Here is a 72,089-nt window from a genome sequence, read left to right on the forward strand (position 1 = left end):
AATCCAGCAGCATTTATAATCAAATGTCTTTTATCAACAGACAAACAATTCAAAGACAACACAATAATATACAGTATCCACATTCTTTGTGTATTTACCATCTTTATATGGAAGCTAAACTGGGGTAGATGGGAGCTGAGAACTCTATTTTTTTTTTTTTTCATAAACTCAGGTTGCTAGGTTTGGGTCTGGCTGTGAACTACACTGGTTGTTAAAAAGCCCCAAGCAAATGACTTATTTCATGAATTTGTGCCTCAAATGTTGGGTGCCAAATGAAGCACAATTAATACAAACTCAGAGACAGATATTTGGGTTCAACCTGAAGACCAGAAAAGCAAATCAACCAGCCCCTGGCTCTTACCTCAACTTCAGTTTGAAAATTATTCTGCCTCCAGGAAACCGCACAATGAGACTGAACCTGAAAGCTGTTTCCTTCCATTTTATAGTCCTCTCTAGTTCTCAGCTTAAGGAAATGTACCACTACTACCTGATTTCTACAGCAAGCTAGTGTGGCAACTGGGATTTAAGATGTGTGTCATTGCTGTCTGGTCTGTAAGGTTGGCTAGTATGGCTGTTTTACTTTTCTGATCTTTAGGCAAGCTTTATATTTTATTTATTTTTATTTTTTAATTAATTAATTAATTAAAGATTTCTGCCTCCTCCCCACCACTGGTTCCCATTTCCCTCCCCCTCCCGCGATCAAGTCCCCCATCCTCATCAGCCAAAAGAGCAATCAGGGTTCTCTGCCCTGTGGGAAGTCCAAGGACCACCCACCTCCTCCATCCAGGACTAGTAAGGTGAGCATCCAAACTGCCTACGCTCCCACAAAGCCAGTACATGCAGGAGGCTCAAAAACCCATTGCCATTGTTCTTGAGTTCTCAGTAGTCCTCATTGTCCTCTATGTTCAGAGAGTCCGGTTTTATCCCAGGCTTTTTCAAACCCAGGCCAGCTGGCCTTGGTGAGTTCCGATAGAACATCCCCATTGTCTCAGTGTGTGGGTGCACCCCTCTCAGTCCTGAGTTCCTTGCTCGTGCTCTCTCTCCTTCTGCTCCTGATTTGGACCTTGAGATTTCATTCCTGTGCTCCAATGTGGGTCTCTGTCCCTGTCTCCTTTCATTGCCTGATGAAGGTTAATATTCAGGAGGATGTCTATTCAATGGAAGAATTGATGAAGAAAGTATGGAATATATACATATTAGAGTACTACTCAGCAGCAAAAAACAAGGACTTCTTGAAATTTTCATGCAAATGGATGGAAATAGAAACCACTATCCTGAGTGAGGTAAGGCAGACTCAAAATGAGGAACTTGGGATGTACTCACTCATATTTGGTTTCTAGCCATAAATAAAGGACATTGAGCCTATAATTTGCCATCTTAGAGAAGCTAAATAAGAAGGTGAACCCAAGCTTTATATTTTAAAATACAAAGGAATGCCACTACATTTCACCTACCTCTGACAGTTTTCTTTGTTGTATAAAAGCTTTTTAGTTTCATTAGCTTTTTCTCTTTTGTTTTTAATTCATTTTCTTAACACCATTCCCTCTCTTCACTTTCTTTTCTTTGTGGCAAGACAGAATTAAAAGAGGAATATTTATGACCATAATTTATAAATTAATAGCACAATGCATTATAAGTTCTCTCAACTAAACCCTACCTCAGAAAATTCCAGTCAACTCTTATATAGGCTGTTATGCAAAGTTTGTAACACATAGAATTTGGGCAACATTCAACATTAAAACTTACCAGCTTTGTATAAAATAGTACAAAGTTAATCTTTTGCTGAAAATGTAGTAATCATGACAAATAAAAACATTAAGAAATGCATAGTCTCAGTCTATACTAAGAAAATATACTTTTTAAAGATCTGCTTAAGTCTGGCAAGCGGGGCAGGACAGGGCCGGCAGGCTATGGTCTGCATGGCCGCTGATCTGCCCTGAGGCTGCTGTATTGCTCTCGCACTGGGGCCAGAGTACTAAAAAACAGCGGGGCGCCTGGCAGCTGGGCTGGGAGCATGCTGTGCATTTAGGACCCAGGCAGAGGGCTGCGAGATTGGGGCTTGCAGTTCTCTCAAACTAAAATTCAAGCCTACCTCAGGGGCTGCTCAGAGGCGGGGGCAAAAAAGCCCGACGTTGGTGTGCCAAGTGTATTCGGCATAATAACCGGGCTAGCTTAATATGAAACAGCAAATTTTAATGAAGGGATAGCTTACAAGACTAGGAATCCAGAGATGGGCAGGAAATACAAAAAGGACTTGCGGGGCTCACGCCCGCCAGATTTATGCGTAAACATTAGCTCGAAGCAAACACGCCCCCATTGGGCTGGGCTTCCCCTACATGCATACATTTTTTAGATAGATGGGTATTACTAGTAAAAATATTTTTAAGACAAGAAATGGTAAATAATAGTTGTTTACAAAGATCTCATTTGTTAGCCTAGGAATGCATATATAAATTCCAGAGCATTTCAAAATCAAAATATCTCACTGAATATTGCTTCAGGATGATACATGTAATTTGCTTAAATGATGCTTAAATTGTTAACCAATTTTCTTTATCAAATAAACAGAGAGTAATAGAAATAGTCATACTATTATGGTAGCAGTTGTCTTTTTTAGTAATTCAGACAGCACCAAGCACTTTTTAGTCTAATTTTCTTTCATGTATATATGTGTTTGTGTGTTGTCTTTCTTTCTTTCTTTCTTTCTTTCTTTCTTTCTTTCTTTCTTTCTTTCTTTCTTTCCTTTTTTCTTTTGTTTTCTGAGACAGTCTCACAAAGGCAAGTCTGGCCTGGAACTGCTAATCGCCCTGCTTCAGTCTTCAAGTACAAGTTGTGCAGCACATGGCGACATACCAGGTCTATATCTCTAAAAATAAGAGGACATGAATAACAAAGCTGACTCTAGAAGTTTCTAATGCAACATTAGTTTCTTTTTTATTTAAATTCATCTTACTGTGGTAGTGGAAACTAAACTCAAACTTTAACAAAGGGAGTATGTTTTAGGAGATATGTAATCAAAGTCAGTAGCTCGAGAAGTCATTGTTTTTTTACCGCTGAGTAGTACTCTAATGTGTAGATATTCCACACTTTCTTCATCCATTCTTCCACTGAAGGACATCTAGGTTGTTTCCAGGTTCTGGCTATTACAAATAATGCTGCTATGAACATAGTTGAACAAATGCCCTTTGTCATATGATCGGGCATCTCTTGGGTATATTCCCAAGAGTGGCATTGCTGGGTTCAGGGGTAGGTTGATCCCGAATTTCCTGAGAAACCGCCACGCTGATTTCCAAAGTGGTTGCACAAGATTGCATTCCCACCAGCAATGGATGAGTGTGCCCCTTCCTCCACAACCTCTCCAGCAAAGGCTATCATTGGAGTTTTTGATTTTAGCCATTCTGACAGGGGTAAGATGGTATCTCTAAGTTGTTTTGATTTGCATTTCCCTGCTCGCTAAGGAGGTTGAGCATGACCTTAAGTGTCTTTTGGCCATTTTGGCCATTTGAACTTCTTCTTTTGCCACAAATAAAGAACCTTCATCTGGCGATGGATGGAGATAGAGACAGAGACCCACACTGGAGCACCAGACTGAGCTCCCAAGGTCCCAATGAGGAGCAGAAGGAAGGAGAACATGAGCAAAGAAGTCAGGACCACGAGGGGTGCACCCACCCACTGAGACAGTGGGGCTGATCTTTTGGGAGCTCACCAAGGCCAGCTGGACTGTGACTGAAAAAGCATGGGATAAAACCGGACTCTCTGAATATGGCGGACAAGGAGGCCTGCTGAGAAGCCAAGGACAACGGCACTGGGTCTTGATCCTACTTCATGTTCTGGCTTTGTGGGAGCCTAGCCAGTTTGGATGTTCTCCTTCCTAGACCAGGATGGAGGGGGGAGGACTTTGGACTTTCCACAGGGCAGGGAACCCTGACTGCTCTTCAGACTGGAGAGGGAGGGGGAGAGGAGTGGGGGAGGGGGGAGGAGTGGGAGGAAGCGGAGGGAAATGGGAGGCTGGGAGGAGGCGGAAATTTTTTTTCTTCAATAAAAATATAATAATTAAAAAAAAAACAAAGTCAGTAGCTCACACGAAGTTCAGAGGTAGGAAGAAAGGATGATAGTTTTTGTGCTTATTGTTTTTTTTTTTAATTTTTTTGTTGTTTTTGTCTGTCTATTTATTAGTTTTAATTGTTATTGTTGTTTATTGACTCTTTCTGATGTTGTTGTTGAACTGGGCTTTAAACCAAGACTATAAAAATGCTGATGGAAAAGGAAAGTCTTTTTACGTAGAAAAAACCATATGAACAGTACTCAGTATCAAACAATCTAACCTAATATTTATGATGATTTAGATTAATGAAATATACCCATGCAATGAGGTGATTGCAACTGAATTTGATAAAATTAAAAAAGAAAGAATGGATCGTAGTAATAAATGAAGCCCATCATGCAAACTACAACACATTTATTCAAATTATAATTTTAATAATCCTTACTTCCTGAAAAAGGCCTCTGTAGCTAGCTTTCTAAGATAGATCAGTGTAAGACAGATAGAAATAAATACAGTGAATGGAGGAAACGACTGCACACCATTATCAATGTGGGAACAAAGTAGGTAGAGCACCTGTACTTCCAGTATTTCACTAGACACAGAAAACTTATATTTGTTACTGTTTTACCCTTCCTTTTAAAAATATTTTGTATGTATTTATTTATTTTAGAATTACACTCTTGCATGGACTTTCTGTGAAATTTATGTGCAATCCATATTTCTGGCATCAAAATTGTCACTTTCTAGCCATGTCTCCTGAGTTCTGAAATTACAGATTTGTGTACTAGTGCACAGCTTTAACTTTGGTTTCTTTTCAATTTTTATATTCCAAGAAATAACTGGTGCAATTAGAGGCATAATAAAATGTGTTACTATTTGCCTGCATTATGGATGATAACAGAGGATTAATCAACGTGTGGATCACCTTAATTATTTATTGTTTCTTCATGAAGATCATTAAAAGGGCTCTCTGGTTGCTTAAATGTAAGTATTGACTGTGTATGGTGTATTACATGGCAGAACACCAGATACACTGGTATCAGTCTGTATCTCATGACTCATTTTTCATTAGTAACAGATCAGAAACTTTGCAATAGGCCTCTTTGTCATGCAGAACACTCTAAGGTGTTAACACTTCTCATTGCTAGGAGTCATAGGTTTGCTTGATTTTTTTGTTTGTTTGTTTGGGTGTGGTTTGGTTTTTGGATTTTTGAGGCCGGTCTTCTCTGTAGTTTTGGAGCCTGTCCTGGAACTAGCTCTTGTAGACCAAGCTGCCCTCAAACTCACACAAAGATCCACCTGCCTCTGCCTCCCAGTGCTGAGATTAAAGATGTGAGCCATGACTGTCCAGCACCTTTGCTTGTGTTTTAAAGGAAGGAGACAGCCACATAGCTGATGCTATATAACTTCATTTCAGGAGAAAAAAGAGACACTTCAGGCATGAGAAACTCTGAAAAAATTCCAAAGATGAGCATGCTTTTCTCTTATGAACATAAAGAAAACCCCCAAAAAATTATGTGATATTTATTTAAGTTGTATCACGTTCCGGACACTTTCTGATATAGTTTTCTTAATAATCTATACTTCGCTAGCACACTCAACTAATTCCTTAAAATATCATTTAAAGGAAGGTTTTTGATGACCAGGTGTCAGTTTTCAGGAAAATCTTACATCCAGGCTGAAGACAAAATAGGAAGCTAAATAAACTGTCCAAATTGAGGAAAACAATCAGGGTTTAGGGTAATTTACTGTCAGACTTTACATTCCCAATGCCCTTGTGTCTACCTACATTTAGAATATTGCAAATTTACATTCAGATGAAAGTAGTTTGCTTTACATGTTTAACACTTAACTTTGTATCAAATATATCCTCCCATCACCAACCACAGTACCATTTTACTTATGTTAAACTTTTGAAAAAAAAATGAAAAAAAATTTTGTATTTTTCTGTTTGTTTATATTAAGTTCTATTTAGAATTTGTGTGTATGATTAGAAAAATAAAGTAAATTAAAACATAATTTGAGATGCCAGTTGATTTAATTTTAATTCCTCCTATATTTAAATATTTATGCTTTATTTTGATTTTTCTTTATTTATTCACCTAAAACACCCAAAACAATACCAAAATTATGTGTAATATCCAGACATAGTAGGGCCTCTCTACAATCTCAATCCTTAGGTGAAGGTAGAAGGACCATTTGTTTGAGACCAGTGTTAGTTGGGGCTGTTTACGGACCACTGTTCATTCTTTGAATGGTTATGATGGTAGAATTTCAGAGTCAGGATTACAGAGAGAGGTATTTTTTAGAGTGGCCAATCAGAAGTAAACACTTCCATGAAAAAGTACTCATGACTGTCAAAATTCATATCTTAAAGGGAATAAATGTAGCATTATGAAAGAAAAGGAAAAATAAGAACAATAATTATATTTGGGAAACAAAAACTTTATGATCATTTTGAAATAAAATGAGAATGCATGTCAAGAAAAATTATAATTTTTATAATTTTATAATTTAATTGTAATTTATAAATACATCTAATCCAAGATGATTGTATATGAGCAATAACATTTATATTCATACAATTAATTTATGTCATCAACGGCCAGCAAGACAATGAGTGAAGTGCTTGTCATGCAACCCTGAAAAGATAAATTTAATCCCTACCACCTACGTAAAAATGGGATGAATGAACTAAATTCTGGCAGTGGTCTTCTGACCACCACGCATGCAGTATGACTTTTATGCACACTTACACATGTCATACACTTGAATAATAATAATAATAATTTTTTTTGTTTTATTGAGTAGAACATGTAGTAGAAATAGAGCTATTTACCAACTGCTATATTAACCACCTCACATGAGAATTTTTGTTGATGTTATTCTATATTATATAGATATCACCTTGTTGGTCAAAATCTGGTCATGAAAATTGTCAAAAATTATCAGAATCTCAGTTATTCTGCATATTTTCAAAATTAGAAAATAAAAAATTAATAACTATCCTTTGGTCTGCTGTGTGGTTCTTGGTTGGGACATAGTACAATTCATGGATTTAAATGTTCTGAGAGGTGAAAAAAAGCCTACCGTCTGGAAAAATAATTTAATTAAAAAATAAAAAGTGATTAAATAGAAGAAACTTTGCTGACTGCACAGGCTGCTCACATATAATCTTAGTGTTGGGCCGCTGCCCTGTCTTTCCAGTAATTGTGTTACTTTATATTTATTTGTTCAATAATATAATGAATAACTTTATTTACTATGATCTGACTATCTTTCTATTCAGTAATATCTCTTTTATTCTTATATTTTGAAATTGGTATATGACATACTTGAAGAGGATTTAATTAGATGTACACATATAAAAGTATTTTTATATGTTTTTAATACTAATTAAAGAGGCAGAACAAATATTTACAAAGATTCATTTGAGGCAACTTTGAGAAATGGATGGAATAAACAAAGCATTCTTTTGTCTTCTAATGATGTATTCACAGTTATCTATATGGTGTGTTTATAATGGGGTATTTTCATGAGTGTCCAGGTATCCACAGAGCCAGGTAGGTATGAGCCACAAACTTAGATACTATGAACCAAACTCCTGTTCCTTGAAAGAGAAAATACACTCCAGTACGATGCCATATCTCTAGATTTGTGCTGTTGTTTACAGGACCATTGCTATTGGATCTATGAGCTTCGAAACTGCTAATGATACAATGTGATCTAGGAGGGTCATCTGTCTATGTTACTTTCATTGGCTAATAAAGACACTGCCTTGGCCTTTTGATAGGCCAGCCCTTAGGTGGGTGGAGTAGAACAGAATGCTGGGAGAAAGAAGCAGAGTCAGGCAGACACCATGGAACCAGCCGCCAGGTTAGACATGCTGAATCTTTTCTGGTAAGCCACCACCTCGTGGTGCTACACAGATTACTAAATATGGGTTAAAGCAAGAATCAGCCAATAAGCTGTGTGAAACTAATGGGCCAGGCAGTGTTTAATTGAATACAGTTTCTGTGTAAATTTTTTGGGGCTAAGCTAGCCATGTGGGAACCAGGCAAGACAAAAAGCAGGGCTGCTCACCTTATTACTACAACAATGGATTTGGATGTGCTCCTATTTTTTTCCTTTCCATCATTCCATCATTTTCCATTACTTTTTCCTCATTTTCCCTTTTCCCTCTATTCTTTTCCTTAACTTAATTATTTTCCTTCCTTCTAGTTCTTTTATCCTTGAAAATTTTACTTATAGGCAGATCTAGCTGTCTGTCTATCATCTGATAGTATATAGATAGATAGATAGATAGATAGATAGATAGATAGATAGATAGATAGATGATAGATAGAGTGAATTAGCGATAGCTGTGTGCATATATACACTAAACTACTCTATAGCTGACACATTAAAACAGTTCAGGAGATCATAACTGTTGTTTCCATAGAGTGCTGACTGCATCTCATGTAAAAATCTTTGTTTCTAAACATTGTTCTCCACTGTAAGCATAGAGGATGTCAGGATTACATGAGTAGTTATAACAGTATAAAATATGTGCTTTATATAGACACCCCTAAATGCTTTTATTTACCCAATCTGGGACAGTTTGTTGGGAAATTTAATACCAAATGTAATAAATTTAGATGCAATGAAAAGAATTTCAAACAATGAGCATATGTGTATTTTAAAATCAAAGGAATAAATGAACAGGAAAACATTTTACTTATTATGTAAGTTAAACTACTAAATTCATAATTTCTGGCAATATTATAATTATCCTGATTTAGAAAGCCTAATACTAAAAAGTAATTCATCTAAGAAAAATATGTACTCTATTTCATAGGGTAGCTACAAAGGTTTAAAGCACCACACAACAAATGTATATTAATTGAATGAGGAAAAAATTTGAAGATGGAAAAATCTAGATGACACTCCTTACTTACAAGCATGAGAATGATTAGATTATTTAGCACCTGATATATGGTAATGGAAAAGTCATTATAGCACTTGATAACTTACCTACTAAATTTTAATAATTTGAATTAAATAATGAAGAAAATCAGGGTCATGTTTGAGGCATAATCTGCAAAATAAGTTTCTTATTAACTTAAAAATAATAGTCACAAAAGACAAAGAAAAAATAAACTCAAAGTCAGAAATTATACCGTGGTAAAATTTGATCCATTGTGTGACTTAGTTCAAATTATTATAAATAAATATAATTTTGAATTTTATGTTATGGAAGGCAGAGTTTTTCATTGGAAATATACATTGAGCATGACAGCAGTAGTAAATTATGACTCGGTAAATCACAAAAAGAAGAGAATTTCTGGGTAAACTAGGGGCAAGGCAGTTAGTAAAGGTGAAGGGATGGGTAATGAAAACAAGAGCGAACAGGATGGTCAAGTTGAGATGGATGGAGTTGGAGGGTAATGAAAGAGATACCTTGACAGTGGGAGTCATTAGCGGGGTAGGGAGACATCTGGTACCCACTGAGCTTTCTTTCTAGCCTTTGACGAACTTTCTCAGAATTATTTGCATTTTGAATACTATGAGTAAATTAATACCCTATCAATAAAGTACGCTGTGATGTCTCACACCGCTACTCCTGCAATTTAGAATGACGAGGAAGGAGAATTGATACAAATGTGAAGCTGTCCTTGGATATAGAGAAATCCTGTTTTAAAAGAAACCACTAAAAAAACTTTGTCAATAATACTTACTCAGTGAAACATCAGTACAGGCTACAAAGGCACATTTCTTTCTTGTATTTTAGAGTGAAATACATAAATATTCTGACATTTCATGTGTCACTAATTATTTTTCCATTTTGCTTAATTTTATCACCCTGGGTAAATTGTCAGATCATTCTATTTAGAAACATGGGTTGTATGCCAAGGGGACTAAAACACATTAGGAATCTAATTTTCATAACCTTATGTTACTTCTAGCATTAGTATATTTTACTTCCATGAGGTCTTTTAATTTGATTGACATGTAGTGCAGTAAATTACCTTGGCTCTTGAATACATTTTCTTGATTGTAGCCTCAAGAATTATACCCACTGATAAGTGAATATTCTTTGATTTTCAGATGTAAATAGTCATGTAATTAAAGCAACCTTCTGTTATCCTTATTTTTCAGAGACAAGAAATAGTGTTTAATTTAGCATTGAAGATGGAAATTTCGATACATTATAAATGCACTTTTCAGTCTGCTCTGGAGTATCAAAATGTATCCAATATATAGAATTTACCTTTCAGTTTGCTACAAAATCTGATAATATTTAGTGTATAATTATTTTTAAAAAGTTACTGACTAAAAATCTTACTTTAAAATGTCCATATTGAAGACATCTAATCAATATACTGAATTGACTCAGAATCATAATATGCTTGTACCATAAATCTCTTGGAAGACTGTAAACTGGTATGGACATTACAGAAAAGTAACTTTTTGGCAATTATCATGCAGGTGTGAAAAGAAGCTTTTTGCTTTCCCCTCAGGGAGAGATGTCCAAAAAGTCATGTGCACTTAAATTATTTTTTCCAAATAAAAAGTTAGCAATGCTTGGGGTTATAGTCAATGGGTAAGCACTTAAAGAAAGAACAGTATGCTGAGTTCCATATCTAGGATTCCTGTAAAGTGGAATTCAGAAATATGTTTACAACTCCTAAAACTAGATGGTGGGTTGGGGGCAGGAGATCGGGGAGTGGAGAAAGGGGAGGGAAGGGAACTGTGTATGTAAAATGCGTAAAAATAATGAAAAAATCAGCTTAAAAAACCAAAAAATTTACAGAAGTAAGCTAGGCTGGAGTATTCAGGCAAAAAGAAACCCTGTCTCAAACAAGGTGAAAGGTGAAAACTGGCCAACTCTCTGTAAGAGGCTGTTTTCATGGCTTCACAGGAGTGCTGTGGTGCATATGTACCCTCACTCACAGACATGCCCCTTATACACATACACCTACATACATATGAATGCACAACACACACACACACTCATACAAACACATTCATATATACACTTGTACATACAGTACAAGACTGACATACATTCACACAATTGTGCACACATATTACATACATCACCTACATATGCACACACAGATATTACACACACACACACACACACACGCACAGAGAAAGAGAGAGGGAGATTGAAATATCTGTGCTAGTATCTAAGAATTTCTGTAACAGGTTTTCTCAAAATAAGTATTTCTTTTCTTACTAGCTGGCATAGTATTTATCCACAGAATGTCTATTGATGACATAAATCCACTTTAAAATGTACACATATGGAAACTGTGTTTTCAGCAGAAGGCATTCTTCAGCTAGGAGCCTGAACTCCCAAAGGAAATGAAAGGGTTAAAATATTTGCTGTTGCTGGGCAGTAGTGACATATGCCTTTAATCTCAGCATCCAGGAGTCAGAGGCTACCCTGGTCAATAGAGTAAGCCCCAGGATAGCCAGGAATATGCACAGAGAAACTCAGTTTCAAAAAGCCAATAAAAATTATTGTTAATCATGGTTTACTTTTGAAATCCAAAAATTTGAAATATTTGCATTTGTGTTACACCATTTTGTCATAAGACACTTAGGAATTTGTCAACAAAAAATAGTAACACAGCACATGACTGAAATATTTCATAGTCATCCACACCGCCATATTTCAGTGACTGGTAAACAAAATTATTTATAAATAGAACCTGCTATACTTGTAGAAAATCCTCACACATTTCTAACCTCACTACATAATGGGAAATATGATCTTTTGTTGCATAACAGAAAGTTATGCAATTTTGATAGCCTTTGAATATTGTTCAGCGTGCTGTAATCTTTTAATGTGTATTACACCAGATTTAACCTTGGGATATTGTATCTTGTCTCCAATCCTATGTGCTGAGATAGCAGGCATGTGTCAACAAATGCAGACTTCTTCTTTCCTTAAATGGTTAAAAATATTAATAGCAGAGTTTTTTGGTTCAGGGTCTGTGGTTTATTTAAAAACACAGTGATAAATAATAATGAGATTTTGAAATTTGTAGTCAAATGGATCTATAAAGAATATTGAGTGAAGTATCCCAGGCACAGAAAGACAAATATAATATGTATTTATTTATAAGTGACTTTTAGACATAAGGCAAAGAAATTCCAGCCTACAGGCCTCAAACCCAGAGTAACTAGAAAACAAAGACATATCTGGATACACATAGTACTATTATTCTGCTAAATGCAAGTAGAATTAAACTGACTAAAATGACTTATTACACATATAGAAAGGGTTTTTCTCAACTCTCATCAGAGCGACTTCTTCCTATAGATGGCTGTGAACACAATGTTTCACACTTTGTCAATGTGAAGAAAATAAAGAAGTATGAAGCACTCAACCTTAAGTGGGACAACTATATCATACTTTTTCCTCCCAAGTTTCAGTAGTCCCTAATCAAGAAGGAGTAGAGAAATTACAGGAGCCACAGGCAATAGATAACTGCAATTAAATGGTGTTTTCTGGATACAACAGGGTAGTAGCACATGTTAATTGACAGACGCTGTGACACCATGCACAAAATCCATGCAAGAGTCATCCAAACAAAATTCCAACATGGACTGGAGAGTTAAGAGTGAGTCCCAACCTGAGAATCTTGGCAATTGACAGCTAGAAGAAGCAAAATAGTCAGTTTTCTTCAGGAACATAGTCCCTGATACCAGTACTCCAGTAGATGGTCTTAAATTGATGTACTAGGGTGACACCCAGGAGCCCAAGGCGATGTCCCCAGTTAGTTCCTTGGGCAGCTGAGGATAGGGAACCTGAAATGACCCTATCCTATAGCAATACTGACTAATATCTTGCATATCACGATAGAACCTTCATCTGGTGATGGATGGAGATAGAGACAGAGACCCACACTGGAGCACTGGACTGAGCTCCCAAGGTCCAAATGAGGAGCAGAAGGAGGGAGAACATGAGCAAAGAAGTCAGGACCACGAGGGGTGCACCCACCCACTGAGACAGTGGGGCTGATCTATTGGGAGCTCACCAAGGCCAGCTGGACTATGACTGAAAAAGCATGGGATAAAACCGGACTCTCTGAACATGGTGGACAATGAGGGCTGCTGAGAAGCCAAGGACAATGGCACGGGGCTTTGATCCTACTTCATGTTCTGGCTTTGTGGGAGCCTAGCCAGTTTGGATGTTCACCTTACTAGACATGGACGGAGGGGGGAGGACCTTGGACTTTCCACAGGGCAGGGAACCCTGACTGCTCTTTGGACTGGAGAGGGAGGGGGAGAGGAGTGGGGGAAGGGGGAGAAGGGTGGGAGGAGGGGGAGGGAAATGGGAGGCTGGGACGAGGCTGAAACTTTTTTTTTCCTTTTCTCAATAAAAAAAAAAGATGCATTTAGCTCCCGTACCCCTCAGTTCTCCTAGGGCTAACTAAATATGGCATTATACAGTTGTACTACTTACTGAAGGAGATCTTCAGTGCATTCTAGTTACAAATTAGATGTTACAAATAAACTTTCCTTGTTATTCAAAAAAAAAGAAATATTACTAAATAGATCCCATGGGTTTAATACTAAGGAAGAGAAATAATATAATTGGAATGAAAAGTGGTGATTGGACAGGGGAACAATTGTAGAGGAGGTAATGGGTTAGATGTGACTGAAGCACAATGAGTGACATTCACATTTGATTACAAAAAGAGTACACCGTGTTGAGAGGCAGATGTTTGAGGGACTTTTTGAAGGACTTAAAGGAAGGGGCTGAGGGATGGATTTAACAAAAAATTATATACACACACACGTGTGTATGACATTCTCATATTATAGTATGATTGGCAGTCTCTTGGGTATATTTCCAAGAGTGGAATTGCTGAATCCTGAGGTAGATTGGTTCCCAATTTCCTGAGAAACCGCCACACTGATTTCCAAAGTGGTTGCACGAGTTTGCATTCCCACCAGCAATGGATGAGTGTTCCCATTACTCCACCTCCTCTCTAGCATAGGCTCTAATTGGTGTTTTTGATTTTAGCCATTCTGACAGGTGTAAGATGGTATCTCAAAGTTGTTTTGTTTGCATTTCCCTGATCACTAAGGAGGTTGAACATGACCTTAAGTGTCTTTTGGCCATTTGAACTTCATCTGATGAGAATTCTTTTTTCAGTTCAGTACCCCATTTTTTAATTGGGTTAATTAGAATTTTCATGTCCAGTTTCTTCAGTTCTTTATATATTTTGGAGATCAGACCTTTGTCTGGTGCAGGGTTGGTGAAGATCTTCTCCCATTCAGTAGGATGACTTTTTGTCTTAATGACAATGTCCTTTGCTTCACAGAAGCTTCTCAGTTTCAGGAGGTCCCATTTATTCACTGCTGTTCTTGTTGTCTGTGCTACTGGGCTTATACGTAAGAGGTGGTCTCCTGTGCTCATGTGTTGCAGTCTACTTCCCATTTTCCCTTCTATCAGGTTCAGTGTGGTTGGATTTATATTGAGGTCAAAATATTTTTTAAAAGAAAGAGGATACAGTATACAAATACTAAGGAATACACCACCTAGCAATAAAATGATCAGAGGGTTGATCCTTCTACTTGGATCAACTGTGGATCAGTAGAAACTGAGTTGAATCTTTCTTGGCCATAACATATACTCATGAGGTTATTAAGGAAATAGTTCAAAAACAGTTTTTCTATGTGAAGATGATTGTTTTAATTATGGTGATATTTACAAGGATCTTTCAAGGAATTAAGGTACTCTTAGGAGAAAAATCAAGTATATCTTCATGGAGCTGTTGTATAAATACAACTTTCTAAAATGCAGATGTGAAGATGTAATTTTAATATTGCATGTTTTTGAACTGTGGAACTTTGTTCTGAATTGTGATAGCAGATTTTACAAGGTCTAATGACGACATATCAAATAATTAAAAAATACTCATGTATACTTATTTTGTGCATTTATAACTTCCGTAGTATATTTATAATTGAGGATACATGTACACACACATCAGATATATGGATACCACAAGTCCTATTATCATATTTAAATATTTTCATATTATTGATAATGTATTTATTAAATGTGTAATACATGGCAAGTCTTCTGAGAAGATGGTGTGGGAAACCCTTTTGTATATGCATTGTTTTTATTGGTTAATGAATAAAACTGTTTTGACCAGTGGTTTAGCAGAATAAAACTAGGTGGGAAAACTAAACTGAATGCTGGAAGAAAGAAGGCAGAGACACAGAAATGCCATGTAGCTGCCAGAGGAGAAAGATGCTAGCTGCCAGTCAAAACCTTAGCAGTAGGCCATAGCCCTTGTGGTAAAATATAAAATAATAGAAATGGATTTACTTAAAATATAAGAGCTAGCTAGCAATATGCTTAGTTTATTGGCCAAACAATATTGCAAAGAATATAGTTTCTGTGTGATTATTTCGGGTCTGAGAAACCAGAAATGAATGAGCAGCCCTGACTACGCGAAAATATAATGATAAAAAAGATATTCGGCCTCACCCAATTTGATACCAGTATGATATGAATATATTAAAAATGTGAGAGTGTGCAGAAACTGAGTTTGCTAGTGATTCTGCAGAATGCACAGAAGGGAATTATATGGGTTGGTTTCTGAAGAATATTTAGTACTAACAAAATAAGCAACGTTTCACTAACACAAACGATATCAAGACTAATTTGGCATTTTGTTTACTAAAAAAAGCTGTGAACTCTCTAGAAAAACCCATTGTTATCCTACACAAGCATAAACTAAAATGTGATATATGTGAAACTTTCCTCTAGGTGTTGTTCAGGGGATACAGGAGCCTTCCAAAAGAGTACGGGTCATTTATTGCCATTTTCCTTGGTTGCCATCCAGTACTTGAAGGTAAGACCCTATCATAAGACACCACATTTCTAAGACAGGACTTGTAGGCGTTAAATTAGAACTATTCTGGAAGTATCCCTACAGAAGACTGGCATTCATAGTATTGGATTACACGAAATCCGACTATTTCTTAGACCAGTGATGCAATCCAGAAACATAGTTCAGCCCAACTGGTAAATAATTTCCCAAGTAACAAAATATTTTGTCCATTTGTGAAAGACATTTTACTTTCAACAATAAAATGGAAATAATTACATGAAAGGAGGTATCCTATGCTTAGAATCATTTATGTACATTCATTTTATTTATTTATTTATTTTGTTAGTCATGAATCATAATCACATTCTCATTTCCTTCTGACTCACACAAGTGAGCTCTTTCCTTCCTATGCTACAATTGTAAAAAAAAAGATCAAGGGGAGACTGAAGTAAAATAACAATTTATTGGTTTTATCTCTACTCAGAGAAGTGGTTTTTTTTTTTCATTTTCTTTCTAAACACCTTAAGAAGCATTTGCATCTTCAGTGATATTCAAGGTCACTACATCTTTGCAAGCTATTTGTGATGGAATTTTCATGGGCCTGACAGCACAGAGCATAACACTGAAGCTAACACCTCAATAGCATAATTTGGAGTGTTAATTGGGAAGAACCTAACTGCCCTTGTGATTTCTACTCTGTATGAAGTGGTGACAGGATGTCTCATCTTTCTTTTTGAAGGCTGCTGGACAGTAAAGAACTGGAGGTCCATAGAAGAAAGCAAAGGGCTTAATTTTTTTTTTTTAGTTTTTAATGGGCTTAAAAATGTTTCTGATTATTTGGTAATAATCGCTCTCTTCTGAAAATTGGAGTCAATAATCTGTAAACAGTTGTTCTAGCTTCTAAGGTATTGTGTCTTTAGAAGAAATTCAAGAAGTAATACACTGAACCCTTTTTTATTAACAGAACATATAATGTAACAGAAAGAATAGAACTTGAAGCTACTTAAAAAGAAAGTCTATGAAAATAATATCAAAGAACTAAATTTGTCTTGAAAAATACCTCTCTATATTCTGGAAGTAATTAACTCTAATAAATGGAATACACAGTACCAATGTTCACTCTAAGGTCTTTACAAACTCTATTTAAGCACCTCTAAAATGAGTGAAGGGGATTAGTATCATCCCAACAATTTTCCTGAAAAGACTGGAATCATAGTGCGAATAAATTTGCAGTTCTTTAATTCATTACTAGTAGATGGTGATGTTAGACAACTTAGAATGCTACCAAGAATAACTACAGTCAAGTTTCTAAAGCAAGAATAAAAAGGCAGTTAATGAAACTTTTCAAAGTTCCTTCCTTTAATGAAACTTGCATACAATTTGAATCGATATAGTTTGAATTTGTATTATAATTGTGCGGGGGGTGGCTGGGTGTTTGTTATGCATGTGTAGTTCTCTGTGGACACATGTTGGTTTGGGTGCATGTAGACATATTGGACCATGCAAATATAGGAATTGGATGGGTATATGCATGTGTGTGAAGTCCAGAAGTTGATGTGATGCCTGGTGACATTTATTCTCCCTAACTTATTTCATAACAAAAGTTCTCTTCCTGGGTCTAAATCTCACAGATTAGATAAACTATCTAACCAGTGCACTATGGGAAATAGCCTATTTTCACAACCCGAATAGGCCCAGTGCAGTGATGGAATGCAGATGTAAGCTGCCGGGTATACTGGGAATCTGAGATCAGGTCCCTATTGTGAACTGGCAGGCATCAGCCCTACTGAATTATCTCTCCACCATATTTTCTGAAATTCAGATAGCTTTAGATATAGCTTAAAGAACAGATTTTGTTAGAGTAATAGGTTTTGAATTCAATAGACTGAAATAATCAATGATATCCTAATGGAAGAGGTTAGAACATTAACAATAATAAAAAGTACTTCCCCAAAGCATCAAGATGGATAATTACTCGATACTTAATATAAACTGCTAACAAATTAACAGGTATATATGTCTGTCTGTCTATTTCACACACACTCACAGACACATGCACATAACACTATTGGCTTTGGTTAAATAACTGCACCCCATTTGTATCCCATCTTGCAAGTGTCCTGTATATGTTATTTCAAAAAGACAAAGACAGAACATTTCCAGAGCAATGTTTATTTCTTTCTTGGGATCCTGACTTCTAAAGAACCCAGTTAGGAAGGTTATTTTTTAATTATACCCTACAGTGAGGAAAGAGGTTTCATTTAGACTCATGGAGCAGAGGAGTTTATTACTGAGATTCCATAACATTTTCTGAATTACACATGTTATATATGCCTGCAGAAGAGGCTTCCAATCAAACGAAGAAAGCAATAAGACACTAAGGAAACTTGGGTTTCTTTTCAAACATATAAATCTTTCAGCTTTATTTTTTTTAAAGTAGTGTGTTAGTTGGGTGGGTGGTTTCCAAGTAAAGCTGAAGAAGCCACACATAAACGTCAGAAAAAGAACCCAAAGAAATGCAAACTATAAAATTTATGCCTCGAAACATTTCCTACTCCATACAGTTGGCCTGTTAAAAGAGCAAACATTTGCTTCATATGCAAGAACACTTAAGTAGTTTCAATAACATACATTGAAAAATGAGAACAGACATTAACAACATTTTCTCTTGTAAGAATCGTATCATTGCTGACTACAAAGGAGACTGAGAAAATTATGCCTGGTGGTCTTAAATTTTTATAGATGTTTCTAAAATGTTCATTCAGCTCACCTCTAGTAACAGATTGTGCAAAATGATTTATGAATGGAGCTGATTTCTATTCCTCTGATGGGTGCTTTATTCACTTAATGATCACTGGCAAGTGGCAGAGACCATAAAACTTCAAGTGTCACTAATAAGACTTCTTAGTTCTTACACTGTAAAATATAATGTGTGAGATTTACTTTGAAGATATAAAACATGTTTTTAAAAAGCTGAAATGGAAAAGAACACACCTAAGCATACATTCAGCCTTTGATTTTTTCTAGGTAGAGATTTTAAAAATTAGCAGTTTCATACTAAAATTGGACTGTCATCATTGCAGGTGATGTGATTGTTATGATAATGATCAATCATATACTAATTTTAAACTAATTGTAGAAAATAAATTACTCTATAACGAAAACATCACCTTGTGCAAAATTGTGAGGCAAAGTGAAGACAATGACCAAGTAATCAGCACTTCTTTTTCTACCTAAAAGAAAATGTGGTACGGTGCAATATATGTTGTAGAGTTTCTTTAACTGCTGTTTCATTTACTTTAAAAGTGACATAATGTTAGCAGTTTAGGGCTAGAATCCTTCCCCTGTACCCTGAATTAAGATATCCTGACACCCCAGCATTCTGAGAAGTTACAGGAATAGTATAGCAGATCTTAAAGGATTCTGCCACCTAGTATATTTCTTTAAACACAGACCTGGTAAATGAGACAGGCCACAAATTCGAAATGGAAATATGTGCAGTGAACTACATATCCCTCATAATATTTAACCACTGTCATGGCAAAACCTCACTATTTATAGAGAGTTAACTTGTATCAAATTCAAAGGTCATGAATTTCCCTAGGCCAAACCTATCTATTTATTGTTGACAATGTTTATTTCCATATATCAGAGTATAATAAATAACAAAGCATAAATACCATTAAAATATCTACAAATATAAAAAAGGAACATTTCTTTGGGCAGTACTCATTTTGAGGAAAGAAAATCATCCCAATACTTAGCGCTTTCACTGGGGGTATATAGGTAATTGGTGATTGGCATATAGTTTTATAACCCTTGTCATTTAAATCAAATATACTTGTTTGGCATAATGATTGTGTAGTATCTATTTCTTGCAGTAGATTATCATCCTTTCAAAAATAAAGACTTTTCTCCTTCAATTCAACTGTTTACTCTTCACAATGAGCACAAATGATGAATTATAGTATCTGATATTACCATACATAATTTAATATGTGAAGAATGCAGTCAAAGTTATAACTAATTTTCATTGGAATTCTATATCAGAGCACCAATTTTCTCTTAAATTTCAAAATTCTTTTTATATTTAGTAGTTATCAAATACAAAAAAATCCACTATAATTATGATACTCATATATGCTATTAATACTAATATTTTGAGCTTATTTTCAATCATCATCACAAAATTCAAATCAATGATCCGTACAAATTTATTGGAATGTGACCAGAAAAGTTTTGTGGACTTATCATGTCTTTCTCCACTTATAATTACATAATCTATGCAACAAGTATCTTTACCAGAAACAAAAATTGTTTTTGAAGAGAACAATAGTGTATCTGTTTATAAACTTCATTTAAAACTGGAATGTTTGGGCACAACATACCAAATATGGGTATGACATTAAAATAATTTAATATATTAGGAATTATAACAAGGGAAAAAGACAAATAATAAAATTAATGTAAATATATTTATTACATTATAAATGTCACAATGCTCTCATAAAAATATGAAAATTAAGGTCATCAAGATGCTTCAGTGAATAAGACATTTGTAACACAAGCCTGAGGTTCTGAATTTGACTCAGAGCATCCACAGAGAAGGAGAGAACCAACTCCTACAACCTGATCACTGACCTCTGCACTTCTACACACATGCCATAATATTATCTAACTCACAACACAAACACACACATACACACGTGTACACACACACACACACACACATAAATACATATGCAATTTTAAAAAATTTAACTGTGAAAACTCAAGAATCTAAACCATCTTAATTCTGGCTGAACAGAAATCAGTTTCTGTAATGGAATTTAATAAAATGAGTATGTAACATTTTTTAGAAGAAATTTTATTTATTTTATTTTATATCTGTTACGGAATACAATGTGATATAATACAGGGACACATTATGGGATGACTAAATCAAGATAACTACATATACATTACCTCATGCACTTATCATTGCTTTTTTTTAATAAATAAAGAGTTTAAGCATGCAAAATTCTCCAATTTGTGTAGTGTTTAACATGGATTAAAAATAAAATTATTTTAAATATGGATGTACCGAATCAAAAGATATGAGACAGGAATGTGGAAAATTTGAACAAAATAAATAGGCTGCTAAGGAGAGTCAAGGTCAGTCTACTGCAAGTTCAGTGACCTATGCATTCATCTAGGTTCAATGGGGAAGTTATATTTTTTGCTCATGCTGATGGGAAAGAATGACTCGCAAATTACATCAACATTAATATGCAAAAGTAAGAGAAAGAGGATAAAAAATAAAAATTTAAGGCAGTTATTGCTACTGGACCTGTTTACCAAGCAAGAAATGCTAAAGGTGCTCTTCAGATACAAAGGAAATGATTTTGCAATAAATTTAAATTCATATAACCGAGAGAAAAATAAAATAATATGTCATTCACTTATTTATTAATTTTACAAAATAATTGCTTACCAAAAAAAAAAACCATTAAGCTAGATACAGGTAAGAAAATAGAATATACTCACAAGCAAAATAAATCAAATCAGATATAAAAGAATTGGGGAAAAAGATTGACTAACTCCAGTATAACTTAATTTTTGAACCTGAAAATGATATTGTTATTTGATATGAGATTCAAATTAGTGAAAGGACACCAAGCAAAATCTAAGGCAACCGCTGTTTCTAAGAATAATAATATTGTTGATGATATAGAACTAGAAGTATAAACTTTTGCAACAGTAAATTAAAAACAGAGAAGGCAGAATATGTGGAAAACATTTTTCCACACAGAGCAAATGAAAATAAAATAGAAAAACTGGCACAAACAGGAAAAAGATAGTTATTAAATCAAATTTATTAACTGTGGATTTAAATGTGACTATTTTAAATTATACTAATTTAAAAATTGAGATTAACACAGGTCATATGCCAAGGTAGTTTGTATTACTCAAATTATAAAAGCAGATAACTTAGATTCATAAAATTATGAACAGTACATTATGATTACAAAATAAAAGTCCACTAGAACAACGATGTTAATTTAAGGAAAAAAACAGCCCTGATGAAATGAAAAATAATAAAGATAGGCATCTTACAAGGATCAAGTTTCCAAGCATAAGTAGCATTTGTGTATTTAAAAGTGGGTTTCATAATTTCAAAAAAGCTATATCTATAATATGGATAATCTTTAAATAATTTTTCAAGCATGAAGATTTGATGTTATACACTTTATTTGCTCAGACCTTCAAATATATTAAATTGACATAAAAAGTATTTCTTGTACCAACTATGAAAGTCACCTTCTCAATATCAAGTAAAGCAGCAATTCAGAAAGCCCATTCACATGCCAACACAAAACAATTAAAGATCTTCCAAATATCTTATCATGCAAGAATTTCAACAAATCATAACAGACTGAAATAGGAACCAATATGAGAACAATGGTTGAATTCTCCTGAGTATTTGGAAAATAATCACTGTACTTCAAATTAAATGTGGACCAATGTAGACTCATTTAGTTTTGTTGTGAGTTGAAACAAATAAGCACAATTGAGGCAATGAAGTGAAAGCAATAGTTGAAGAGAAATCTATACCTGTAAGAAATACATATTAGAATATTCCATATGGAAAATAAGGATTATTCTGAAGAATTTGCATAGGTGTTCATCAGTCTGACTACAGGGCAGGGCCAGTTTGGGTACCCTTTCTTCTATTGCTTAGGGTCTTAGCAGCGGTCATCCTTGTGGATTTCTGGAAACTTCTATAGTATCAGGTTTCTTGCTATCCTCCTAATGGCTTCATCAATCAAAATATCTCTTTTCTTGCTCTCATCTCTATCTTTCCTCCATCTCGACTATCCCATTCCCTCTAGTTCTTCTACCCCTCCGCCTTTTACCCATCTTTCCCCCTTCTTCCCTCTATTCTACCCGCATTGCCATACTCCCAATTTTGTCAAGTGATCTTATGTATTTCCTCTTTCCAGGTGGGTCTATATATGTTTTTGTTAAGGTTCACCTTGTTAATTAGTTTCTCTAGCATCATGGACTACAGGCTTGTTATTCTTTGGTTTACAGCTAGTATCCACTTATTAGTGAGTACATACCATGTTCATCTTTCTGGGTCTAGGTTACTTCACTCAGGATGGTTTTTGCTAATTCCATCCATTTGCACGAAAATTTAAAGACATCATAAAAGTCACCATAGAGCCTTTCATCAAGCAATTGATAGAAACAGAGGCAGAGACCTGCAGCAGAGCACTGAGCTGAACACCCAAGTACAGTTGAAGAGTGGGAGGAGAGAGAATATGAGCAAAGAAGTAAAGACCATGATGGGGACACCCACTGAAACAGTTTACCTGAGCTAATGGGGGCTCACCAAACAATTAGGCTCTAATGCCGGTGAAAGGATGGACTTGTTAGCCATATCAAGAACAAGAAGGCAAGGAGTGCTATCTTCTTTCTTCCAGGCCCTTTATATAGGCTGCCACCAAAAGATGTGACCCAATTAAAGCTGAACCTTCCATCCTGCAAAAATCCAGAGCAGCTAGAGCAGTGATTTAAATTATATGGTTTCTGTGTGATTATTTGGGTTTTGAGTGCCCAGAGTGAACAAGCAGCTTCCTCTTACAAATTATAATCGTCCTTATTTTTAGGGAAAATATACTTGCTAAACTTGTTATATTATTGGAATAATTTTATGGGGTATTCAGACCAAATCAATTATGTAACCAACTGAAAAATTTAAAACCAAGGAAATTATTTTACATTCCATCTTTGTAACATGAACGGGGCCAGGCCTGTTTGTTGTTGTTTTTTGTTCTCCAACCAGGTCCCACACAACTGTTGAGCCACAACAAAAAATCACACATAGATCTCTATAAGAGATATAAGCTGATTGGCCCACTAGCTCTAGCCTCTCACTGGCTAACTCTCACATCCTGATTAACCCATTTTTCTGATCTATGTTAGCCATGTGACTCAGTACCTTTTTTCCATGGGGCAGCTCATATCCTGCTGCTTTGGTGATCTGGGCAAGAGTGGGAGGAATCAACTTCCTCCTTCCCAGAATTCTCTTGTTCTCATTATATCATTTCTACTTCCTGTCTGGTTTTCCCGCCTATATTTCCTGCCTGGCCAATCAGCATTTATTTATAACATGATTGACAGAATACAGACAATTCTCCCACACCACATCTTGTAAAAGTTGTATGAGTAACTGAGTTTATTTTAATACTGTACATAAATATTTTGCTTTCATATGACGTTACTCATGCTACTTTGCCCACCGCTATTCTTCATTTCTGCCTCAGTTTGCATTTGGGACACGACCTAGAGCATTTCAGGCTAATAGTGTCAGTAATTCCCTAAAATTTGAGCCATTATAAGAAATATGTAAGTGAAGTATCTAACTGTTGGATAACATTGTAGAATATTGCATTTTGAATGAAAGATGTGGCCTATAGTGTCAGACATTTGCACACTGGTTTTTGAGTTGATGGTACTGTATGAAAAATCTTAGGTTATGAAGCCTTGTGAATGAATTTTTCACCAGGGTAGACTTGAGATTAAAAATAACACTGCCACTCCATTTTTAATTAACTCCCTATTTCTGGTTCAAGATGTGAGCCTTCACATTCCTAATCCAGTCACTATGCCTACTGCTTACTATTATGCCTTCCCACCGTATTTCTCAATATGTTCTATTTTCTATTTGTTTTTCTGGCAATGGTGCTTTATCACATCAAGGAAAAGTAACTAATACAGAAGCTTGTAATGTGGGTTTTAGCATTTTCCATAAGTTGCTTTGGGTGTCAGTTCTTTATTACCTTATCAGGAAAGTAATAAATAAAAAAAATAGCAATAGAGTCAGCAATGCTTTGAGGAACTACATTATGTTAGAGTTTTCTTCTTGTTGTTGTTTGAAGAACGTTTATTAATGTGGAACTTTGGAATGGAGAAGCAATTAAATGCTGTGATCAGAGTTTAATGGATCATCCTAACAGAAAGATAAAAGTACTGAGAGCAATTCTGACTGTGGAAGGTCAGTTAAAAGAACTTTATATTTACGGTTGTGAGCCTAGCCTTTAACGGCGGAGCCATCTCTCCAGCCCTTAAAAGAACTTTAGAGGGGAACATAATTAGTAGCTAGGCTGAAGGTCAATTTTGTAATTTCTTGACAATAATCTGGTTGCTTTATGCTTTTGTCCTAAGAACTTGCCTGAAACTAAATTTTAAGATTATGCATTCATTTCATTGGTCGAGGAAATTCTAAAGCAACATTGACTGTGTAGTTTGGTTATCATTTGTAATGCTTATGCAACTCAACAAGGGAAATGAACAATAAGAACAGAAAGAAGTGAAATATATATAATTTGTAGAGAAATATAACAAAGGGAAGCTTAATATTACAGCTAAAACAGATACTTAAGAAAATCCATAATTGTTAAAAATATTAACACCATAAATTAAAGTCATCTCTATCCACATTGTATTAAAGGAAAGATGTTTCTCACGCCAAGACCCTACCCAGTTTAGCTTCCAATTTTTTAAAGAAAGTTTAAGGTAAGTGAAGCAAAAACCTGCTGATAATGTGATTTAAGAGGGCCAGGATACATTCCAACATGGGTAAATATCTGAAAGCAGAACTTGGCTGGTTTTAGAGGCATGTAAGATGCAAGATTAGAGGCAGGGATTTTAGATTACTCTGTGGCTTCAGAGAATCACCGAGGAAAGAAATATGATTAATATAGGAAATTATTGTAAATTTTCATAGATATTATGAAATTAATACTGAAATAATATAAGGGAAAACCTTCAATTTTAGGAGATAATGCTAAACTTTATAAGGGTTAAATTTCATGAGCAATATATACAAAAATATTAATAAGTACTAAATATTTAAGGTTAAATTTTCTTTTTCTAGTTTTTAGAATGATGACATGGGCAAAGTAATTTGGTAATATATAAATGGCAGTGGTCAGTTGCCTATGCTCTTAAAGGATTTGATAAATTCTAAAATCCCTTTGACATAGTTTACCAATAATTTGTTCAAATAAAAAAATGTGTAACTCAAGATGTGTTTTGAAGCTGAAATGCAAATCAATATTAACTTACCATGCCCAATGCTCTCTATATCTAAAGGTGGCTTAAAATTTAAAAGAAGATGAAAAAGGAGGAGCATGATAGGAATAAAGCCATAGAATAGTGTCTATGATGATATTTACAGAAAAACAAAATAAGGAAGACAGGACAATGGAAGTTGACAAAAACACTGGTATTGTTATTCTTACTTCTCTGAGACTGTGGCTATCATCTGTATATTAGGGTGCTGCCAGTTAGATGTTTTTTTCTTTCTCCAGAAGACATCTTATGTTTTGATAGAGTATTATAAATCATAGAATCCGTCTTTTCATTCTCAATGAAGCTTTATCATCATAAATATCCATTTATGTAATTTCTATTATTCAATACTCCAATGAAGAGTACAATTTATATTTTAAAAAACTGCTCTTGAGTTAAGAGAATTTAACAAGTGTTTCACAAATAAAATGAGGAGAACAGCATCATCCTTTTCTGTGGTGGTTTGATTGAAAAAAATATGTCCTGCAGTAGTTTTATATATTGTGAAATATGCTCTCAGTTGGGTGGTTAAGAAGGCTTTGTATACTTCTTGAGGGCATCCTTGGTCGGGGAAGTGTCACTGACTATTGGATTTACAGTTTTATGATCTCATCCCACTTCCTGTTCTAACTCCCTCCCTCACATCCTAGTCTCTTTCAAACTCCCATCTAATGGTAAATCATCTTTGTACTTTTTTCTTATTTTTCTTTCTTATAATGCTGTGACTTCCTTACCATGTTGGGCTCTAGCCTTTTGGAACCATAAGCAAAGATAAAATAAAACATTTTTTTCTCTACATATGTTGGCCATTATATTTCATCATAGAAAACCCAAAAGACCTGACACATAAGTAGTTGGTCCTAGACAGTGGGTCACTGTTGTGAAGAGCATTACCATGTATGTTTTTTTCTGTTTTTTAAAAATTCAATTTGTAAGTTTGGTTTAAGAAAGCATTGAGTGTTGGAGGCACAGCTTAACAGGCTGTTTAGAAGGAGTTAAGAGAGCAGTGATGCTAAGAATAATAAGGACCATGGAATCCCAGTTTATAAGGTTTCTTAGTGAACAAAATATTAGCAACTGGTCTTGTGTGATTCTTGGTATGGAATCTGTCTGTGTTGTGTTCATGTCATAAGAACTTGCCTCAGGCTAAATATAGGCAGGGAATTTGGACTGCTCTTCGTTCTCGAGAGGGAGTGGGAATGGAGTCGGGGTAGAAGGAGAGGGCGAGGTGTGGGAGGAGGGGGAAGGAAATGGAAAACGAGGAGGAGGCAGAAATTTTTTTTCAACAACTAAAAAAACCAACCAACCAAACAAACAAACAAATAAATAAATAAATAAAAGTGATGGACTAATTTGTTTGGAGGAGGAGCTTTTCAGACAGCATTATATTGAATCATGGTGTGATTATTACTCATTATCTTTATGTAATAAAGACAACAATAAAAAGTGGGGAAGAACATAAAAAATATGTGCAGTATGAAAAGGAAATAAGTAAGATGAATCTTAATGTTGCAGCCACGGTATGTGGTGAGAAAGGTGCTGTAATTGTTAGGAGATTAGAATCATTAAAGCAAATCTTCCTGCTTTGCATTGGGAAGGAAGAAATTATGCCCTTCACAGCCATCATTCTCATGTTCTATTCTGCTACGCTTACTACTTGTGAATGCCTGAAAGGTGCCCTGCTTTTAGAAATGAAGTACAGACAAAGAAATAATGTGACAAATGTGGTCAAATGAAATGATGGTGTGTTTCAGGCTGGCAACACAACCTAACACTGCTGCCCTATGATTATGGCTTTCAAAACAAGAAAGATGAAAAATTGAAGGGTTATGGATTCTTCTGTGCATTCAGAGAACCACTGAAGTCAGGCAACTTGTGAAATGAAGTCTGATGGAGGAAATTCTGACAAATTATTTCTTAAATTTACTACATTGAAGCCAGCAACTGCCAAGGCCCATGATACCTGACAAGAAGACCTGAATAAAGAGAGTACAACCAGCTCAAATCAGAGATGTATGTTGCAATAGGGTAAGCCTGAGAGGTAAGACTTTAAAGTTTTTATAACAAAGCCATAGATACTGGACATTGAGATACAGGAGTTGTTTTTGTCAATATTTGCTTTCAGTCTTGCTTTGGTCCAGTCTCTCTCTTGGTGAGTAGCTATGGCATCTTTTGAAAATAGGAATGCATACTTTTTTAACATTTAATGTTAGAAGTATGTAGTTTTTTTTATTTCAGCAGAGTGAAAGTTAAGAAACTTTCTTTAGACTTAGAAGATAATTTATACTTTTGAACAGGGCTGAGACTCTGATAGACTATGCATTTACTAAAGTTGAACTAAACATATTTTGCATCATGAGCTGGTACCAAAACTAACAAGATGCCTTGGCTGAATATAGTGATTTGAATGAGAATTGTCTTCTATAAAGCCATAGAGATAGAGACACTATTTGGGATGGTTATAAAAACTTTAGGTAGTAAGCCTTCATGAAGGATTATATAACATAAAGCAAGGTTTGGGGCATCATAGATTTATTCTATTTCATGTTTTCTACTTCTGGTAGGCTGAGATATATTATCACCTACCTTCTGATATGACGCCATGCCTTCACTGCCATGGTGGACTCTGTCACTCTAGAACCTTAGATAATATGCAACCTTTCTTTCTTAGTGCATTTGGGTAATGATATTTTATCAGAACTATAAAATAAACATAATAAAGTTATATATGTATATAACATAGGATATATAAATCAAATGTTTGCTAATGTCAAATTACAAAGGAAAATAATTTTAATCAAGTATAACTTATACATATAACTTTACCATTTATTAAAACTGGCAGAAAGTTTCATGCTAATGAGCTGAAGGTGCTTATTTTTTATATGAAGAATTAAATCTTGGCTGAATGATAATGTCAAACATGGAGTATCTTGAACATTTCTAGTTGATTGATGTTTTGACATATTTTGTCATTATAATCATGAGTACTGAGAATGACACTTTGAATAAATATGCCATATGAAATGGCAGAATATGTTTAGAGTCATTTTAGAAAAATTTTGGAAATTTTCATGAAATTCAAGTGAGCAACTGGAGCATCAGTTTTAAAAATCAAGCATTCTAGCACAATGCAGCCTAATGATATATTGACATGATGTATGCTGAGAAATGATGGTAGAAAATAGATTCAATGTTTGTTTTCTATAATTAAGTTATATTAAGTTATATTTTATAAGAGGAAATACTTTTAGTTTACACTAAAACACTACAACTCGTACCAAAAATGGATGACTTTTGAGCTAAGGTGTTTCAGGGATCATTAGCTGGTGTTACATTACATGACAGCAACAGTGTTAGGTTTACATGTGGGTGCAGTGAAATTATACATTGTAATCTAGATGAAGGCTGACAGAAACAGCTCAGTGCATTGCATTTCTGATTTTTGAAATAAACTTCACTGCTATATTTTCAGAAACTTTAACTTGCCAGATGTTATATGACCTCTGCATTGACTTTCTAATCCAAAGTTATGTAGTTGAAGTCTAGAAGCATTGGTAGAGTCTCTATATGAGAAGGGACATGAAATGTGCCCAGAAAGTATTGATGTATTGATATCTAACATCTTAGTTAAAAGAAAATCTTGGAAAACTTAAGACTATATGAAGTTATAATAATAACTAAGCAACATGCTTAGATGATGGTAGTATTTGTCCAATCAGAAATGACTAACTTGGCATGGCCTACAAAATGGTCAGTGAAACTTAGAAAATACAATGATAAAGATAACCCATGGGAAGTAAAGGAAGCATGATCAATGTTATAAATTCCTTTGGTGTCTAGATTTCTATTTTAGGTAATAATAATGCATAAAACCCAGTTCATTGGGGGTACTTTAAGTTTTAGAATATCTTCAACACTGATAGCAGTAAGGAAAACCAATGTAGATAAGATTCAGAATGTAAGACCTTATTGCTCTTATCCTCAGAAGCAAAGACAGTTCATAACTCATAGTAGGATTTCAACCCTGAAATTGGAACATAATTAACTGGGATAGAAAAGCTGGTGTAACACTCTGGAGATATTAAATGCTATTTTGCAAATTGAATGTAAGTGGTGCAGATTTGTTTATTGCTCCCCTTAGAATTTGTGCTTGCCTCGTATTCCTTTCTGTTCTTCCCAGTGGAATGAATGTGGCATTGCCTCACTGCTTTCTGAGCACTCAATAAAATTCTGAATTCAGAACAGGGATTGATAAAGAAGAAAGTACCTCATAATATCCATAACCTCTTATTCACCGAGGTGTCTTGGGATTAGTCATGTCAATTGAAATAATCAATTGAAACTCTCAAAAATAGACTTTGTGAGTGAGAACTAGCTATGAGTTTAACTAAGCATAGAATAATCTTGTACTATGCAAGGCAGACATGATTAATTCATGAAGTAACTGAATTTGAGTCTTGTTTCTTTTCACATACCACTGTGTACTGATAATGAATAAGTGTCTCAGTAAATGGGATATAAATCTTCAGTATTATTTTCCCCAATTGTGTTATACATAAAAATGAAGTTACCTTTTTCATGAAGTATGATAAACAAGGGGACTTTTGTTGAATTCATCAGCAGTTTGTTGAAAGTGAATCCTAAATGGTATCATGCAGTTAAAGTGGTAAACACCAGAGGTTGTTAATTTTATTTGTTATTTCTAAATGTGAGATCACAGCCCAAAATATCTAATATTTTGATTGTTGACATTAAAAGTCCAAAGATAGTCCAATAGCTAACGGAAATTATTACAAACATTACTTACTAACATTTTTATTGTACTGATTTGAAACTTTCAGGTCAACATTAATTTTTTTATGGGATAGTATTTATTCTGAATTAAACCATCCAATGTTTACTTAAATAAATAATAAGTAAATAAATACTAAACAAAACTGACAACTCAACAAAGCATATCATTATGGTTGCCTAAATATCCCTGTTTCTTCTTTCTCTTTCATGTTATTATTGTATCAAGTATATGTTGATATTATTATGTAGAAACAAGAGATTGAATGAGAAAAAGCACACATGCTGGAATGACATACTAGCCTTCCCTATGTACAGAGTACAAACTTATTTGGCTTAACCTACAAGAATATAGAAAAAATGATCTTCAACTTCCTTAGAAAATGGTGTGAATATCTATACCATAGTTAGCAAGATGATTTTTAAAGAGTGGTTATTCACTTCATCAAGCTATACAGGCAATTTTTAAACTTTCATTTGGTATTGTTTGTCATCAAATGATCTTGATCCTCCCAGGAATTACTTCCACTTTTCTTTAAAATTAAAATTTTCTGAGCAAGTATATTTCCTAGCTGCTTATTTCTCAGACCCAGGGATTTGTTTTCATAGGTTAAATTAATTTAAAATTATTATGATAGATTGCAATAAATAAGAATTCAGTTTCAATGAATAAGAAATAAGAAATAAGCACTTACTTACTTGCCTTCCATTTTCTTAATTGTTCTTTAGTTCTTTAAATACATGTGTTAGGGATATAAAGAACCTTTAAAATATTTTCATCCTAGGGAATACTTCCTTTTATTTAAAGTTTCATTGAAACTTATTTCTTATTTTCTATGTGTTAAAGAATCTTCTTAGTTCCCCTGAAATGCATATTGTGGTTTAGCATGCCTGAAGTAAGCAATGAGATTCTATATCTAACAAAATCTGGCAAATGATAGGAATGGCACAGGAGATCAGATACAAGTTTGTGGGCCAAAGACACTGCATAGAAGCATCCCTAAACATGGAGATTTCATTCACTTGTTTCTTTTCAAAATGCACTGTTAAACATGTTCTTGAACTTGGGAGAAGCCTTCCAAATCATGAGATTTTTTTCCAAGAATAAAAAATTGAAGAAATATTTTAAGCAAATGATAGAACTCGTTTAGGATTATATAGGTTAGTTATGTCATACAGTTGAACAGTGAAACAAGTACAATATCAAAAAGAAACTTATTTTAGAAAGCAGATTAGATTTATTGGGAAAATTAGGATGTGAACCCACATTTACCATGAACAATATCTGATATAAATAAATAAAAGGAGATCACAGAGTCTTTTAATTTTTGTGTTTGTGTTGTTTTGTTCTGCTTTGTTATAGACAAGTTCACAGTGTGTAGTTCTGGATGCCGTGGAATTCACTATGCACAACAGGCTGATCTTGAACTCAAAGAGATCCATCTGCTTTTGCATCATGAGTGTTGGTAGTAAAGCAATCTGCCACCATGCTCAGCTGAAAAAGCAGAGACTTTAATCTCTATGAAATATTAACTATTTTTAACACAGATACTGTATAGACATATGCATGTATATAGTCCTTCATTTATTTAGTGTAGAGTTATTGAATGATTCTACAGTCAATGGCTTGTATAAAAGCAGCATGACCATGCATTCGTGGTGATTTATGTTATTTGTTTTGCAACTCACTCATTTTAAAATTATCATGTACTATGTATAGACACATATATAGCATATGGTATTTAGAAATAAAATAAACTTTCATCATTAATATTAATACACATAATATATGTATTGTTGAAATTTAAAATATGAAAAATTAAATCTAATAATTATTTAAAAGAAATAACTAACAATAATCTTTTCCTCTTCTTAGTGTGAACATCAAATAAGATTTTTTTTGTACTTTAATGCTGTTATGAGTATACAAAAAGTAGGAAGTGCTGACACTATCTTCCTTACCTACCTTAAGAAATAAAGTATAGGACTTGGGGGACGTCCAGTGGTGAAAGGATGTCCAGTGTGATGTCTTGAGTCTAGATCTTCAGAACCCACCCAAAACAGGATCCAATAGTACAAATATAAGTCCAATATTTCTTCGATGAAATTATAGTTATGCAGTCAAGAAACTCCTCAGAATTTCATGGGTCAGATATCCTGACCTATGCAGCACAATAGCAAAACAGGGTAGAAGTAAGGACTGCTACCAGTGTTTGTCACCTGACCTCCACAATAGTGTCGAGCAGTACTACTACCTCCATACAAATGTACTCCTTAAGGTCCAGTGTGGTCAGATTTATGTTGAGGTCTTTGATCCATTTGGACTTGAGTTTTGTGCATGGGAATAGATATACATCTAATTGCAATCTTCTATGTGTTGGTATCCAGTTATACCAGCACCATTTGTTTAAGATGCTTTCTTTTTCCATTGTATACTTTTAGCTTCTTTGTCAAAAATCAGGTGTTCATAGGTCTATAAATTAATTTCAGGATCTTCAATTTGCTTCCATTGGTCTACCTGTCTGTTTTTTATGACAATACCAAGCTGTTTACATTACTGCAATTCTATAATAGAGCTTGATGTCAGGGATCGTGATTCCTCTGAAAATTTCTTTATTGTACAGGATTGTTTTGTCTATCCTGGGTTTTTTGTTTTTCCATATTAAGTTAAGTATTATTCTTTAGAGGTCTGTGAAAAATTGTGTTGGAATTTTATGAGGATTGCAATGAGTCTGTAGATTGCTTATGGTAAGACTTCCATTTTTATGATCATAATCCTACATATCCAAGAGCCTTGGAGATATTTCCATTTTCTGATATTTCTTCTATTTCTTTCTCAAAAGATGTAAAGTTCTTGTCACACAGGTCTTTCATTTCTTTACCTGGTGGTACCCTAATATATTTTATGCTTTTGTGACTATTGTAAAAGGTGATATTTTTTCTGATTTCTTTCTCAGCCCTTTTATCATTTGTGTATAAGAGGGATACTGATTTTTTAAAGTTGATAATGTATCCTACTACATTACTGATGGTGTCCACCAGTTGTAGGAGTTCCCTGGTAGATTTTTGGGGTTACTAATATATATTGTCATATTCATAATACCCAGAAACTGGAATCAGCCTAGAACCTCTCAACTGAAGAATGGATACATAAAATGTGGTATCTTTTCACAAAGGAATGCTACTCAGTGGTTAAAAAAAAAAGCAACAACAACAAAAACAATGCTATCTTGAAATATGAAGCAAATGGATGGAACTAAAAACATCCTGAGTAAGGTAATCCAGACCTAGAAAAAAATGATATTTATCACTCATAAGTGGATATTAGATGTAAAACAAACAATAACCAGCCTATAATCCATGAACTCAGAGAAGCTAGATAACAAGGAGAACCCTAAGAGAAACACACATGGATCCCCCAGAAAGGGGAAATATGCAAGAATTCCTGAGAAAATTGGAAGTGGGAAGAAAGGGAGGGCAGAAGAGAAGGGAAGGTGGCAAAGGGAAGGGGGGAAGAGAACATATGGGCACAATAGGATAGCAGAGACGGGGGGATGCCAGAGAGGCAGAGCAAGGAAAGAGATGTCTTGATTGACAGAGACACTATGGAAATTCCCAGGAATCAACAGTGATAACATCAGCTAAAACAATAAACATTAGTGGAGAGAGTACCTGAACTGTCCTCCCCCTGTAATCAGATTGATGACTACTTTTTGTTTTGTTTTGGTTTGTGTTTTACAAGACAGGGTTTCTCCATAGCTTTGTAACCTGCCCTGGAAACTAGAGCTAGCTGGCCTTGAACTCACAGAGATCTGTCTGCCACTGCCTCCGGAGGGCAGGATTAAAGGTGTGTGCCTCAACTGTTGGGGAGATTGCTGACTACCTTAATTGTCCTCATAGAACCATCATCCAGCAACTGATGGGAGAAGATGCAGAGATCCACAGCAGAGCACTGGGTCAAGCTCCCAGAGTACATTTGAAGAGAAGGAGAAGCAAAGCCTAAGCAAAGGGGTAAAGACTATGATGGGGATACCTAGAGAAAGAGCTGACCTGAACTGGTGAGTCTTATTATTAAAAAATATCCCTGGGGTCCCCCTGCCCCGCAGCAAACTCTGGCGGGTCCCAGCAGTGCCAGGCGCGGGTGCACCTGATAAAGCGGCTACAGTTGGTGGCGGTGGCGGTGGGTCAGACACATAAACACAGGAAATAGCCATATAAGAATTTATTAACAAGGAGAGAAAGAAATAAAGGGAAAGAGAGAGAGAGAGGGAGAGAGAGAGAGAGAGAGAGAGAGAGAGAGAGAGAGAGGGAGGGAGGGAGGGAGGGAGGGAGGGAGGGAGGGAGGGAGGGAGGGAGAGAGAGAGAGAGAGAGAGAGAGAGAGAGAGAGAGAGAGAGAGAGAAGGAGAGAGAGAGGAGGAGGAGAAAGGCAAAGCCCCGTGTGAGAGGAAAAGCAGGAAGAGAGCAATGGCCGGGCGGAGGTCAGGAGTTAAATGGAGTGGGCGTGGCTAGGGCAGGGACCGAAAGAATAACAGTGAGAGCCCACTGTCTTAGGACTGTCAGCAGGGGCACCTCCATAGGCCCAAATTAGACCATCTGAATGTGGGTGACAGTTGTATGACTGGGGCAGACTATGGGAACAATGGCAGTGGGACCAAGATTTATCCTCACTGCTTGAAAATGGCTTTTTGGAGCCCATTTTCTTTGGAGGGATACCTTTCTCAGCCTAGATATGGGGAAAAGTCTTGGTCCTGCCTCAAAGTTATGTGCTAGACTTTGTTGACTCCCCATGGGAAGCCTTACCCTCTGAGAAGTGGATGAGGAGTAGGGTAGAGGGAAAGATGGGGGAAGTTTGAGGAGGGAAGGGAGTAGCAACTAGGATTGGTATGTAAAATAAGAAAAGATTGCTTTAAAAATAAATTTTAAAAATGTACAAAATAGCCGGGCGGTGGTGGCGCATGCCTTTAATCCAAGCGCTCGGGAAGCAGAGGCAGGCGGATCTCTGTGAGTTCGAGACCAGTCTGGTCTACAAGAGCTAGTTCCAGGACAGGCTCCAAAACCACAGAGAAACCCTGTCTCAGAAAAAAAATGTACAAAAGAAAAAAACTTCAAGTGTAAAATCTGAGGGAAATTATTCCTGAAGACCCTCACCCACATAAAGCCCCATGATAAAATGACCTTAGAACCATTCCAACACACACAAAAAAAAATGTTTTTCCATGATCACTAAGTTCCACATAGTAACATATTACTGTCATAGAAATCAATAGCATGTTGGAGTATGTCTTTTGAGATAGTATAAACATTGTAACCTGTGTCCTTAATTCCTCTAAAGAAAGGATCTGCAATACTATATACTCTTCCAAGAAGGTTAATTATCTGTGATATATGTTTCTCTATTTATACAAAATTTCCCTGGGGAAAGGATGGCAGAATAGTAGTGGATAACACTGTCACACATCTCATGAATCTGAAGGGAAATGTTTAATTCAAAAGTACAAAACAAAGTGGGGAATATAAACAGACAGGGAGAGATCTTAGTAGACAGTTTGGATATTGCTATATGTTTAATGTCACTGGGAATAATTTCCATATATTTAATTCTTTATTAACATTTGTGTGAAGATCCATCAATAAGTTTCCAAATTTCTGGAAAATTCCATAAAGTGAACTTCCAACATATTGTACCAGAAAATCAGGGATTACAAAGGTATTAATATGCATAGGACTTTTCTCCCTTCTGGGCTATATATTAGTTCTGAATGAGAATTCCTGTAAAAAAAAAAAGTGTTTCTGAAAATACTGACTACTTAGCACTTCAATGAAGACAGGTAGGAAAGTTGCAAGTTCAAAACCAAATTATCTTTGGTTACCTTTTGCCCTCTTTAAAGTCACTCATTGGCCCCCTCTATACACAACCTAACATCATTTGTGACCATTAAGCATGTGTTTGTACATCTCTAATTCCTTCAATCAAAGTGCTAAGAATGATTTAAGGCAGCATATAAGGTGTACAGAAAACTTGACTTTGCTTTTACTCAGCTACCTAGCTTACTCACAGTGTATTTGAAATGATGATTTAATGAATTTCTTTGTTCTCTTATAAGTTCATGATTTTGTTCCCACATTGCAATGGTATATTTAGATAGACCTAAACCTCTGTTTGGATCTGAAGGTACAAACATTTGGCTCCAGAATATACCAATTTTCTTGTTTTCTATATTGAAATTTATGCTTTTCCATACAACATATTCTGGTCAAGGTTTTCCCTCTCTCATATCTTCCCAGATCATCTCTACTTTCCCATCTGTCCAATTCCGTGCCTTCTCTCTCTCATTTTAGAAAAGATACCAAAAACTAGTACAATCAAACCACCATATTACAAAACCAAAACAGAAAGCAGAAGCAAAAAATATGCTAAAATTGTACAAATTTAGAGACATACATGCATGACCACACAAAAACAAATGAAAATCCATAATCTAAAATTGTAATATATAAACAAAAAATAAGGTAAACAATGTCCATACTGAATATGACACAAAACTTCTCCAGAAATACTGTAAAGTTTATTTTATGTTGACCATTTGCTGAGCATGGGACCTGCACTTGTGTTATTGAGTTAGCCAATGTGGTTCCACTGGAGAAGCGAGTTGTTGTTGTTGTTGTTGTTGTTGTTTTTGTTGTTTGTGAGTGGTTGTTAACTTCACATAGTTTCCTGGTTAGGGATAGTGATTCCTGTCTATTAGCCTTCTCAGTGCTGAGATGGTAACTGTTTAGACCTATGTAGGCCCTGTGCCTTCTGCCTTAGTCTCTGTGAGGTTATACATGTGTCGTTTATGCTGTGTCTGTAAGACACTTTTTTTTTCAGTGTATATTCCTTCCCCACTGGTCATATAATATTTCTGCTTCTTCTGCAATGTTCCCTGTGCCCAAATGGGAGGGGATTGAATGAATGCTCCAATTTGTCTCACATCTGTTAATTGTCCAATTGTGTGTCCTTATGTTTATTCCCATCTGCTGTAGACGAAAACATTTTTTAGGATGGCTCATGAAGACAATGATCTATGAATATTATAGAATTTTATTAAATATAATTATTAAATATCATTTTATTGCTACATTCCTTTAGCAGAAGAATAGTATTTAATTTTCTTCTATGTCTCTAACATATCTAGTTCAATTCTTGGCCAACTAAGCAATGTCAAATACGACTTGAATCTCATGGAGTAGTCCTTAAATTCAATCAGATAGTGCCTGGTTACTGCCACAGTGTTTGTGCCAGTATTGCACCAACATATGGTACAATCCGGTCACCATTGTAGATGCAAGGTTTTGTAGCTGGATTGAGGTTTAGTTCTCTCTTTTCTGGAACCATGCAGAGTATCTTTTCAGCACATGAACACTTGTCAGTAGCGAATAAAACTCCAGTTAGTTGCCACCTGGGCTTCTCTCTGTTCAATGAGATATGCAGGGTTTGTCTTCAGCTGTAGAGCTTTACTGTAAATTTGTAAAGAGTAAACAACAGCCTTGGCCATAACCTGGGAGGACTGGGGCTTCACATGGAGCTGCTTTGGGCAACAACTCTGTTAGATGGAGCTTATTCCTGGCGTTGAATTTTTCACATGGTGGTGAAAGAGGTCTAATTGGAACTTTGTCTTCCTTATTACTTGGTGATTCAAATCTTGATTTTTTTATAGTTCTCTATATTTTAATAAGCTTCCAGTTAGTATGTTCTGATATTACCTCTAAAATGGCCTTTGGTATTAGCTATTCCTTGCCCTTTTTCAATATTTTACTTCTCACCTACTTCTTCTTCTATCTCTCCATAATCATTATTTCTCCTTCCCATGGAGATCTTTTCCATCCACAGATATTCCTTACTCTATACTTAATATCTCTTATTATATGGGTAGTAACCTGCTTGTCAAAATAGTGAAAACTAACATTGACACTTAAGAAAAGTACTGTTTGTATTCTGTTTGTATTGCCTATTCATGATATTTTTCTAGCTCCACTCATTTACATGTGAATTTCATTTTTAACACCCAAGTAATATTACATTCTGTAAATGAATTACTTTTCATTATTCATTCATCTGTTTATGGTCATATAAGCTGTTTTAAACTTCTGGTATTATCAGAAGTATATTCCATCCATTATATTCTTCAAGAGTACTCTTCTTTCATCTCAACACAGAGTATTGTATGTATGCTAGAAGATATCTAAGGTCAACTTAATAGTAGAAAAAGAGCAACAATGGAAATAATCTATAAAACAGTAAGCTATCTTATATATGTGTAATATATTTTCTGTTAAAAAGGAGAGAAATAATTGTATAAAATCATGAACAAACTATGATAATCTCTTGTTATAATCAACGTAAACAAAATGTAGCTGACAAACCCAGAGTCTGTCTTAGACTCCTAAATGGTAAGCCCAACTCTTGTTTGTTGAACTCCTCACAAGCATCCTACAAGAGGATATCTACATTCACATTTAAATGTGCAAAAAACCAGGAAACTCCCAGTTTAACCAAAACATCTCTTCTTTGTCCCTCTCTAACTTGTATATCTTTATGCACTTGGTTCTTTAAGAAGCTGCCTTCTGCATCAGCATCTAAGACGTCTGTGCAGTTTATTTTATACATGAAAATTTGTGGAAAATTGGGTTGTGATGTGATTTATTATAGCAAATGAATTTAGAATTATAAAAAAGTTTCTGAGCCAGGTGGTGGAGGCGCATGCCTTTAATCCCAGCACTCGGGAGGCAGAGGCAGGCGGATCTCTGTGAGTTCCAGACCAGCCTGGTCTACAAGAGCTAGTTCCAGGACAGGCTCCAAAGCCACAAAGAAACCTTGTCTCGAAAGACCAAAAAAAAAAAAGAAAAGAAAAGAAAAAAAAAGAAAACTTGCATAGGTACTAAAAATGCTTACAACCAAACAAGCTGAATGAACAAAAGTGATATGACAGTATCAGAAGTACTTTAATGATTTCATTAAAGACTTCTTATATAAATATCACATTGAATCTACATGAATTAATATTTTTAGTCTTTCTAAAAATTTAAAGGTTATTATATCATAAAGTAAACAATAGTTAAAATTGAATGCATAAGAGAAGATGCATTTTATGGAAATAGTCTTTGATTCATAAATGTGTGAATGCTTATTTGTGATGTGGTTTTGTTTGTAATTGTAAGATATAATTGTGTTTCTATAGGAAAACATCAATATTCTATCTAAGAACTATATAGAAACATACTCATTTAAGCAATCTGTTTAAGAAGCAATTTATAAATGGAAGTAATTTATAAATAAGTAAAAATTAGGCTTTATATTCACGACAGGTAATATTATATGTAAATGTGAGAAATGATATGTCAGGAAAAATTATTTCTAAGACACATGCCATATAAAATTTCTTAGAAACAAAATAATCAAAATATGAAAGAAAAAGAGAAATACATTTTACGAATAAGTTAAGAAGTAGGAAAGACAGGTAGAAGACAATAAAAAGAAAATCTGGAAAGATCCTTATTAGGCATAAAATATTATAAAGGAGAAACATATTTCACCAGAGTTTTTGTGTAAAAACTACAAATAGTTCAAGTGTTTAGCTATATGTGCATGTGGTTTGTTTTATTTTTTAATTTATAAATACATAAGATCTTTTTAAAAGAAGTCTTTGTTGTCAGATTCAAAATTAAGTGTTTTTCTTCATGTACAATCATATGTTTTAGAAACACACACACATTCACATACACACAAGTGTCTAGCAGACCAGAAGAGGGCATCAGATATCCTGGAGCTTGAGTTACAGTCAGTTGTGATATATCTGGTATGAATGCTGGGTAGCAAGTTCTGTTCTTCTTCAAAAGTAGGTACCACTGAGTACAGATTCATCTTCCAGCCTCAAATTCAGGTTTTAGTTATATAATCTAATTTTAAGGCATCTGCTGTAATACTACAGTAGACATTAAGGCCTAAAATTATTTTTACTGCTATAGTCATTGATCCACATGTCTCCCCATGAGAATTTAGGCCTCACTGAACCACTTGCATACACAATTACAAAGTATTAGAAATTTCCTGTTTTATTTGCAATTAGTCAGTGTTTTTTGCAGTGTCTGGCTCTTTGGGTTCCCAAGAAGTAAATCACTTTTTTATGTGTCATGTAGCTATTGTAACAATTGTCTGAAAGAAATCAATTCCTTAGGAGGATGCTGCCAAACAGAGAAGATACTACACTGCAATCTTTCTGCTACATTTGGGAAATGATCAGATTTACCTGTAAGATATACGCAGTGGACTTTGAATTTACATGTGCCTAAAGATGAATCTAAATCAGGGGATTTTAAGTAGCAGAATGGTGGTAAAATACATTTCTATTTTTCTATTTCATGTTAAAATAGCTTTAAGATTCTCTCCAGTGCAACAAATCAATGTCATGTAAGTTTATGGGTCTATAAGCTGGATATAGTAGTTTAAAAGTGGAGAATAGTTTCCTAGATTTATAGGGATAAACATTTAAATCCCTTAGAGATTTGCAGAAATCCATTTTGGATTTTCATTCGTTGTTATCAAGTGGATAATTTTCCATGTGCAAGCAAAGACCAAATTTCAGACGACAATTGTGTTGTATATTTTTTACAAAATAATTATTTCATCCATAAAGGAAAGGGCTTTCACATGTGTCGACAGTTTTGTAATTCATGGATGTAATGTATCTTAGAGGTAAGGAAAAAATTTAAATACAGTTTTCCAAATTGGCCTTGAGTAAGTTCATTGTGCAGTCTTTTGATGATTGGTTAAGCAGTGTTCAAAGGCAGCTCATCTCATAATGGAACATAAGAATTTGATTAGAAATGCATATACCATCACATCTATTTCTCAAAGAGGCTTTCTAGTAATTATTTTTGGCTTTCCATTATAGGCATGTCATTAATATTCTAAAATAGTATTAAGTCTTACTTATAAATTTATCCTGTGTTAGTTTATTCATCAGAGGTTTCTGATATCCTGAACAGTGAACAAATAGATTAATTATAGCTTTTGTTTAAGTCTTAATGCTTAATTTTCAGTTTGGTTACCTTATATTTTGATGGCTTTATAGAAAATTCAAATAGTTTGAAGTTCTCTCAGTAATAAAAGCAAAAATTGTTTAATAAGAAATATTAAGTTTGTATACTATTTAAATCTTCTTGTGGCACTATATAGTCCTATATTTCAACCTTCTTACTTTTTCTTGGGGTATGTCACTATCCTTAATGATGAAAACTCAAAACAACTGTTATTAATAATGTTCCTTCATTTGAAGGATGGATTAGATTCCTGAACAAACAAAGCCTGGGTTTGTATTAGTTACACTTCTACTATTGTGATGAGATTCGTTGACCAAGGCAGCTTAGAGAAGAAAGCGTTTAATTTGGGACTAAGTGTTACAGAGTGTTGGTCAATGACCATCCTGGTGAAGAGCATGGCATCAGGCAGACAAGGATAGTGCTTAAGCTGAAGTTGAGAGTTTACTTCTGATCCACAAGCATAGGCAGATGAGGAAGAAGTGGGGGGAGAGAGAACTAATTGGGAATGGCATAGAGTTTGAGGGTTCAAAAACCCCAGCAAAGTCTATTTTTGAAGAAAGACACTTAAATCCCACACTAGCTTAGAACTGAGAAATAGATGGTTATTTATTTAGGGATAAACTCACAAATCAGAATCCTTTGCTTGAATGAAGAGCAGAAACCGAAATCTGCAACCAGAACAGAGAGACTGGAAAAGAGGCGAGACAGGGGCTCTACATCAGCATATATAGTATAAGAGGCCACACCCCAGCGGGTGGGTAACCACTGGCTGTAAGACTTCTTACAGCACCTCCCTCTATTGTTTAAATAAGAGAGTTCTAAGCCTAATACAAAATTATATACAATAAAAACAAATATATTCAATAATTATCCTACCCTAACTAGCTTAAGTCTCGTATAATAAATATGTTGGCCAAGTCATGAGAGAAAAGTAACTACAGCTATCTAGTCTTCAACCCCATCAAAAATCCAAGAAGGGATATATTACTTGAGTAAGAAGGAAGTGCAATCAAGCAACTTCCAAAATGTGGAACAAATGACAGAGACAACTGGCTACCTGTGCAATCATCCAAAGTCTCATTTAACGTTGAGGCAGCCAACTTTGGCTAAGGCCTAGAATAACTGATGTACTATTTTCAGAGGCAAGAATTTTTTTAAAAACTGTCTTATCCTGTCTTGGTAAGATTTGGCAGTCCTGCTTATCCATTTCCGGATAACATGTATCTTCTCAGTGGGTGAGAATATCTATGCAGAATATAATCTCTATGTATCTAAAGAACCTGATTAGTCTAACTATAAGTATGACAATCATTGATGACTATTGATTTATAATCCTTAATACCAATTTAACTTAAAGACTAAGACTGCATATTAGAATATTATACAATAAACAATTATGCAAGAAATGAGGACAATGACCTCAAATGTAAACAATGTATAAGCATCTTGATCATAGGTAGAAATGTACATTGCAATATGATAAATGTATATCAATATATAAAAAAGTTTTAAGCAGAGGTAGAAGCATGCATGCATACAATATTCAATGCAATTTAACATTGTGTCAATATACAGGAATCTGTACCAATTTAATTGTTTATAAATAATAACTCACAAGAATTCACTCTATTACTATTATTATTAGTGTGAGTAAGCTCATACAAATCCATTATCCTTCCTGTGGTGGTTTGAATAAAATGTGCTCCATTAGGGACATAAGTAAGGCAGGGTAATAAGGTGTGACACTGTTGGAGGAGTTACAGACTGTTAGAGGAAGTACATCACAAGGGCTGTACTCAAGTGCTCAATTGTGGCCCAGTCTCAGTCTCTCTTCCTACTATCTGCCAATCAGGATAGAGAACTCTCAGCTACCTCTGTAGCACCATGGCCTGCATGCCCAGATGTTTCCCATTGATGTAACTGACTAACGCTTTGAACCTCTAAGCAAAACCAAATCAAACATCTTCCTTAATAAGAATTGCCATGGTCATTGTGTCTCTTCACAGCAACAGAAACCCTAACTAGGACACTTAACAAATAATTCTTCCAGCTGAAGACCAAGCATTCAAATATATGAGTCTATGGGGTATATTTCATTAAACCACCACAGGGTCCAAATCATAATTTTCATGTCTTTATATGTTATGATTCGAAGTGGTTTTATCACTGTTTATGAGAGGCAGTACAAACAATAATATAAAAAATATTTTCCAAGTCTTTTACTCACAGAGTTGATATATTACCAGCTCTCCCAGTTAAGCTGAAATGTACATCTTCACATATCAAACTCTGCTGGTACAAAATTTATAAAGTTATTTTTTATTACTGTGTAAATATTTAAATTTAACTTATTATTCTGAATTTATCTGTTTAGACAAATATTTTCTCCACCTACATAGGAGTGCTTAACTACAATTATTTTTTTCTTAGTTTTATGTACTTTCAGGGTCAGAAAGCATATAACAGACAGTAAGAAGGTCAAGATTCTTTTTGATGGCACCACCTGCTTATAATCAATGAGACAACCATAGAAGCTAAGGAAAATACTTAGATACTAGTCTGGTCTGGCACTTTGAGAAAGAGAGAGAGAGAGAGAGAGAGAGAGAGAGAGAGAGAGAGAGAGAGAGAGAGAGAGAGAGAGAGGTCCTATCTATACTTTTATAAAGTTCACAGCATGTTGCAGAAAGTTCAAAGATGTACTGTAAGCTTCATGAAAAAGTTTACATAGGACAAATCTGATGAGTTCCTAATGTTTCCCACGCCAAATTATTTGCTTAAGTTACTGAAGAAAACATGACTTCACCTCCAACACAGCATAAGGGATGAAAGTCCCAAGATGGAAGCTGTTTGTTGACAGTTCTACTGGTAGAAAGTTCTCTGGTTAAGAAACATGTGATTGGCATGTCTGTAATAATGTACATATATCCTTAAATTCAATATCGTAAGTGTTCTTTGGAAAATGTTTTCTTCCTGAGAAATCTATTCTAGTTTCCACCTTATTTTTAATATCTCTTCTATAAACATATCTTCTGACTTCATTGATATGGTGGGTTATCTTCATCTTATGAGTCTATATTCTCTTTTAAGAGACTCTTTCATATGCATGATGCTTGTTTTACAGCATGGTCTCAAGCTCAAATCAATTCTCCTAAAATGTAAGCGTCTTAAAATCCTATTATGGTTAACCTAGCAAGAGGTATAAAGACCAGAATAACAAAAGAAATCAGAACTATTGATGAAAAGAAAGTCAAAGGTAAAATTGTTTGTCTAGAAACTACTGCATCCTCATGAGGTTTTAACTCTTAATAGAATCTCTAGGATTTTTTTTAAATGAATTCTTATTTGGATTGGCTGAATAGCAATAATTCTCTAAATAATTTATTATGTTTGGACTTGTTTTGTCCCAAAAAAAGTATAATAAATGTACTTTATGAAATGACCAATGTGGTTTTCAGAGTCAAGACGTGTTCTGTTGACTTTTATTTTCCCTTTGTGCAGGAAAAGTCTACAAATATGTATTATATTTGACAAAATGATGTGTTACAGACAGAATTTTGTATAACAAATAAAATAAAGTGTTGCAAAACAATTTTAAGAATAATTATGTTGCTATATGAGTAATATCTGGACCAATAAAAAACAATAAAGTTATTCATATAGAACAATGCAAGCTCACATTATTTCACAAGGATGAGCCCAATTAAACTTTTTAAGCACTATTTTGATTACAAAACTAGTTGTTATATTGGAACTAAGCTTTTAAATCAATTTACTCTGCTTAATGTGAATCTAAAACAGATGCCATTCAAACATTATGATTATGTCACAAAAATAATTATCAAGATCATGTGTTATTTCAAATTTGTCTAAAAAGTGTATTATTTCAAAACCACTGAATATGTGATTCAATATTAATTCCCCAAATATTCATTAAAAAAATTTAAATTGAAGAAAGTAATCTCTTTAAATGTATGCATGTGTTTCTGTCTTCTCAAATGTTTCCTTGAACTGATCTCTCAACAACTGATTCCCTCACTAATTTACCAAGCTTAAACTTCCACATAGAGATCATTGCCAATATTTTCAAACTTTTATAAAAAACAGTGTAATGAAGTCCCCCTATTCTGACATTTTATTTCTGGTTTGACATTGGATTATACATTTCATTAACTTTTGTAAATCTATTTTCTCTACTGCAAAATAAAAATCACATCTGTTTATGTATTTTAAAGGATTAAATATAATTTTCATGAAGCTCTTTAGAATAATGTTTAACAAATGATTATGACCAATAAATGGATATTTGTTTTTAATTTTCTTCATCTTATAAAAATAGTATTTTGAAAATTATTCATTTAATTATATTGCAATTTTTATGTTTTAATTATTTCATACATTCATATTTCTTACTTTTCTTATATTCTGGTGAGCATCTTCATAATATATTACCATTGGTTAAGTTGCATGCTGTTGTTTACGGTGTTATTTTATTTCTCTATCTAATACTGTGGTAAACTCATCACACCTGCTTTTTTTTCAGATTGCTGATTTTCATCCAATAAAAGCTCATTTCGAATATGTCATATATACTTTTGTTTCCTTGATATGTAGGCTGTCAGGTTTTTCACAGTAATAAGATACCATACTATGCACTAAGTGTCACTTAAGATTCTTCTTTTCATTTCTTTTAAAGAAAACACAGATATGGAGAGAAAGGAAAGTGATATATTGATTAAGGGAGCCATTATGTGGCTAGCAAGAAACCTGGCACTAGAGAAATGTCCAGGAATCCACCAGGATGACCCCAGCTAAGACCCTAAGCAATAGAGCCACATGTCAACAAGGGATCTGGGCTCCTCCATTGGTTAGTGAGAAGATCCTTCCACCTAACCTTTAGGCAGGGCCTTGTTGGTAGGGATCCCCAGTGTTTCTGGGATCTATTTTGTTCATCTGATTTTTGAAAATTTAAAAAATATTGACTGTTAAAATTCCTTTTGCAGTTGTATATGGGGGGAGACTTCTCCCACTTTTTGCCTCTTTGAGATACTGGTGATGTTTTTTGACAATCGCTTGACCCTAAGGGTTATATGGAATCCCAGTCGTATGGGACATATTTCATCTCTGGAAGACTTTTTTTAATGTTTTACTTATAAAACAGAGCCCATTATCACTCTTGACTTGTTATGGAAGTCCCAATGTAGCAAAACATTGTAAGAACTGCCTTTTCCCCTGAGTAGGCGGTAGCCCAGTATGACTTAGAGCATGTGTCTATGGTCACAAAATATATTTTAATTTGCCAAAAGGAGGTTAATGTGTTACATCTGTTTGACAGATGATATTGGGTCCTAACACTCTTGCGTTTACCACCAGACATTGTAAAGGGGGAGGGGGAGGTATAGAGAAAGTGTTGCAGGGATCTTGGGGTATAGGTATTTGAGTCCTCTCCAGTTGGCATGAGTTAAGTCATGCATTTTGGGTAGCATTTTGTTCAGGCAGAGATGAGACCTCTATGAAACAGGCCCCTGAAGCTGCAGAATCCGCAGCAGCATTCCCTTGGGAAATGAGGCCAGGGGGATTTTGGTGTCCTCTAAGATGTTGAATATTTATGTATTTTTCTACCTTCTAGAGCAATCCAAGTTGTATCATCAAGACAGAAATAGGATTAGCATCCAATCTTATAAAGGCATAGGTTAAGTGGGGCAGTAAGTTAATCTTTGACTTAGTGCCCCTTGCAGCAAAAACTACAAAGTTTGCCCTATTCTTCCTGCCATCTGTGCAAACAGTGAATGCTTGGAGCAGTGGCCTAGAAGAAAAAAACTAAGGGGATTCTCCAATGTAGTTCTTGATAAAACTTTACTAACCAGGACTCCCAAAAGTGGGTACCCAGAGTCCCCAGAAATCCCTCAGAAATCTCTCAGAACAAGGCTCAATTGAGAACAATCTCTGGCCACTTATAATAAATCCTTAATTTTGACTGAAATTATTAATTTATTATTAATTCTTATTAAATTACAGGGATCTTATCCATAATGTCAGAGGGACATGTCCCAAATTTTTATGATCATATCAGCTATTTGATTGACTAGAGAGTACACTCTGGTAGTGTTTCCCAGGGTGGTGTGTACCCATTCTAGTGGTTGTGACTGCTGAACAATGGCAGCCAGCAGGGTCTTATTTCCTAATTACCTAATAATCCAGCTTTGAGTTGAAATGTTAGGATTATAGCTCACCAAAGAAACCTGATAGAGCTCGTTGGTGAATTCAGCAAGTGCCTGACAATGCACATGGGGCAAGGAAATGATCTCATAAGGCTGTGTTGCTTTTAGGAGATCATATAACACATGTAGTCTCTCAATCACTACAGGCAACCAGGGCCTTATCCAGTTCATTTCCCCCAGTATTTTTTTGTAACCCTGAGAAAGTGAGAGGCTCAGACAGCATTAATTGGGGTCCATTCACTTTGGCTTGAGTGAGTGTTAATTGGGATCCCACTATATAAAATGGGGATACCTTTTGTATTTTGTTTTGGGCTATTTTAAGCCATGTTGTTGGGGGATATCAATAATAGTGATCACCCAGAAAGCTAGGCCTGATTCTTCCAAATGCCCAATGATTAGATCATCATCCACAAAAACATATAGGAGGATATTATCTTTGTCAAAATAAGGAGAGAGGATACTATACAAATATTGTTGACAAAAGGATAGACTATTGGCCATCCCCTGGGGGAGAATTTGTATCTCTTGTTAGGTCGAGAGTTAACTATAGGAATAGAAAAAGAGAACTTTTCATAATGTTCCTCATGAAAAGAAATTGAGAAGAAGCAGTCCTTTAGATCTATTACAGTGAAGTTAAACTGGGAAGGAATTGCTGGAATCCAAGGTAAGCCCCTTAAAGGAGCCCCTACTAGCTCCATATAGGCATTGAATGATCATAGGTCCTGTAAAATTCTCCAGGTCCCATTTGGCTTATGTATCACAAACACAGGACTGTTCCAGGGGCTCATCAAGGTCTTTACCCATCCTTTAAGCAGATTTCTGGTGATTTCCCTGAGCACATTAGTTTTAAGTTCAGGTAATGGCCACTGTACCACCCATACCAGCTTACCAGCTGTGCACCTAAAAAAAGGGACCCTGGGTGCAATGGCCTCTCCTTTTGGTAGTGAACCCAGGTGTCAGGGTTCTACCTGATGACAAACTTGCTGAGTTTTATCATCATAAAAGTCTAGGTGGTCAGTGGTAATAAGGGCATCTATTTGTCCTAACAAGTTTTGTTCCAGGAGGTTTGCAGACAACCTTGGGAGGATCAGAGGACTGAACTTTCCTTAGTCTCCATTTTGCCCCACTCAAGTAAAATTTCATTTTCTCTTGACAAGGAGGGAGCCCCCTTATTTGTTCCATTTCCCTCTCCTGTTTTATCCTATCTAGAGTGACTGGGGGCATAAAAAGGTGGCCACTCCTTGTCATAGACAATATCTAATTTCCTTTTTGTCTTTCTTTCTGTCTGCTGTATTCTTTTCCCCTGGGACCACTCTTCAGTAAATATTGCCCATTTTTGTCCTTCCCCTCATCTGTGTCCTTTTTTCTCCCATTCTTTTGGTTAATTGGTTACTTTTGGATTTTTCAGACCTCTCCTGATTTTTGACCTATCTCCTTCTCTTCCACCCAGCTATCTCAGTCAGCAGTGCATGAGAATTTTAATCTCAGCATTGTGGGTTAAAGCCCTACATTGTGTGCCAGGTTCTAGGCCACATTAGCCTCCCTATTTCCCAGGGAAAGGTGAGTGTGCTGCAGCTCCACAATGCAATACAATCAGATCTGCAGCCCTACAATGCAGGAGAATCGGACACAATAGGGAAACAAGCCAAAACAAGAACTCAGTTTATTACTGTGAGCATCAGTTTATGTAGAGTAAGTGACATCATGTGATGTGGGGTTAACTCCAGCCAATGAGAGACAGCCAAGCCCTCCCTCTGGCTGGAGGGGCATCTACCTAGATTTTTTTCGCTCTTATCCTCACTCAGTTCCCTCAAACTCAAGCCAGGCTTTTCTCTGTTCTACATGCCCCTAGGTACAGACCCTGAACTTGAGCTAGGCTTTTCTCTGTCTTATAGGCCTTGAGGTACAGGCCCTGGGATAATTTTGGCCCAACACATATTTAATACTATTTTCAAATGTCTGCTTCCTTAAGGCCACCATGATTTAAAACTAAGGTTCTATTTAGTTTGTATATGTCTAAAATATTTTCTATGATGAAGGAAACCATCTCTTGGAATATTATCACTCACTTTAACACACAGTTTTTGCTAGCATCAACCCATATTAGCTGATTTGCCTCTTTATGACTAGTTAGAGATTGTTATGTAGGATTACATGGATGGACAGCATATGACAACAGTGGATGTCTTTAACTCTACAGGCTAAAACAAGATTTGTAGGTTATAGACAACTCTAGACAATAGCTTTACAAGCAGTAAGTGCTCATAGTCCTTGTTTTCTATCGCAGTATTAATTCCGTCTCTAAGAAAATCATGTCTTACTTAGCATTTGTGAGCTTTACAGCCAGAGGGATAAACAGGCTAGATGAAAATGTATAAGCTGGCTTGATTTTAAATTGGGGAAAGCATTATAACAATCAAATTATTGTTGTGACAAGGGGAATCATGTACATGAAATGTCAAAGCATTCTATATCTAAATATAATTGACCTAATTATGGGTTTATTTTCCTTGATTAGTTATCTAAACACTAACAAAAACAAAACAAAACTATGAAACAGGAAAGAACTGCTTTACTTATAGCAATATGACAAACCTGACCCAGAACAATTTCTCTTTGAAATATTAAGCTTTTCTCTCAGAAATTCATATCACATATTCTAAGGCCTTTTACCTTATAGATGTGATTACATTGTAAGTTTGCAGGGTTTTAGTTTAATATTTTTCATTCCAAAGCAATATGACTATATTTTATAAGATAGATTTTTATCAGGACAAGATGATGTAATAATGAGTAAAGTCCTAACATGAGTTAGCTTTATGCACAAAAAATAGATTCCACAGTTTTTCTCTAATGAGACAATTCATACAAATTCTTTCATGTATCTGTATAGTGACTTTTTGAAATTAACTGATTTGTTGGACAATCTTAAATACTAAAAATTAGCTCTTCTTCCATAAGTAAGTCAGCTTGGGTCATGGCGCTCTATTACCGTAACAAAAAGCCTAAACAATTCCTACATTGTTACTATTGTTTTCACATAACTTATATTTGAAATAATTGCTTGAAGGTTTTCCTCTCACTGGCTATAAATTCATGTTATAGTTTGAGATGTAGGTCAGATAGACTTTTAACTTACCATGAAAAATGTCCTGTGAACTATACCATCTTGTATCATTAGCCATGAAAATTTTGCAAATCACAGTTTTAGGTTAATTATTCTGGACTTTCTTGGTAATTTCAGATGAGAGCTAAAATGATTCTGGAATTACTAACCTACTTTCAAGATAGAGTTCCTCAGCTTAGCAAAAATAGGTAAGTTATTGAATTAGTTGAAAAAAAAATATGAAGACTATAGTTTGGGAGAATTGTCTGTATTCTGTCAATTACATTTTAAATAAATGTTGATTGGCCAGTAGGCAGGCAGGAAGTATAGGCAGAAAAACCAGACAGAAATTAGAGGTGGGACAATGAAAACAAGAGTAGTCTGGGAAGAAGGAAGCTCTCTCACAGTTCTGCACAGACCACCAAAGAAGCAGGATGTGACTTACCCTGCTGAAAAAGATACTGAGCCTTGTGGCTAACATAGATAAGAATAATGTGTTAATATAAGCTACAAGAGCTAATAAGAAGCCTGAGAGAATGGGTCAATCAGTTTATAATCTTCTGGAGACCTCTGTGTGATTTTCTTTGGAACTTGTCAGCTGTGGGAACTGGGCAGGACAGAAACCCCAACAAGCCAGCCCTCATGTTACAGAATGGTGTCCACGTGGAAAACTGAATCCACAGAAAGCCTGGAAAAGCTTGGGAAAGAATAGAGTAAAGCATGTTTTCTTGGTAGCAGCAATTTCTTGGGTCATGCTAGAGGCAAACAAGTGCTCTCATTTAAGAGAGGCTTCCTGACTCAGCTTTAGCTGTAAAACCTTGCAGCTCTTTTAAGAGGTCTTGCCACAAAACACTTAAATGGTGTTGATAAAATCTGACTACATGCTTTTAGGTTTTCAGCTATAGCAGGATAAAGGCTGCACCATCTTAAATGTTGGCTTTCTGGGCTGTCATGCCAGTGCAAACTCTGACTCTTTGAGGCAAGAGGTCGGGCTACAGAAAGAGCATGTGATTGTTATTTGTGGACACACTGTTGCAGCTTGGTTGCTGGCAAGGACCTTGAAATGCCATAGAGTTGTGGCAATAAACATTGCACCAGCTGGTACCTACACCATGAGGCTGAAATCTCAGAAAGCTAAGAAATGGGCTGGATCCAGTCGTCAAAGCCACGGCTTTAATCCTACCCATATTGCTTAGCAAATTAAAGACTCATTTGGTCAGAAAAAGAGAGATATACAGTAAAGAGAGATTCAAAGATGACGAAAAACCATTAAATGGTTTTTAGTATGTTAAAAATATATGCAGGCTGAAAAAAAAAAGATTAACGTCCTTAAAATAAAAAAGAAAGAAAGAAGTTGGGTGTGGTGTTACACACCTTTAATCCCAACACTTAGCACACAGAGGTAGACTGACCTCTGTGACTTCAAAGTGTGGTAACACACACCTTTAATCACAATTCCTGGGAGGCAGAGACAGATCTCTCTGACTTCAGGGTGTGGTAGCACATGCCTTTAATCTTAGCAGTTGGGGAGACTGAGGCAGGTGAATCCCTTTGAGTTCAAGAACAGCCTGGTCTATGGAGGACAGCCAAACATATACAGACAACCTGTCTCAAAAAGTAAAATAAACATAAAATAAATAGAGGTTAAAGTAAAGCCACATAAAGATTGAAAATACACAAAGAATCTGGATACTGTATGTTATTATGCTCTCTTTGAATTGTTTGAATGCTGAGGAAGGAGCAACAGGTGCTAAAAGATATTTGTTTTTAAATGCTGAATTAATCCAAGATAGGTATTTTGAAAATACCTTGACTTCAAAATTGAAGTCAGAAGGTAGGTTACTTTGGAGAAGAAATGTTGCCTTTGTTTCCACAGGTAATAAGAGGCTATGGATTCATTCTGAGTTAAGAAAAATCAGGTTTGATCAAGAAAGACCACCTGAGAAATCTCCAGTAGGAACAGATGGCCCAGATGTCTGAGTTCTACATCCAGAACAGATTCAGGATGCTGCCCGAAATGATCAAGCCTCACAGGATACTCCAGTCAGGACTTGATGGTAACTTTAAATATTCTTTAGGTCCCCATAAGATTATCAGCACCTCCAACCAGCCGGAAGTAGCCTGGAAAACTTTGTCCACATTCCCAAAAAATGAACTATGGATATTTTCCTTTTTTTTCTTAAAGAGGGTGAAGTGGTGCAGGAGAATTGTCTGTATTCTGTCTAGTATGTTTTAAATAAAGGTTGATTGGCTGGTAGCCTGGCAGAAAGTATAGGTGGGAAAACGAGACAGGAAGTAGAGGTGGGCCAATGAGAACAGAAGTATTCTGGGAAGAAGGAAGCTCTCTCACAGTTCTGCACAGACCACCAATGAAGCAGGATATGATCTGCCCCACCTAAAAAGGTACTGAGCCATGTGGCTAACATAGATAAGAATAATGGGTTAATATAAGCTTCAAGAGCTAATAAGAAGCCTGTGCTAATGTGCCAATCAGTTTATAATCTTCTGGAGACCCCTGTGTGATTTTCTTTGGGACTTGCCAGCTGTGGGAACTGGGCAGGACAGAAACCTCGACAAGCCAGCCCTCATGCTACAAGATAATATTTTTAATGAATAAATTATTGCCTTTAGGGGACTTTAGGTGATGTTTCTAAAGAAATACACAGTAACATGCTATTATTCTTAAAATGAGTGAGAATATCATCACATTTTAACTAAAATGTTCATATAGAGATTATGAAAAATTAATCAAGTAATAACCGTGAAATAAAACAGCTATGAATAAATTCACCTATTCAAAATTCATCATTCTAACAATAATGGTCTCAATTGAATGGATACAGATATAAAATGCAATGTGTGTGTGTGTGTGTGTGTGTGTGTGTGTGTGTGTGTGTTCTATATTGAAAGGAGGAAAAATGCATGGTATTTGTCTTGGTCTCCCTTATTCTACTAAACATATTAATTGCTATGCATTACTTTTTAAACATTTACTAGGATTCAGAAGATATCATTTAACTATCTAAACACAGGTAAAAATCAAGAAAAAATATTGCTGAGAAAACTTAAACAGATTTTGATATAGAGCTAATATTTAGCAAATTTGCCACTTTATCAGACACATTCTTGCATTGACGTGCAAAAGATTTATGTGTAGCTACATTATACAAGATAAAGATGCATTCTATTCAGACAGATTTTATATACTTTGAATTACTATTGACTTATTTTCTACCTTTGAGGGTCATACAAAAGAACTGACACGTTGTAGGTGGAAAAAAAGTCAAACACTCATAAATGTGCTAGAATAGGTGAGAGAAATCCCATGGGGCCTTAATTTTACAAAAAAAAAAAAAAAAAACTACATATAACTAAGAAAATTTTAGAGTAAGAAAAATAGTCTCCCCCAGGGGAGAGCACACCAATTGGAATCCAATACATAATAATAATCCTAAAAACATGCATACAGATAACATACAAATGAGTAGATTTTATTTATGTGTTTGGAAACATACACACATATACCCACGTAGCAACTGATTAAAAAAAAAGAGGCCAGGGATTTAAAACAAAACAAGGAGGGGCACGTGAGAATGTTTGGATGGAAGACAAAGTAGGAGGAAATTATATGACTATATTATAATCTCAAAAAATAAATATATTTTTTTAAAAAAAGAGAGAGCAAGCATTTAAGCTGTTTAGTTTTTTGTGTACTACTTGATTTCTCTCTATAATTCTAGTTTTTAACACTTGACATCCACTCTCTGTAACCACAGCATTGCAAACTAAAGTTTTTCTTGCACAATAATGTTGCTTGTTTGCCTGTTGTTAACTTGACAGAACAACAGGCTTCTCTCATTTGAACTGCATTCCATGCAAATCTCTTTCCTATTTGCTTTGTAATCACAGTTGTCCATGCAAGGGGTTTAGTCCAGATGTGATATGTAGCTAAAGTTAAACAATTCCCATTGCCCAACAGAGTCAGTTTCAGGGAGGAAGAGATGGTCTCAAATGTCCCACAAACTATCTAGAATTGCACATATAATGTCCAGATTAAGGTGTGAGACATTTGTAGAGATACTTAGGAACTGTATGAAATTCCTTCAAGTGCAGCTCAATTTGAGCATTCACTTGGATAGTTAAATGAACTGACAGGTAGGATCAATCTCTGTGAGTGTTTTGCATACTTTCCTGGTATAAGAAGGCCACTTGTTTGTTTCCTTACTGCTCATCCCCCAAATCACACAGAAACTCTATGAATTAAATCACTGCTTGGCCCATTAGCTCTAGTTTCTTATTGGCTACCACTTACATATAAATTTAATACATCTCCAGTAATCTGTGTATCACCACAAGGCTGTGGATTATTGGGAAAAGTTCCAGTGTCTATCTCTGGTGGGGTTACGTGGCTTCTCCTAACTCCTCCTTCTTTCTCCCAGCTTTCAGTTTTGTTTTTCCCACCTACCTCTGCTCTACCCTGTTTTGCTATAGGCTCAAAGCAGTTCTTTATCAACCAATGGTATTCACAGCACACAAAAGGGAATTGTGTATAACCTCCTCTTTTCTGTTTAAATAAAAAGGAAGGTTTTAACTTTAACATAGTAAAATTGCATATAATAAAACCATGATTAAGCAAGAATTAAAGTTACAATATTTATATCTACTTTATCTTTCATGATAAATAAGTAAACCTCTAACTATAATTATATATTCTTCAACTTCATCAAAGACTCCAGAGAGATAAACTATTAACTAAGTAAATAGGAAGTACATTATAAGCAACTTCCGAAACTCTTAGAATTGACAGAGTCAAGTGACTTTTCCTTCAACAAATTGGCACACCAACATAGTGGACTAAATAAATACAGTTAGAATCTCAGAAAGCGTAAAATGGATCCTAGAACAGAGTTAAGAATGGTTTGGTAGCAGTATTTTCTTGGGTGGGCTCTGTTTGCTAGAAGCTCCTTTAACAGAAGTTTTCCTGATTCATTGGTAGGAAAAAATAGCCATGCTGGTTTGAAATTGCTTCCTGGGCCATGCTGGCTATACAGACTCTGAGGAGGTTTGGCTATGAAGCATTTAAATGGTTTTTGTGATCAGACTGCTACAAAGTGCTTAATGGCTCAACATAAAGCAACTTCATACTTGGAACTGAGGCAAAGTGCATGACTTGCAGAAGTGGTGAACAGACTTCCACTATGTTGAACCGTGTGGAACAAGCAGGCAGTAATGATATATACCCTAGCAATGCCATAGCTTAGATTCTTTAAGAAGTACTTAGCACTTTAAGAAGTGCTCCTTGTCAGGAAATTAGAATAAATACACAATAAAGACAAATTTAGATGGAAAAAGCCTCTAAATGGGTCACAGTGTTGGATAAATGTATGTAGGTTGGGGGGAGATAAGAAAAAGAATATAGACAGTTATAAAAAAGAAGTAAATGGTTTTAAAAAGGTAAAGTCTTTAAAGAGACAGAGTACAGACAGTCATATATTAAAAGGAGTAAAGAAAATTACGCCATATAAAGATGGAAAATTCACAGTGAGTCTGGATTATGTATATTATTGTGTTTTCTTTGAACTTTTTGACTGCAGAAAGACATTTTATTCCAGGGAATGCTAAGCTAAACCAACATATATACTTGATTTCAAAATATGGATCTAAGGACATGCTGCTTAAGAAAAGAGATTCTTCTTTTGTTTCACAGAAAAGAACCTGTAAATTCATTCCAGGCTAACATGGTTTGATGAACAAAATTCTCCTGAAAGGTGACCTTGAACACACCTCAAAAAATTACCTAACCCAACTGATGACTGACATAAACCTAGCACACAAGAAACACCATGAAAGAGCTGAATAATAGTGCACTTAAACAGCAGGAAGTAGTCTAGAGAACTATGCCTATCTTCCCAAATATTGTTTATAAATGTTTGTTTACCTTTAAGGGGAGATATGCTATAGAGCTTTGCATTGGTATGAATCTTGGGTTAGTAATAAAAATTTAACATCAATTTTGTTTTATATATATATATATATATATATATATATATATATATATATATATTTCTGCTCTTGATTAAGGTATTGTGATTGTGTACTTTATTTAAAAATGTAATATATAACTAAGAAATATAAGTTAATAGATAATCTACAATAGTAAACTTGTAATCACGTTAGTTATATTTTCTAGATGTATAGAGATGTATTTCAAATGGATAGGCATTCTTCAAACCTTTCAAAGACTACAGAATATAGTATTTAAAATGTTTTAAGAACTTAGGACTTTTCATGACAATAAAGCACATTTGCTCCTGGTAGCACCAAGTACTTCAAGAGGATGATGGACATTAAAGAGGCTTCTTATGGAGTTGGCTAGCCATTTGGGCAAGAAACTGCTCATGCCTGGACTGCTTCATGGTATGCTGCAAAAATTGGACATGCAGAACCCACAGAGAAATGACTGCAGAACTTGCCTAAAGGTGAGATGATCCTTTGGGGTTCCTGCTTCATGAAACAGTCTGCCAGACAATTTTCAGGAAAAAATGTTGCTGACAAACTGCCAATACAGGGGGAACTATCTTTGAAATTTCCTGTTTCATGAAAAGTCTGCCAGACACTATGTACCTGTAGGCTGAAGATTGGATGCCCCAATGATACAGAAGAACTTTGGGTGATTGCCCAAGCAGCAAAATGTCTCTGTCAAGTTTATAGTTTTGGAAGTTGCTTACAATGTACTTCCTGTTTACTTAGGTAATATATCCTTCTGGAGTCTTTGATGGAGTTAAAGAATTTATAGTTACAGTTTGCCTTAGTTATGATAAAAGATAAAGTGGATATAAATATTGTAACTGCAATTCTTGCTTGATACCTATTTTGTCACATGTAATTTTACTGTATTAAAGATAAAACCTTCCTTTTTATTTAAACATAAAAGAAGAGGTGATTTCACTCTGTTTGCTGTGATAACCATTAATGAATAAAGAAACTGCCTTCACTTATTGTTAGTGCAGATATAGGTATGTGGGAAAAACTAAACTAAGTGCTGGAAGGAAGGATGTGGAGTAATAGAGAATCCATGTAGCTCCACTGAGACAGATACCAAATCTTTGCCTTGTAAGCCACAGCCTGTGGAGATACACAGATTAATAGAAATGGGCTAAATTAAGATATAAGAGTTAGCCAAAAAGAAGCTAGAGCTATGGTTGAAGCAGTGATTGAATTAATACAGTTTCTGTTGATTATTTCGGGGCTAAACAGCCAGGAACCACCTAACAGCCTTTTTACACCACCCCCAACCCAAGTTCTGAATCAATTTATCCAAACTCAGGAAACTATGTCCTCTACATTGCACTCCTTTATTCAAGTAATGATTTCTCTCTTTTTCTATTTTTGAGTAAACCCTCGAAAATTCAAAACCAGATTTAATGTAAAGACAGATGCGTTTTTTTTTTGCTTGTTGTTTGTTTTAGTGATACAGAAGTAGAAGGAAAAAGATTGGCTTAGCTTTTGAAATACTATTGTAATAACTAATGACATTTATCAATCCATGTCTGTGATTGATAAGTATCTTCAGGAAAATAGTTTTGTATGATCAAAATACTTCTGAAAATACAATTGTAGGATCATTCTTTGCTTTCTGAGTCCCATATTTTACAAGATGGGATGTTTGACTTAGAGCTTTACACTAAAAAAGTAATTTTATACTATCATGTCTTAATGTAGAAAATTTCTAATAATTTGTTTATGGCCATGTGTTCCAAAATTTCTAATGTACTATCAGAGTAGCATTATTTTATATTCATTAAATAACTTCAGGATAACATATATGTGAAAGGCAATGAATGCACACATTAAATTAGCCAGCTTGCAGGTAAAGTCAAGCCTATGTTCATAATCTTCTTATATCAAGTTAATCCAAATATAGGAATGAGCTGTTTAGTCAACAAATTAGAAAAGGTATAGGTATAACTTAATTTCATATATATATATATATATATATATAATATTATATAACTTAAGTTATAAGTTAATTATCTCTGAAAATTCAGCATACAGATAGAACATAAAGAGTAAGAAATTTCATAATAAAATTATATGCAAAACAATATTTACAATGTTATTATTATATATCAGAGAAAAGCAGCAAAATATGTAAAAATTTTATATATCTTAACCACAGGGCAACTAGAAGGTCTTTAAGGAGATAGCTATGCTTAGGCAGATTTGAAGAATGTGTTTGTGAATGTAAACATCAAATGGGCCACAGATATACTTCTAAGTTGTTCAAGGTGAAAGTTATTTGGGTAATATCCTTATAAAGAAAGCCTGCATTGGGTGTCATTGAAAATGTCTTTACTTTAACAATTTTAGTAACACTAAGTAAAGGTTGACCTAATAATACTTAATACATCTGATATGTATCAATGTGTATATAATTGGCATTTTGTTTTCCTTTTGCATATTTTATATTTTCAATTCAGTGTATCTGAGGAAACTGACATATTGGTTCTTAATGAGAGCAAATTGTACATATGGAAAGACACCAGGGAGTCCTGAAAGATGCAATGTTATAAAAGCTTGCTGTTATCTTCTCTGAATCTAGTAATTATGTTTTTATTGTTATGATTGTTTTTAATTGCATCTTTAGCTTTAATAATCCCAGGGCACCAGTGCTGTTAAATATTAACTAAATTATTTAGAACAAACAGCTGCAGCAATTAATAAAATATTGGAAGTGAATTCCACAAAAGCAATATCATGTTAATATTTTGAAAGATTATAAAGAAACAGAACAGGAAGATCATCCACCAGTGTGAATGTATTCACACATTTTTTATGGCATCATGAAAAACAGACTGCCACCATTTTTATTACTTATACCTTTTCTTATTATTATTTCCTAAAATTTCATACTAAAAGTATTATTTATTTATGACTAAGTTTAATTAAATGACATGGTTATTCTATTTCTTATTAAGGTAGAGAAACCCGAAATTTATTTCCTTTATTTTTTTCATTTGAAAACAAACAGGTTAACTTATATCTTATTACTCTGTCACTGTTCCATAACAAATAAATCTGTTAGCAGAAGTGTCAAATTCCCTGAAGCAAGCATTCTCTTTCTATTTCTTTCCAATGGCTTTCGTTTCCAATGCACTAGTGTTATGTGTGGTTGAGAGGTTTTTTCGCTCAGCTCCTGATTTCTCTGACTGTGTCTGACATTAATAATGACTGTTGCCCAGAGAGAGAAAAGTAAAGGAATATAGAAATTAGTCTTTCATTTAAATATTTCCATATTTACATTTGCTTAAAGGTAATATATACATTCTTTGAACAGCATACTCAATGTTATAGAGCATGTTATGCTCCCCTTGCCTTTTCTTCTACTAGTTTAACAATCACCTCTGCATTCTTGTGTTGGACACATAGTACAATAGGATTACCTATGTGAGAGTTGAAAAAATAAGCAAGTAAGTTCTCTGCTATTTCTAGGCACTGTTGAGGAATATACCCAAAAACTAATCTAGGTGTAAATGCACGTATATTTTTAGACATTATCAAATACCTATTGCATTATTACTAATTTTAATTAATGAATTCTTAAATGTGCCATATGAAGCCTATACAATGATTCAAATCCCTGAACAATTAACAGATGCTTCCCCTATTAATAGATTAAATTTACAGATGCTTCCTGTGGGTCTCAGACTCTGTGCTTTTAGAGACTCTTAGATTCCAGTTTGCCCTTCCTGAGGTCTCACCTGTCAATAGAATACTTGACCTTTGCCTACCATTTCACAATCCTTGTAAGCAATTATGTGTGAATTATGACCTACATATTATCTATGCTGCATCTCCTCCTGTAATTGAAATGTCACCAGTTGACAGTTGAATAACACAAAATGCATTGTGCTTACAGCTGTAATCTTTAGGATGCACAAAAACATGGGTAGTAATTGACTTTCTTCACTTTTGTTTTGCTGGTACTCTCCAGATGATGGTATCTAATGGTGGCTACATTCTTAGCTGAATTTACCTAAACAAGATTTGTTTGGTAACTAACCTAACATTTCCTTCCAATTTATAATGTATTAAAAATAAAAATAATTCCAATTATTTTCAAGATGGATATTGGAGTGTGTAAGTCACATCAGAAACTACCAAAATAATCCTTTACAGAAAAATAATTTTGTTTAGTATCCACTAGTATTATGATGTATCTGATACTATATTTTCCACATATCAATTTGAAAATATCTCACAAAAAGGTAGTCCAATAATTTTTACTCAAGGTTTCCAAAGTCAAATAGAAAAGTCAGTGTCTTAATCTGATTCAGAATCAGTAGAATTTCAGACATTCCTTTGTTTATTTTGGTAGTTTCAAATAATCTTTGACATCTCTGTCAATATGTTTCCCCATGGGACCAATGTAACAATGTCTAAAGTATCAAATATAAAAAAATCTCTATTACAAAACTATAATTTTTAAAAATTAAATTTTATTTTAATTTTTGTATTAAAAAGAATTAATACAATTGGCAGCATTTTGGTAAAATTGTTAATACATTTAAATTTAAATTAGTTGGTTTTCTTCTTACTTCCAGAAACACTATATATGTATTCCATTTCAGTTTAAGAAAATATTCTACAATGGCAGATCCATGTGCCTTATTCAACTTAGCAAAGAACATAAAAAGCTGGGTTTGCTTTTATACTGGGCTTGGTGTAGCTTTCTGATACTTGGAATTGTGTAAGCAGTCACTTAAAATAGACAGCAGTCACTTAAAATTGTGTTTAAATTTAGGACTCTGTATTATTGAGTTACATGGATACAATCAATTAAAAGGGAATTTTAAAAAGGTCTTAGCAATCATCTATAACCTCAGACTTTGTGCATTTTATCAATTCCATTTCTTTTAAAATTTAAATTATGTTTCTTCTCGCCACTAACTTTGGGAAGGCTCTCACTACTCATTAGCAGTCTATTTAAATCTTATAGAATATTTGATATCTACCATCCAAAGAGATGTGAATAGGTACAAGATAGTTTTCAGTTTATTGAGAAGGTAATAGAAATCCAATTTTATTTTTCATTTATGACCAACCATTCTGATCCAGGCGTCCACTTTATAGGATAACTGTGACATTCTCCAATAGAGAAGTGTAGCATTTACAAAGTAGGTCTAATATCCATGATTTGTTTTTCCATGAATTGCTAAAGTAGAAGTGGCCTGGTTAATTGTGACTCTCCAAGTATTCACGATGCTTCCTTTGACCCTTGATAGATGGGAATAATAGCCCTTGAGAACAAGTCCTTGGCATATTAAGAAGAACCAGTCACTTGTAGAGGGCATATTGCAGATGTTTTGAGTGACAGCTCAATGAGGTCATTAAGATACCCAAGTGTCACTACATGATATTAGAGTAAGTAACTGAGGCCACATACACTGTGAAACAAAAGTAATCTATATTCTTAACTACAGTATATGCAAGACTGAATAATTAGTGTTGGTTTAGTCCCTAAATTTGTGTAATGCTTAGTTTCAAACCCTGAACACATGGCTGAGATGCATATATATATATATGTATGTATATATATCAGAGCAGACCTGGCGGCCAAGTTCTCTCAGGCTCCCTCAGTTGCTACCTGTTGTTGGGTATGGGTTACAGTGTGCCCTGCCCTCTACTGTGAACTCTGCAGCCCAAGGGATGGGCTTTCCCTCCTGCAGAGGCTTTTCCCTGTAAATTCTAGACATTATGGTTCCCTCTCCTTTTGTACTTTGGGCTCCTGGCTGCTGCACCTGGTTCCCCTCTCTCCCAATTCCCTTCGACTCCCATTCTCCCCATGTGGCCCAGCTCAGCCTGGTCATGCTTACTCTGAACTTTCCCAGATATCCCTGCTGCTGTCTATGCTTTCCCTTATATTTATTATAGATCTTCTCTTCCACCATACCTAGGAGCAGTCATGTCCTTTCCTTTTTATTTATTTTTTTTCCACTCAGGTAACATTCTTTAAAAAAAATTGGTGAAAAAGAAGTTTATTCCAGAAATATATTCTGCCTCATGTCCCACTACATAGCCTTCAATTGTTTGTGTAAATAACATTTGCTACCATGCTATTTGGATGTAGACCTATTCTTTTTTAATTTGTCATCATTGTTTTGGATACTTATCCAATTTAACATGTTCATTTATTAAATAGTGGTTTCAAACTGTAACTAGAACATAGGTTTATGCTGTAGGACAATGGTTTTACCCTGTAAAGATTTGCTTCTGGAATTTATTTAATAAAATGCTGATTGGCCAGTAGCCAGGCAGGAAGTATAGGCAAGATGACTAGTCAAGAAGTAGAGATGGTGCAATGAGAACAGGAGAATTCTGAGAAGAGGAAAGAGTCAGTCTGTAGTCATAACTCAGAAAGAGAAGAAGCAAGATGAGAATGTCTTGCTGATAAAAGATACCAAGCCACGTGGCTAACATAGTCAAGAACAACGGGCTAGTTTAAGATGTAAGAATAGGTTAATAAAATGTATGAGCTAATAGGCTAACAGTTTGTGATGAATGTAGACCTCTGTGTGTTTCTTAGGGGCTGAACGCTTGTGGGACTGGGCGGGACAGATATTTTGGTCAACAGGTTTATTTTATTTTTTAAAAGATATAGTTCAAAGAAAAGTGAAATTTGTTACTATAAAGGCTCTTTTTTGTAAGGAAAAGATCAGCATAAACTCAAATCAAAATATTTATTCAGAAGTCTGAAGGTAAACTCTAATAAGTATGATAACTCCTAGAATTTAAATACTGATGGCCAGGTTGGCTTTGACCTTTAGATATTTCATTTTAATTTTGAAAATATATTTTATACTTGAAAAATATTCTTATCTAATTTATTTTAAGTGTGAACTTTAGTGCAAAATAATGAGCAATTTATAATGAGATTTTATATGACTAGAACCTTTACTGTTTTAATATTGGACTCTTCTCATTGGCCAAGAAAATCACAATTGCTACATAGACTGAAATCATTCAGAATATTTTCTACTTACGGTAATTTATAGCCAGTAAAAAATGGGGGATAGCAACTGAGATTTCAATTTGAGTTTTTAAGTACATTACTGAATAAAAAGTCATCAAAAATATAAGAAAGAAGTTTTTAAAGAAATGGAATCATTCTTTTGGTTATCTGTTTGTGACTTTTGAATAGTTGAAAAAATTTACACAGGCCATAAAGTCTATATTGTCTCCTTCTCTTGTCTCAAATAAGATCAGTTTTAATTTTCCTTTGGTATTTAAACTGACTGCCAAAAGTGGAGGGCACTGTATAGAAGCAATAAATATATAATCTGCTAAGGATAAGAGGCAGTTAGAAAGCTATCTTCATTGCAAATAAGTGACTAATATAATCATTTCTGAACAGTGCTGCTTTTATTTCATTATCTTCCTTCATGTCTTATAAAATTGTAAGTATTTTAATAGAAAATAGACTCTTTTCTCATGTAATAAATAGTGGTGTAATTATTCTTCCTTCTGATTTTTCCAGTCTCTTTCCAATTTTCCTCCTTCCTGATCCATTGCTTCCTGTATATAAAAATGAACAGGTTTCTAAAAGATGAGTACACAGCATGACAAAATAAAATATAAGATCTAGGAAAAACATTCATGTCAAAGTTGTACACAACAGCCCAACAGGAGTAAAAGAATTCCAAGAGCAGGCAAAATAGCCACAGACATAAGATCTTCACAGTCAGGAATCCCATAAAAATACCAAGCTAATACTATATTATAACTTTGGTTATATGTCCAAGAATGATATAGCATTATTTGGAGGTGGATTCTCAATATTCTGAGGAACCCCCGTATTGATTTCCATAGTAGCTGTACAAATTTGGATTCCTACCTACAATGGAGTAGTCTTCTGCTTGCTCTGTATCTTTGCAAGCATGAACTTTTACTTATGTTATTGATCTTAGTAATTCTTACAGGTGTAAGATGGAACCTTAAACTAGTTTTGATTTGCATTTTCCTGATGGTTATGGGTGTGTTGAACTTTTCTTTCTCCACAACATTTGAATTTCTTCTGCTTAAATTCCATGTTTATATATATATATATATATATGTATATGTATGTATGTATATGTATATGATATAATCACCTTTAAGATATAGACATGTAAAAATATTTTATTCTTCGACCACTTTGTCCAATTGAGTGTCCTTTAACTCTTTAACTTACAGAAGCTTTTCAGTTTCATGAGGTCCCACTCACTAATTTTTGATCTTAGTAACTCTGCCTTTTGTGTTCTGCTCAGAAGTGATCTTCTCTGCCAATACATTCAAGGTCATTTTCAACTTTCTTTTCTAAAAGGTTCAGGGTATCTAGTTTTAGGTTGATTTTTTGATCTACTTGGAGTTGGATTTTGTGCAGGGGGGCAAATATGTAAATAATTTTATGCTCCTACATGTTGACATCCAGTTTGAACAACGTTACTTATTTAAGATGTGTTCCTTTTTTCCAATGTGTATTTGTTGTTTCTTTATCAGAAACCAAATATCTGTAAGTGTTTGAATTTAAGTCTGGGTCTTCAATTTGATTTTATTGATCAACGTGTTTTGTTTTATACCAATACCATGTTTTTTTTTTTATTAGTATAGCTCTGTAGTAGAAGTTAAAATGAGAGATCGTGACACCTCTAGCGTTTCTTTTATTGTTCAGGATTGATTTAGCTTTCCTGGATTTTCATATGATTGAGAATTGTCATTTCGAGACTATAAAGAATTATGTTAGATATTGATGGTGGTTGGATTGTATTCAATCTGTAGATGGCTTTGGGTAGGATGGCTGTTTGTACTATGTAATGCTACTGGACCATGAGTATAGAAGATTTATTCAACTTTTGATTTTTTTTTCAATTACTTTCTTCAATGGCTAGAAATCTTCAACATACAACATTTCAATACATGCCTGGTTATAATTACCCCTAACATACTTTATATTATTTGAGGCTATTTTGAAAGGTGTTATTTCTCCAATTTTGTCCTCAGTTTATTTGTAATTTATATATAAAACAGTTACTCATTTTTGTGCATTAATCTTTTAGGTTTGCCAATTTTGTGGAATACAGGTTTGTAATAGACATTCTTATTATTCTCTATATTTCCTTGATTTCTGTTGTTTTGCCTCCCTTTTTTTTGATCCTGTTAATTCAGATATTCTCTTTGTGTCTTTTAGTTTTATTTTTGATAAGGGTTCTTAGCTTCATTACTTTTTGCTCTTGTTCCTCTCAGGTGTGCCTAAATTTTGTTCTAGTGCTTTCAAGGGTTCTATTAAGGAGCGAGCTTGAGATCTCTCCATTTATTTATTGTAGACACTTTGTACTATGAACTTTCTTCTTAGCATTGCTTTCATTGTGTTCCATAAGTTTGTGTATGTTCTGTAACCATTTTGATGTAATTCTAGAAAATTTTATTTCCTTTACTTTTATCATAGTTCATTTTTTCACTCAGTAGTGAGTTCTTTAGTTTCCATGAGTTTGAAAACTTTCTGTTGTTTTTGTTGTTGCTGCTAACCAACTTTAATCCATGGTGGTCTGATAGGATGCAAGTGTTATTTCAGGTTTCTTGTGTCTGTTGAGACTTACTTTGTGTCCAAGAATGTGGTCAATTTTGGAGAAAGTTCTATGGGGTACTGAGAAGGTGGTATATTTTTTGTGTTTGAGTAAAGTGTTCTGCAGATATCTGTTTGTTACATTTAGTTTATAATATTAGCTTCAGCATTGATATATTTAGGTTTTGCTTGGATGACCTGTCTTTTAGTGAGAATATGGTATTAAAGTCTCTCAGTATCAGTGTGTGAGGGTAAATATGTTATTTAAATATGTAGTAGTGTCACTTATACAAATTATGTCTCTTGTATTTGGAGAATATATGTAAACAATTGAAGAAAATCTGAATAGATTTTTCCTGTGAGGAAAATGTAGTATCCCTCACCACCTCATTTTATTAGTTTTGGTTTGAAATCTATTTTGTTAGATATTAAAATGGCTACAACAGCTTGATTCTTAGACCAATTTGATGAAATATCTTTTTCCAAACTTTTAACTTGAGGTATATCTGTCCTTGATATTGAAATGTGTTTTTTTTGGATATAGCAGTAGGATAAATTCTGTTTTTTTTTTTATTCATTCTACTACCCTGTTTCTTTTTAATGGGGATTGAGAACATTGATACTGAGAGCAATCAATGACCAATGAATTCCTATAGTTTTGTTGTGGTTGTTGGTGGTGTGATTGTTAATGTATGTTTGTGTGTATTTGTGGTTCCTTTCTTTTGATTTTGCTGATGTGAGAAAATTTTCTGTGTTTTAAAAGGTATAGTTAACCTTAAATTGAAGATTTCCTTCTAGTTTTCTCTCTGAAGATCTTAATTTATATCTAGATATTGTTTAAATCTCTCATTACCATAGGATATATTTTTCTATATATTATAATTGAAAATTTTCTGGCTATAATAATCTTGGCTAGCATCTGTGCTTTCTTAGAGTCTATATCATATCTGTACAAGCCCTTCTGGCTTGTAGAGTATTTATTAAAAAGTCTGGTATAATACTAACAGGTCTACCTTTATATAATACTTGGTCCTTCCTCCTCAAAACTTGTAATATTCATTCTTGTTCTTTTTGTTGTTTTGATTATTACATGGGGTTCTTGGTTTTTTAGTCTGTTCTCTTTGGTGTTTTGACAGCCTCTTATACTTTTATAGGCATCTTCTTATTGAGGTTAGGAAAATTTTCTTTTATGATTTTGTTGAAAATTCTCCTCAGGTCTTTGAGATATAATTCTTATCCTTTCTTTATTCCTATTATTCTTAGGTTTGGTCTTTTCATATTGTACCGGATTTCCTGGGTGCTTTTAATCAAGATATTTGTAGATTTAACATGTTCTTTCATCAATTTATTCATTTCTTCTATCATATTTTTACTTCCTGAGATTAACTCTTCCATCTCTTCTATTCTGTTGATAAACTTCTATTCTGTAAGCATTTATAAAATTTTCATCTCCAGAATTCACTCACTTTGTATTTTCTTTATTGATTTTATTTCCATTTTAGGTCTTTAATAGTTTTATTAGTCATTCAAATATTTATACATTCTTGGTTTTCTTTAAGGGATTTATTCAATTTCTTTATAAGGACTTCTGTCATCTTCAAATAGCTGGTTTTAAGGTCTTTTGCTTGTACTTTAGATATGGTGGAATATTCAGGACTTACTGTAGTAGCACAGCTGGTCTCTGGTGATATCATATTTCCCTGGATGTTGTTGACCGTATTCTTACCATTGCATCCAGGCACCTGAATTTGGGGTGATTATAGGTCTTTGGGCTGATTTCAGGGTTTTTTTTTCAGGTAGCTATTTTGTTCTTTGGTTTCTGTTTCCTCCATGGATTTTCAGAGTATGATAGCTGTGTGTTTCATCTACTACTGGCTTGTTCACTTTTTGTGTTCACAGGGAAGGCTTGCTGGTATTGGAGATTAGGATACAGAAACAAGTTGAGGACAAGAGTTAAGTAGGGAATGGTTTGTGGGAACAACAGGAGAGTTTGACTTGGAGAAAGGGAGGCTGGATCTTGTGACTGGTTAAAACACTAGGCATAAGACCAAATTTTAAATAAAGTAAACTCATACCATAAGTATGTAAGCCATATGATTTATAATCTATATGATTCTCACAAGAAATAAGAAAAACAGCCAAAATCAGCTGGGAAAGTGGTAGTACATGCCTTTAATCCCAGCATATGGGAGGCAGAGGCAGGTGGATCTCTGTGATTTCTAGGCCAACCTGTTCTACAAGAGCTAGTTTTAGGACAGGTACCAAAGCTACACAGAGAAACCCTATCTCAAAAATTAAAAAAAAAACCACATTAAAAAACAGCCAAAATCATTAAAATTAGATTTCTATATTAATATCTATGACATTTATTTGAGATTTTTATGACCATTAATTGATTTTATTTAATATTATACATTATTTTTAAAGATACTTGCAACTTCTCTTTGTGCACACACATACACACATATGCATACATATTTATTCTGACATAATGACAGAGTAGCTGAGATTTCAATAAATAGAGTTCAATTTTGAGACTAACAAATTTTGCATATTTAAAAATTCAATAAATAAATAATCAGTTCTTTTATGAAATGATTAATACAAATATGTATGTTAAACTAAATATATTAATTTTTAGAGGATTTATTGAAAGTAAAATGTGAAAAGAACAGATGAATTGTTTGAGAGGAGGAACAGCTGAAAGTAGGAATTGCATTTGGGAAGTTTTTCATAGACATTTGATGGTTTAAAGTTACGTTTCGTTATAAAAACATCAAGAATTCTAGAACAGCTGGGAAGCACAATGATTTTTTTTATGGAGATGGTTGTACAAATATCATAAAGCTGAAGTTGTTAATGTGTAGAAGCAAAATAAAGAACAGTTGCACAATATCATATTTTCTTGGTTGAGTAATGGTAAATCAGACACATATTGGTATGAGGACCACAGGAAGCATCAACCTGACAGTGACCAAGCTTCTTAAAACATTATAGAATGAAATAAGTCATGGCATAAGGTGACAGAATATAAAAAAGGACTGTCACCACATCTAGTATAAGAGGAGTTGTGTCTGTTTTAGACTGAGTAAGTAGGTTAGTACACAATTTCTGTGGGTAGACAAGGATAGACCAGAGTCTTTATGTTAACTTCTGTGTAAACTGTGAGTCGAAGCATCTGAATCTTTCCTATGTTGCTCTTTGCCCTGAGTTAGTGGAAGAGCTCAAGAAAGCATTTCCTTTATTTTTAACATTAGTGTGGCATGCCAAGTCAGTGTTACAGATTTAATTAAGATACAACCGATCTCTCCACAAACTGATTTGTTTTACACATGTCCGTAAGCAATTCAATAAAGCATATGGTTTATTGGTGAGACAGCAGTATACATTTATGCTGTAACATCAAAATGTATAATGAATCAACACATCTCAAGCACATCTAAGAATGGTTTTATTTAGTCCATTTACTTTCTTACTTCTTTAAGACCTAAAATATAGACATCCAGTTATACCAGCACTTAAAGTTTCTTAAAGAAACTTTCTTTTTTCCATTGTACTATTTTGGTTTCTGTGTCAAAATCAATTGTTCTTTGCTGTGGAGATTAATATCAGGGTTTTTAATTTAATTTCCTTGGTCCATGTGTGTCAGGGATGGTGATGGCTCCAGAAGTTCCTTTACTGTATGGACTTGCTTTCGCTATTCTGGGTTGTTTTTTTAAATGAAGCCATGTTTAGCATTAATGCAGGGAGGAGGGATTTTGTCCTGCCCCCCAAATTAATGGCTAAGACTTTGTTGACTTCACATCGAGACTTTATCCATTGGGAGAAGTGGATGGGGGGTGGGCTGGGAGAGGTATGGGAGCAGGAGGAGGGGTGAGGACAAGATCTATGGATATAATACAAAATGAAATTTAAAAAATAAATTAAAATTGTGTATCATTGTTCTTTCTGAGGATCTGTGATATCAGTCTCTTTTTAATTTTTTTGAGATTGTAGTACAATTATATTATTTCTCCCCAAACCTTGACATGTATCCCTGGGGAGGAGTACATCTGTTCCAAACATTTTGTAGCTGATGGTAGTGTTTTATTAGGGTTGAGGTCCCCTGAGATTTCCCCCATGTATCTATATTAATATTTTTTCAGGCAGTTGGATAATGTATATATATATATATATATATATATATATATATATATCCCTTGAACACTTTTAACATAACAAATAGATTTTATTTAGATCATAAACATGGAGAGACCTTTTGAACACAGTATTTTGTTCATGAGGAAAATAATTAACATAATAAAAATGTGTGAGATATAATAATGAAAATTAAATATTCATTTTCCCCAGAAACTCAATTATTAGAAGTTCCCTTCATCATCATATCCTAATTGTTGAAGCTTAGGAATTTCAGAAATTATGAAACTATAGTAAAAGCACCACACAGCCACAAGAAACAACATCACATATAAAGTATATCAACAGAAAACCAATAAAATTTAAGGCATCTAGTAAGTAGATAAAACAATCCCAATGATATCAATAATTTAAAAATAAATTGAAAAAAATATATTGAAGAGAGTGTATACTCACAAGTGAAACTAAAACGATGAAAGTAAAGCTAAAAGTCCTAACCTCTTGAATTTTGTAAAATAATTATGGGTCACATACTTAAAAACTATCAAATATTACAACTGGATATGGTTATTTGATATCATTTCTTGTACAGTAAAATATATACCTTGGGAACATATACCCATGTCTATATCTCTAACCATTTAATCATGTATGCATATGCACTTAAGGATCTACAGATGAGAGCTGCACTATGTGTGTTTCTTGGTCTGGCTTATTTTGACTTTCTTTATTATGATGACTTCCACTTTTATAATCCCAGGAGCCCAAGCTGAGGTCCCCAGTTAGTTCCTTGGGCAGCTGAGGATAGGGAACCTGAAATGACCCTATCCTAGAGCAATACTGATGAATATCTTGCATATCATCATAGAACCTTCATCTGGTGATGGATGGAGATAGAGACAGAGACCAACAATGGAGCACTGGACTGAGCTCCCAAGGTCCCAATGAGGAGCAGAAGGAGGGAGAACATGAGCAAAGAAGTCAGGACCACGAGGGGTGCACCCACCCACTCAGTCAGTGGGGCTGATCTATTGGGAGCTCACCAAGGCCAGCTGGACTGTGACTGAAAAAGCATGGGTTAAAACTGGACTCTCTGAACATAGCGAACAATGAGGGCCGATGAGAAGCCAAGGACAATGG

Source organism: Microtus pennsylvanicus, chromosome 2, assembly GCF_037038515.1.
Source record: "Microtus pennsylvanicus isolate mMicPen1 chromosome 2, mMicPen1.hap1, whole genome shotgun sequence".
In the NCBI taxonomy this organism is placed as follows: Eukaryota; Metazoa; Chordata; class Mammalia; order Rodentia; family Cricetidae; genus Microtus; species Microtus pennsylvanicus.